Genomic DNA, 72,089 nt, shown 5'->3' on the forward strand with positions numbered 1-72,089 from the left:
CTCTTAGGATGCTTTGGGCTGTAAGTATCTGGAAACCTCAATTTAAATTGGCTTAAATAGCAAGAAAATGAATTGCCTCAAAGGATAAGAACTTGAAGGCAGTTTTCTAGATTTCTTTTTGTGATGGTTTAACACTCATCATCTTTGTTCTTTAACATCCTCATTTTTTCTGCCCTCACAGTGACTCTGTCATGGTTACAAGGTCCTGTAGCAGTTACAGGTCACATATTAAAATATATAAAAAACCAATTATACTTCAATAAAGATGTTAATAAAATAAAATATATAGAAAACCATTCATATCTGTGACCTCAGATATGTTTTAAAAGCTCATCGAATAGGACCACAACACATGGCCACCCTTGATGTTAACCAGGAAATGGATCCACTCTGATTGGTCCAGTCCGTTCAGTATCTACCTCTGTGCTGGGTTGGAGTAAATATCTCTTGAGGAATGAAAGGGAGAGGTGAATATCTGAACAAAGTTGAAAGTCAGCAGGTATAAAGAATGGTAAAGGATGTTGTGTGAGCATCAAAATGTTATTGTTACTGCCAAAAGCAAACATGAAGCAAAAAGGAGTCAGTAAGAAGATAGGAAAAAGAAAAAAAAAGAAGATAAAAGTATAATAGTTCAATGTAGAAGAGTACTCTCAAATAAAGGCTGGATAAAAAGGATTCATTTTAACTTACATTGAAAAAATAAGATATTTTTCCCTTTCTCTTTTCCCCCCCTTCTCTCTTTTCTTTTCTTTTTTTTTTCTCTTGAAATCTTATGGTGAGATAAAATAATGAGGGAAAGCCTAGTTTGTGGAAGAAATGAGAGATGAAGAACCAAAGAAAAATAAGGAATATCCTTTAAGTTTCACTATAAAGAAAGAGAGAAATAAGGTGGTAGCTGGAAAAGTTTTCAAAGCCTTTTACAGTTTTCTGATACCAAAAGTAATACATATACCTTCAAAAATTCAAAGATTCATAAAATATTTGTTGTACAAAGTGATATTCTCCCAAATTACACCACAAAAATACAATTATTGAGTTGCTATAAATTCCTCTAGTTGTGGTTATGTATATGCTTATTTATATAAGTAAAACCATAATCTTTGGCAATCAGCTTTTTTCTTATTAATATATGTTGGATATCATTTTAAATCAGTACAGATAGATTCCTCTAGCTCACTTTGATAGATGAATAATGTGCTTTCATTTGGCTATAGCATTCATTATAAAACAAAATTTTTATTTTTAATTTTAATAATATATTCAATGAGGCAATCTTGCACTTATGATTACAACTTTCTAAAAATTAACTTCTAGATGTAGAATTATTATTCAGAAAAATAACTTTTACCATTTTTGAAGATATGGCTAAATATTTCTCACTGAATGTATGGATGTGACTTGAACGTCTTTCATTGTCAAGAAGAAGTGTTTCCTCCTCTGCTCCCCTATAAATCTTCCCTAATATCATGAGAAAAGATGAATCTCTCCTACATGCTACTTATATCTCATAATAACACATTCTTCACTCAGCACTGTAAGAAAATTTGGTTAAACAGTCCTGGTTCATCATTTTTGTCTCCTTCAGCAGCTCCTGTATTAAGGACTGTATAAACATTCATTGAATTGACTTCAATAAGTTAATGAGTAAAAGTTGATGGCAACAAAATTATAGTGAAAAAAGACAAATTTTGATGAAGAGTAGATAACATAGTTTTGTCCTAATTTGATCAAAGATGTCAAAAATTATTCAAATGTGTAGTTCTATAGGTATAATATTTTAAATTTTATATTCAAAATTGTCTTGAACAAGCTGGATTCACCACAAAACTCATGTTGTAAAAATAGCCAAAAATGTCCTGGGTTATTTAAGAAGGAGCATTGATCTTTTGGTTGTAATATAGTTAAAAGAGGAATAAATTAAGTCATGATTAGACATAAAAATGACCTTTTACAGAAAATGGATATGGATATTAAGCATTTGAACTTTCAAGTATTTGTTAAAAATTGCTTGCAGAAAATATGTTCTACTTAAAGCTGACATTCTCCCTTGATCTCTGTGACTGTGGGTTTGATTACATGTCTTGATGAAGCTAATGAAAGGTTTAATAAAATCAACTCAGCTGAAATGTGTAATCCAGAGAAATGATGTTTGTTTTCTATTCTTAGACCAGGTTGACCAATGTCTACTTTTTTCAGCCTAGGATGAGATCTGTGTAGACCATTCAAAAAGCTTCAAAGTGAAGCTTTTTGCTTTATGCTAATAAGTATACAACTTATAATTAAAAGGATTTTTATCACTCCACAAATATTTAATTGTCACAGTAAAATCAAAGTCAGCTTTGTTTAATTCCCTAAAAGAAACCTCAAGTCATTAAGTCAAAGGTCCAGTAGAGACAGCTAATTGCTGTTGCTGCTTGATTCAGTTACAGCATTTTAACAAATGTACATGAACAAAACTGACAATGCATGTATCCAGAAAACATATAGACTATACAAGCATCTCTTTATATTTTACATGTTTTTGCATATTGCTTTGATTAAAGTAACATGAGTAAAAGGCTAAAAGAAAAAGTGTTATACTATATTTTTATACTGCTCAGCTGAATACAACTTTAGGTTGTATTCAGGTCTGTTCAATCTAGGTTATGTGAATCCACCTGTAACTTCCCCTTACCTATGTATTGCCATTTACTCTTGCCCAGGCCCTCTTTACATCACAGCTGGCCTTTGTTACTTGGATTTCTCTAATGCTATTTTTTTTTCTGTTCTCTAATTATTGAATGTAAAAGTACAAATCTACAATGAATATGGTTGTATGTCTATCTACAATCCATTCACTGTAGCTAGGCTGTGACAAACGAGCTTTGAATTACACACTCACCTCTGTGAGTTGAGTAAACAAAATTCTGCAGAGCATAAGTGTTGTTCTATAAAGAAATATTCAAGTACTATTGTTGAAAAGGGGGAAATGAATATTATGTCAAAACTACAAATACCAACCCCACACTGTGAGAAATGTTATAATATTTATTTTCCAGGCTTATATATTTTGTTCTTTTCTGAAATTCTTACATTAAAATGGCACATAATTGGGCTTCCCTGGTGGCGCAGTGGTTGAGTCTGCCTGCCGATGCAGGCGACACGGGTTCGTGCCCCGGTCCGGGAAGACCCCACGTGCTGCGGAGCAGCTGGGCCCGTGAGCCATGGCCGCTGAGCCTGCGCGTCCGGAGCCTGTGCTCCGCAACGGGAGAGGCCACAACAGTGAGAGGCCCGTACACCACAAAAAAAAAAAAAAAAAAAAGGCACATAATTAATATATTAAATGAATAGAAGTTTATCAAATAAGGAACTCTCTCTCTCTCTGTCTCTCTGTCTCTCTCTCTCTCTATATATATATATATTCTTGGAGTTTTCTTTTTATTAATTCACATACTTATAATTGAATTGATTATGCATTACAAATTTATCCATAAAATCTGTTTATGATATCTTATGAGAGAGCACTTTTGATCCTTTGAGTAAAAGGAAAAAAAAAGATGTAATTTGGAATTTAAATAGCACTTGATATTTCAACTATATTTTACTATCTTTAATTAGATATTTTCTTCCTAACACCAAAAACACATATTTTTGATCAAAACATGCTTTTGAATATTAATTAATTAGTTATAGGAAGTTTATTTTCTTTCTTAATACAATATTAAATATATTACAAAGGACTTTCTCTTTTTTTTCTCTCCATTTAGTACTTACAGTTATACTGAGGGGATGCAAAAGACATTTTAAAATGCATATTTTGAAAAGCCACATCTAGGGTACTTAGAAATGTGGTTGAAAAGATAAACTAAATACAGCATGAGCCTCTGACTCAGCAGCCAAATTACTCACAAAAATTTATGAAATATCAAGTCTTTTTTTAAAAAGAACTAATTTCAATTATAGAATAGCATAGTAGAAAAGCACTGCAAGACTATACCACAAGCTTTACTTATACAAAATAATTCAAAGTACACTTTGAGAACTTCATGATTTGTCTCAACTTTGAACTATTTCATTAAAAACACATTATCAACACTCTAGCTAATAAATAAATAACACTATTTATTTTAAATTGCTTTAGTACTTTCTTCCAAATATTGTTTTGTAAATTTTCCAAATTTTTAAAAGTTATCATATTTCATAACAAATAAATACTATTTTTTTGAGCAATCAATTCATACACCTATTTTCTTTGGATCAGAGAAGGCATTATGCAACTGAAAGGAATTTATTTGTGTTGGTGGCAGCCTCTCACTATAGCCCAGACTGTGTGGCATTCCTTATGATTAAGATCAGTCTCAGGAAGTAGTTAAATTCTCCTAAACACAGGAAAGCTATACTAGTCATTTTAGAATTGGGTCAAAGTATTTTCAATAGGAAAAATACATATTTCTTCCTTTGTGATGACATTGGAGAAATCAACACATTTATGAGTATTTTGTTCTTCAGTAAATCACAAAGCAAACAGATACAGCTTTCACCATCTCCCTACTTCTCACTGGATCAGTTTCCTCTCTTTCATCTTGATTTCAATGAATCCTGGTCAAAATAGCCTCTCCACTAATATCTGGGAAAGGCTTGATGTTCCAGAGTCAGAGTCAGAGGACCGAGTCCTCCCTTATGTGAAGAGGCATGGAATTAGCCATGGTACAGATAGATTCTTGGAGCTGAGTAGTGGGAGAAAGATGCCAGGCACTGAAGAGGTGGAAAATTAGGGCAAGAGAGCTGCTACCAGGGCACATTCCCAAGTCCGACTCAGAATAGCATCCTTCCCACTGTTCTCCTCCCTCCCTCCCACAGAGACACATAATAAAATACAGAATAACAGATATAAATAAATATAGAAATATTTCTTTTTAACCTGCATCCTTAGGAAAGAAATTTGAAAACAAAAAACATTAAGGTTACCAAGACTCAGTGGTAAGTTTCCTTTATTTAAAAGAAAAATAAATCCTCAAAATTAGCGTATTCTGTAATTGTAATAATTTATTTTGGATACAAAATAGTAGTTTACATGACCTACTAAGCTGTTAAAAATGTAGTTATATTATTTTACTACCATAAAAATTAAAAGTTGCTCACTCCAACATTATCATTTTCAGTGTATCTAAAACCTGATTGACAATGTGGTGATTCAGAAAGATCTCTGTAAAAGAAAGAGAGAATGTGCTCTTCTTCCCCTCACTCCACTGCTTGGAACTGGATGTGATGTTGAAGGAGTGGCAATCATCTTGGACAACAGGGAAAGGGCCAGATCTCAACCGACAGGGCAGAGAACTGAAAGTAGCCTGTGTCTCTAATGGATTTGTCTTACAAGTTGTAGACTACTAGACTTCCAGACATATTTAATGGGAGACCTTAAGTAAGTCTTTTTCTTGTTTAAGCCAATTGTTATTATTATTTTATTATATGTGGCTGAACCTAATCTTAATTATTTACCTTGTCTAAAAATTAAAAATGACATCTATTTTAAGTATGCCTGTGTAGAAGTCCTAAGTGAGTCTGTTAATGAATGTTAATTGTGTATCTTTATTACCTTTCCAATTATATGTTGCTGAGTGTCTTTAAAACTTGACAATGTTTTAAAGAGATTATTTTAATTTTGTTTCATTTTAAGTAACATTTTCACTGCAAACTTATTTACACTATAAACTTATTTACCCTATAAATGAAAGAGTAACTTTAACATATATAAATTTCAAGACATGGGGCAAGCCAACTGTCACCAAATCTGAATTAGCAATAAATGAATATCATTAACATTTTCTGAAATAATTATTTCCTTACTCTTTTTCTAAAGTAATTTACTATACCTTGTATATTAATATATAGAGTATAAAATTATTTTCCTATATAATTGAATGTGGTGGTATTGAAGACAATTACTACTGAAGTGCCTTGATGTGATTGCAAAACCTGCTATTTCTTTCATGCTGCTCTACACAATGGGTCAGTGGAACATATGTTTATATGAGGATCACCATTGCTGAAATTCTAACAGCTAAGAGGGATGAACTGAATTTGAATTAATGAATTTCCACTGGAATTCTTTTGAGAAATTGCGCACATCTTACTCATAGGAATTGTACTCTTTTGTTTATAAAATGATTTAAAACATTGACAAGAAGTTATGTCACTGCGGGGAGAAGGGGATGGAGTATTGGATACTATACATCAAGGAACATGAAAACATAAAGATAGTCTTTCCTCAGCATTCTTCTAATTGCTTGGACCCTTTCAGATATTGAATCTTTTTTAACCTCATTTTCTTATTTTCTTCATTGAAAAAGACATGTAAAACTTCTACTCATTCATTTTTTCAGAAAAAGCGATAGCATACAAAGCATATAGGTGATTCTAGCAAATACCTAAATATTAAAATCATCTAAAATAATTGAAATAATTGAGAAAATTTTTCATATTTAACTATACAAATTCTAGATTAATACAGGCACAGTTATATAACAAACTTCTATAAAAAGTTAATGATAAAAAAGTAATTTTGCACCCTCTATGTGATATTCTATACAAAGGGTAAATACAGAAGGCAATTCTGAAAGTCAAGAAGATAAAATCAACTATAGCACCATATTTAACATATTTGCTGTAATAATTCAAGACAACCCACAGAATGGGAGAAAATATTTGCAAACAATGCGACTGACAAGGGGTTAGTCTCCAAAATTTACAAACAGCTCATATGGCTCAATATAAAAAAGCAAACAGACATCCAATCAATAAATTGGCAGAAGACCTAAATAGACAGGTCTCTGAAGAAGACATACAGATGACCAAGAGGCACATGAAAAGATGCTCAACATCGCTAAATATTAGAGAAGTGCAAATCAAAACTCCAATGAGATATCACCTCACACCAGTCAGAATGGCCATCATCAAAAAATCTACAAACAATAAATGCTGGAGAGGGTGTGGAGAAAATGGAATCCTCTTATACTCTTGGTGGGAATGTAAATTGGTACAGCCACTCTGGAGAACAGCATGGAAGCTCCTTAATAAACTAAAAATAGAACTACCATATGACTCAGCAATCCCACTCCTGGGCAAATATCCAGAGAAAAACATGGTTCAAAAAGGTATGTGCGGGCTTCCATGGTGGCGCAATGGTTGAGAGTCCACCTGCCGATGCAGGGGACACGGGTTCGTGCCCCAGTCCGAGAAGATCCCACATGCTGCAGAGCAGCTGGGCCTGTGAGCCATGGCCACTGGGCCTGCCTGTCTGGACCTGTGCTCCGCAACAGGAGAGGCCACAACAGTGAGAGGCCTGCATACAGCAAAAAGAAAAAAAAAAAATGTATGCACCCTATGTTCATTGCAGCACTGTTTACAATAACCAAGACATGGAAGCAACATAAATGTCCATCAACAGATGAATGGATAAAGAAGATATGGTTCAAATATACAATGGACTATTACTCAGCCATTAAAAAGAATGAAATAATGCCATTTACAGCAATATGGATGGACCTGGAGATTATCACACTAAATGAAGTAGGTCATAGAAAAACAAATATCATATGATATTGATTATATGTGGAATCTAAAAAAATGATACAAATGAATTTATTTACAAAACAAAAAAATGACTCATAGACTTAGAGAAAAAACTTATGGTTACTAGGGAGGAAGGGTGGGGGGAGGGATAGATTGGGAGTTTGGGATTGACATGTACACACTGCTATATTTAAAATAGATAACCAACAAAGACCTACTGTATGGCACAGGGAATGCTGCTCAATATTCTGTAATAACCTAAATGGGAAAATAATTTGAAAGAAAATAGATGCATGTATATGTATAACTGAATCAATTTGCTGTACACCTGAAACCAACACAACATTTTAATAAACCATGCTCTAATATAAAATAAAATTTAAAAAATAATTTATGTAGAAACAATATGTATTTGAGGAAGTAAAGCTGTTCTTAGTTTTCAGGTTTGTACAGAGGAGGAAAATGGAAAGAAGTAACAAAGTCAGAATAAAATTTCTATTTGTACAATGTGTAGCAAACTTCTTCAAATACATGAGGTATTACTCTATGCAAAAAAAATAAGGACTGCTTCTGTGAAGCAGGTTTAAAAATTTTTCCCCTATTATTATCAAATTTGTAGATGATAAATATTCTTTTATAAGAAATATAAATAGGGGCTTCCCTGGTGGCACAGTGGTTGAGAGTCCACCTGCCGATGCAGGGGACACGGGTTCGTGCCCCGGTCCAGGAGGATCCCACATGCCATGGAGTGGCTGGGCTCGTGAGCCATATCCGGGGCCTGTGCTCTGCAACAGGAGAGGCCACAGCAGTGAGAGGCCTGCATACCACAAAAAAAAAAAAATAGAAATATAAATAAAGTAATAGTGAAACTGAGCAGAAACCTGTGGGACTCCTGGGCACAACAGCCTTTCTGTGTCCCCCATATGTTGTTTGTAAGAAATAGGCTTCATTCAGCCTCTATTTCCTTCCCTGAGTTCCAAAGGGCAGTTTCAAACAGTTGCTAATCAGGAAAATGAGGGGATGAGGAGAAAAGGGAGGAACAGTTGAGAAACACTAGTGCAGTCTTGGGGCAGAGTTCTGGTTCCCCTTAAATGGATATACATAACAATGTCTTTGAATTGTTTTGCAGATACTGAAACCCCCACCAGGTAGAAGAAGTTAACAATATGCTGCCCACAAGCCCGTTGACCCCAGACCAGTTGGAACCAGAAGGTTAATGATACTGACTGCCACTTACCTCTCCACCAACCAATCAGAAAAATGTCCTCGAGCTGATCACATCTTTTTTGAACCATTACTATAAAACTCCTCACTACCCACTCCAGGTAGGGACACACAGTTTTGAGGGCCTTAGCCCACAGTGTCTCCCTTTGTCTGGCAAAGCAATAAAGCTATTCTTTTCGACTTAACCCAGAACTCTGTCTCTGAGATTCAATTTGGTACTGGTGTACAGAGGCAGAATTTCAGCTGTAATAATAAGTATACAGACTTGTCCATTAATGACAGTGGAACCAATAGGTTATTCATCATACAACTGTGACAACAGAAGCAGAAAAATTATGAGTAAGCCAATGATTAACATAATCATTCTTTCAATTCTTCTTTATAATTCAATAATAATATATTTCTATTGAATCCTAAATACCATAGAACTCAGAGATTTGTTTCTCTCATTTTCCTAAAATTTTAACAGTTCTTCAGAAGAAGGGATTGAAGATCTCATAATTATATTGGTTTCTTTCATAAAAGAAGAATGTTCTTCAATCTTTTATTCACTGAGTAGAAACTGAGGCCTATAATATGAACATGATACAATTTTAAAAACTGCTATACAAAGCTACTGAATTAAAAATAGATGGCTATTTAGAGGGGTTGTTTCCAGGTGTGATATTGTGGTTTAGAAATATATATAAATGTATAATATATATATAAGAAATATATAAATATATTTATATATACATATATTTTCATATAAATATATACTTATAATATATAAATATAAAAATATATTTATATTTGGTCTTTGCCCTTTTTCTGGCCTAGAGCTTCTAAAACCCTTGGAATTTCCTAAGTGTTGAGTCTTAAAGGTACCTTTTCTAATGTTAATGTTGACTTTTTGACCCCATCTAAGGATGGGGGCTGGCTGCCAGAAAACCGATGTGTGATTGAAGGCTTAGAACTTTCAGTCCCACTTCCTCCACCTCCCACCTAGGGAGGAGAGAGAGGGCCTGAAGGATGAATCAATCCCAATTGTCCATGACATATTCAATCATGACTATGTAATGATCCCTCCATAAAATACCAAAAGGACAGGACTCTGAGAGCTTTCAGGTTGATGAACCTGCAGATAGTCTTGAAGAGGGAAGTGCTTAGGGGTATGGAAGCTTCTCACTCTTCCCCCATACCTTCCCCTATGGACTTTTTTGTCTGGTTATATCTTTTTATAATAAACCAGTAATATAGTGAGTACACAGGGTTTCCTGAGTTCTGTGAAATGCTCTAGCAAATTAATTGAAGCCAAGAACCTCTGATTTATGGCCAGATGGTCAGAAGTTCAGGTGACAACCTAGGGTTGTGACTGGCACCCAAAGTGTGTGTGTGGGGGGGGGGGGGAGGCAGTCTTGTAAGACTGAACCCTTAACCTATGGAATCTGACACTGTCTCTGGGTAGATAGTGTCACAATTAAGTTGAACTGTAGGACACCCAGCTGGTGTCAGAAGAATTGTTTGGTGATATGAGGGAAAACACCCTCTCCTATTGTGGAACTGGTACCAGAATCCCTTTACCAGGTTTTAGCTTTTATGAACAAAGCTAACACAGACATTCTTATACTATCCTTTGGTGGACATTAACATTAATTTATTTGGGTAAACCCAGATTATTTTGAAACAAAATATATGACATAAGAGATGTTATTTTGAAAAAAAGTGTTCCTTCTTCTGTCTGTACATCTATGTGTAATACTTTAGGAGAAGGATACTACTTAAAGGTAAATAGGAAAATAAAAAATTTGAGTCTATTAATGATATAAATAGAGCAAAAGATTTGAAACTTTAAGTTAAGATACATTGTAGAACCATGCTTAAAATTTTAACCACTTGTCAATATATAGGAGTAGAAAATTATGTAATTATCATGGTCAGAAACCTACAATAGTAGGCAGAAACTAGAGTTGGAAGCCTACAAGAGAGAACAAGGCAGAATTTGTGCGGAACTTGTGCAGAACAGTGGAGACCAAAAGATTTACATGCATAGGAGGGGCCTGAGATAGATTCACCTCATAAAATTAGAAACTGGGATGGAGCTATATCACCTGTAAAATGAAACTTAGAGAAGCATTTACTGATAACTTTAAGGAGGCACCAGTGCTGTAATGTTACATATTGACAGTGCTGTAAATGGTAGAGAAAGCTGCACTTTCAGAATCTAGTTTAAGGCTCAGTGTATTCAAATTTATGCTGGGGCAAGGACCCTGAACCACCACTTTAAGAACAGTTGTTGGGTGGGCATTTTAGGAATCTAGGTAGAGTTTTCACAATACATTAGGAAAGAAAAAGAATGAACAGAGAGGAAAAATACCAAGACTTCGTGACAAGGTGAACCTAAAATTTAATGAGTTGGGGCTTCCCTGGTGGCGCAGTGGTTGACAGTCTGCCTGCCAATTTAGGGGACACAGGCTTGTGCCCCAGTTCGGGAAGATCCCACATGCCGTGGAGCGGCTGGGCCCGTGAGCCATGGCCACTGAACCTGCGCGTCTGGAACCTGTGCTCCACAATGGAAGAGGCCACAATAGTGAGAGGCCCACGTACTGCAAAAAAAAAAAAAAAAAAAAAAAATCTAATGAGTCAAAGAGTATGAGGAAAATTATTACTAAGAATGATTTTTTTTTAATTATCAGAAGATAAATACACTCCCAATAAAACTAAAATAAACACAAATACTACTATGTTAAATAAATACATATATATTAAAACAATATATGAAGAAAAATACTATCTGTAAAAAACAAGAATTTATGGAAAAATGCACATATGTGTCAAAAACATATAAAAATACACACTTGAAAACTAACCCATTAAAAATTGTATGTGTGTATGTTTCATAATAATTAATTTATAAGGCTTAATGACAATACATGGTTTATTTTCTACTCTGAGCAGAATAAATAAAGGAATTGTTACTTGGAAGTTAGTAATGAATACTTGATGAATATAGCAGTATAGAGATAAACATATGAAGACTATGGAAGTTAAGTTTTGAGATAACAAGGTTAAATCAAGAGGTCCCAAGCAGTTCTAAAATACATTTTTAAAAGTAAGAATAAAAGGACATAATAACCAATAAATATATAACCATTAAAATCTTTCTAATATTAAGAAATTGCAATATTCATGGTGAAAACTCATCAAGTACCAAACAGCATAAAAAAAATCTTAGGAACAGCTAAATTAAACAATAGAACAATGCAGGGGGAAACAAGACAAACAAAACAAATTTGGTATTTGATTTACTACTTAGTGACCTGAGCAAACACAGGAGAGGTAAAGAGACAGTTTCTCTGCTTAGGCCTCAAGTGAAGAGTGAATTTGTTGTGATGAAAATGAATATTGTTCTATCTAGAACAACAGTAAGTTAACAGTAGCAATGTGGTAATCATGGAGGTCAGCAGTATCTAGGAAATTACACAAACCGTTGTTGTCCAAGGGCTTTGTGGAAAAGGACACAAAACAAACAGTAGGAGGTATGGTGGTGACTTTATGAGCATCCGAAGGTAGCACTTTGGGCTGGCACTGGTGGGCCCTGGCATTGAGGTCATGCTGGTTTTGGAGTGCTCTTAGGCAAAAGATTTGCAGCCAATGTCACTGGAAGGACCACAGCAAAAGCAAAAGCAAGTGGCTCCTGCTACACTGCATCTAAGAGATTTCATATATTAATGTCAAAAGATTATATCTAGAAACCACCAGAATGGGATTATTGGATACTATGTGGGAGTGGGCTAAAATCTAAAGATGGGCTAAAATCTAAAAATATGTCCCTTTATTGTACCCTCAACTAATTCCTTGTGCTTTTCTTCTTTCCCCAGGTGTGTGGCCCAACTAAGTATGTATTAAACACTTTGGATATGATTTGGAGAAATTAGATGACATATGTTTTTCATTTTCTTAGTTGGTAGAGGAACAGAGAATATTATTAACTTAATACTGTAACTTGTACTTAAAATCCTTCTTTCTTGTTATATTACAGATATTTTTTCTAAAAAATAAATTTCAAAAATTGTACTATATTCTGATATAATATTATGCCATAATATATTTTACTAGTTACTTGTTTCTGTACATTAGATTTATTTGTTTATTATCATGAAGAATTCTGGATAAATAGCTTAAAGTTTAAACTTCATCACAGAGTTGTGATAATTTAATAAAAATAAATTCATAGAGAAAAGTTGAATAATAATTTGTGAATTATTAAGTAGAAGCTAAGAAGAAAATGGGAAGTGAAATTAGAACCTGATCATGGTAATAAGTTATTCAAACTGAATAATGACAGCAAACAATTGAAAATTATGTTCCTGTATATGGCTTAACATATATGTGGATAAATAATATAGACAACTAAAAAATTAAGAAATATGGAGAACCTTCAAGATGGTGGGGAGGTAAGCTATGGAGCTCACCTTCTCCCCACAGATACATCAAAAATGTATCTACATGTGGAAGGACTCCCACAGAACATCTACTGAACACTGACAGAAGACCTCAAATTTCCAAAAAGGGGTTGGGTCTGAGCCTCTGAAGTGGGACAGCTGAGTCCAGGATGCTGGACCACCAGAGAACTCCTGGCCCAAGGAAAATGAATCTGTGAGAGCTCTCCTAGAGGTCTCCATCTCAACAACGAGACCCAGCTCCATTCAATGGCTAGCAAACTCCAGTGCAGGACGCCTCATGCAAAACAACTAGAAAGACAGGAACACAACTCCACCCATTAGCAGACAGGCTGCTGAAAGTCATACTAAGCTCACAGATACCGCAAAACACACCAATTGACATGGCCCTGTACATCAGAGGGACAAGATCCAGCTCCACCCACTAGAACACAGGCCCAAGTATCTCCATCCCACCCCACCAGGGTGCCTAAACAAGCCACTGGACCAACCTCACCCACTGGGGGCAGACAACAGAAGTAAGAGACACTACAACCCTGCAGCCTGCTGAAAGGAGACCACAAACACAATTAAAAGACAGAGAAATATGTTGCAGAAGAAGGAGCAAGGTAAAAACCCACAAGACCAAATAAATGAAGAGGAAATAGGCAATCTACCTGAAAAATAATTCAGAGTAATGATTGTAAAGGTAATCTAAAATATCAGAAATAGAATGGAGAAAATACAAGAAACATTTTAAAAGGACCTGGAAGAACTAAAGAACAAAAAACCCATGATGAACAATACAATAACTAAAATTAAAAATACTCTGGAAGGAACCAATAGCAGAATAACTGAAGCACAAAAACAGATAAGAGAGCTGGAAGATAGAATGGTGGAAATAACTGCCATGGAAAAGAATAAAGAGAAAAGAATGAAAAGAATTGAGGACAGTCTCAGAGACCTCTGGGACAATATTAAACACACCAACATTCAAATGATAGGGGTCACAGAAGAAGAGAAAGAGAAAGGGCCTAAGAAAATATTTGAAGAGATTATAGTCAAAAACTTCCCTAACATGGGAAAAGAAATTGTCAATCAAGTCCAGGAAGTGCAGAGAGTCCCATTCAGGAAAAACCCAAGAAAAACATGCTGAGACACATATTAATCACACTAACAAAAATTGAATACAAAGAAAAATATTAAATGCAGCAAAAGAAAAGCAACAAATAATATACAAGGGAAGCACCATAAGGTTATCAGCTGATTTTTCAGCAGAATCTCTGGAGGCCAGAAGGGAGTGGTAGGGTATAGTTAAAATGATGAAAGGAAAAACCTAAAACCAAGATTACTCTATCCAGCAAGGATCTCATTCAGATTCGATGGACAAATCAAAAGCTCTACAGACAATCAAAAGCTAAGAGAATTCATCACCACCAAACCAGCTCTATAACAAATACTAAAGGAACTTCTCTAGTGGGAAACACAAGAGAAGAAAAAGACATGCAAAAAAACCCAAAACAGTTAAGAAAATGGTAATAGGACCATACATATCAATAATTACCTTAAATGTGAATGGATTAAATGCTGCAACCAAAAGACATAGACTGGCCAAATGGATACAAGAACAAGACCTGTACATATGCTGTCTACAAGAAACCCACTTCAGACCTAGAGACACATACAGACTGAAAGTGAGGGGATGGAAAATGATATTCCATGCAAATGGAAATCAAAAGAAAGCTGGAGTAGCAATACTCATATCAGAAAAAATAGACTTTAAAATAAAGACTGTTACAAGAGACAAGGAAGGACACTACATAATGATCAATGGATCAGTCCAAGAAGGAGACATAACAATTATAAATATGTATGCCCTCAACATAGGAGCACACCAATATGTAAGGCAAATGCTAACAACAGTATAATGGGAAATCGACAGTAAAACAATAATAGTGAGGTACTTTAACACCTCACTTACAAAATGGACAGATTATCCAGACAGAATATTAATAAGGAAACACAAACTTTGATGACACAGTAGACCAGATAGGTTTAATTGATATTAATAGGACATTCCATCAGAAAGCAACCGTTTACACGTTATTCTCAAGTGCCCACAGAACATTCGCCAGGATAGATCACATCTTGGGTCACAAATCAAGCTTTGGTAAATTTAAAAAATTTGAAATCATATCAAGCATCATTTCTGACCGCAACGCTATGAGATTAAAAATCAATTACAGGATGGCTTCCCTGGTGGTGCAGTGGTTGAGAGTCCGCCTGCCGATGCAACAGACACAGGTTCATGCCCCAGTCCGGGAAGATCCCACCTGCCACGGAGCAGCTGGGCACGTAAGCCATGGCCACTGAGCCTGCGCGTCCGGAACCTGTGCTCTGCAATGGGAGAGGTCACAACAGTGAGAGGCCCGCGTATTGCAAAAAACAAAAACAAAAACAATTACAGGAAAAAAATGTAAAAAACACAAACACATGAAGGCTAAACAATATGCTACTAAAAAACCAAGAGATCACTGAAGAAATCAAAGAGGAAATCAAAAAATACCTAGAAACAAATGACAATGAAAACATGACAACCCAAAACCTATGGGATGCAGCAAAAGCAGTTATAAGAGGGAAGTATATAGCAATACAATCCTACCTCAAGAAACAAGAAATATCTCAAATAAACAACTTAACCTTACACGTAAAACAATTAGAGAAAGAAGAACGAAAAAAACCCTAAAGTTAGCAGAAGGAAAGAAATCATTAATATCAGATCAGAAATAAATGAAAAAGAAATGAAGGAAACAACAGCAAAGATCAATAAAACTAAAAGCTGGTTCTTTGAGAAGATAAACAAAATTGATAAACCATTAGCCAGACTCATGAAGAAAAAAAAGGGAGATGACTTAAATCAATAGGATTAGAAATGAAAAAGGAGAAGTAACAACTGACACTGCAGAAATATAAAGGATCATGAGAGATTAATACAGCGACTATATGACAATAAATTGGGCAACCTGGAAGAAATGGACACATTCTTAGAAAGGTACAGTCTCCCAAGACTGAACCACGAAGAAATAGAAAACATAACCAAGCCAATCACATGTAGTGAAGATGAAACTGTGATTAAAAATCTTCCAGCAAGTGAAAGTTCAGGACCAGATGGCTTCACAGGCAAATTCGATCAAACATTTAGAGAAGACCTAATGCCCAATCTTCTCAAACTCTTCAAAAAATTCCAGAGAAAAGATACTCCCAAAATAATTCTTTGAGGCCTAAATCACACTAATACCAAAACCAGACAAAGATATCACAAAAAAGAAAATTACAGGCCTGTATCAGTGATGAATATAGACACAAAAATCCTCAACAAAATACTAGCAAACTGAACCCAACAACACACTAAAAGGATCATACACCATAAAATGATCAAGTGGGATTTACCCCAGGATGCAAGGATTCTTCAATATATGCAAATCAATCAATGTGATAGACCATAGTAAAAAATTGAAGAATATAAACCATATGATCATCTCAGTAGAAGCAGAAAAGCTTTTGACAAAATTCTACACTGATTTATGATAAAATCTCTCCAGAAAGTGAGCACAGAGGGAACCTACCTCAACATAATAAAGCTCGTATGTGACAAACCCACAGCAAACATAATCCTCAATGGTGAAAAACTGAAAACATTTCCTCTAAGAGCAGGAACAAGACAAAGATGTCTACTCTTGCCACTATTATTCAACATAATTTTGGCAGTCTTAGCCATGGCTATCAGAGAAGAAGCATAAGTAAAAAGAATACAAATTGGAAAAGAAGAAGTAAAACTGGCACTCTTTGCAGATGACGTGAAACTGTACATAGAAAATCCTAAACATGCCACCAGAAAACTACTAGAGCTAATCGATGAATTTGGTAAAGTTTCAGAATACAAAATCTATGCACAGATGTCGCTAGCATTCCTATACACTAACAACAGAAGATCAGAAAGAGAAAGTAAGGAAACAATCCTATTCACCATTGCAAAAAGCTCAATAAAATACCAAAGAATAAACCTACCTAAAGAGGTAAAAAACCTTTACTCAGAAAACTATAAGACACTGATGAAAGAAATCAAAGATGACACAAACAGATGGAGAGATATACCATGTTCTTCGATTGGAAGAATCAATATTGTCAAAATTACTATATTACCCAAAGTAATCTACAGATTCAGTGCAATTCCTATCAAATTATCAATGGCTCTTTCTACAGAACTAGAACAAAAAATCTTAAAATTTGCATGGAGACTCAAAAGACGCCAAATAGCCAATCAATCTTCAGAAAGAAAAACGGAGCCAGAGGAATCTGGCTTCCTGTCTTCAGACTATACTACAAAGTTACAGTAATGAATACAGTATGGTACTGAAACAAAACAGAAATATAGATCAGTGGAACAGGATAGAAAGCCTAGAGATAAACCCACACACCTATGATTATCTAATCTATGACAAAGGAGGCAAGAACAGACAGCCCCTTCAATAAGTGGTACTGGGAAAACTGGACAGCTACATGTAAAAGAATGAAATTAGAACACTCCCTACCATCATACATAAAAATAAAATCAAAATGGATTAAAGAAGTAAATGTAAGACCAGACATCATAAAACTCTTAGAGGAAAACATAGGAAGAACACTCTTTGACATAAATCACAGCAAGATCTTTCTTGACCACCTCCTAGTGTAATGAAAATGAAAGGAAAAATATACAAATGGGACCTAATGAAACCTCAAACTTCTGCACAGCCAAGGAAACCATAAACAAGGCAAAAAGTCAACTCTCAGAATGGGAGAAAATATTTGCAAATTAAGCAATGGACAAGGGATTAGTCTCCAAAATATATAAGCAGCTCATGCAGCTCAATACCTAAAAACCAAACAATCCAATCAAAAAAATGGGCAGAAGACCTAAATAGGCATTTCTCCAAAGAAGACATACAGATGGCCAAGAGGCACATAAAAAGATGCTCAACATCACTAATTATTAGAAAAATGCAAATCAAAACTATAATGATGTATCACCTCACACCAGTTAGAATGGCCACCATCAAATAATCTACAAACAATAAATGCTGGAGAGGGTGTGGACAAAAGGAACCCTCTCGCACTGTTGGTGGGAATGTAAATTGATATAGCCACTACGGAAAACACTATGGAGGTTCCTTAAAAAACTAAAAATAGAGCTACCATATGACCCGGAAATCCCACTCTTGGGCATATACCCTGAGAAAAAGACACATGCACCCCGATGTTCATTACTGCACTATTTACAATAGCCAGGTCATAGATGCAACATAAATGCCCATAGACACATGAATGCATAAAGAAGATGTGGTACATATATACAATGGAATATTACTCAGCCATAAAAATGAACAAAATTGGGTAATTTTTAGAGATGTGGATGGACTTAGAGAGTGACATACAGAGTAAAGTAAGTCAGAAAGAAAAAACCTAATATCATATATTAATGCATATATGTGGAATCTAGAAAAATGGTACAGATGGACCTGTTTGCAAGGCAGAAATAGAGACACAGACATAGGGAACATACATATAGACACCAAGGGGGGAAAGAGGGGATCAGTTGAATTGGGAGATTGGGATTGACATATATACACTAATACGTATAAAATACATAACTAATGAGAACCTGCTGTATAGCATAGGGAACTCTACTTAATGCTCTGTGGTGACCTAAATGGGAAGGAAATCCACAAAAGAGGAGATATATTTACACTTATAATTGATTCACTTTGCTGTACAGCAAAAACTAACACGTCATTGTAAAACCTCAATAAAAATATTTAAAAACAGAATTATCTATATAAGCATACTGTTTAGAAATATGGAAATATATACCAGGTGTAAAAAACTAAAATAATGAAAAGGATCTACCTTTGAAAAGCAAGAATCAGGAATGAAAATGCTGGAACTGAAAAGCATTGTTTCTTTTATAGACTCTTCAATGATTTGACTTTTTATCTTTTTTTTTTTTTTTTTTTTTTTTGCGGTACACGGGCCTCTCATGGTTGTGACCTCTCCCGTTGCGGAGCACAGGCTCCAGACGTGCAGACTCAGTGGCCATGGCTCATGGGCCCAGCCACTCTGCGGCATGTGGGATCTTCCCAGACCTGGGCACGAGCCCGTGTCCCCTGCATCGGCAGGCGGACTCTCAACCACTGCGCCACCAGGGAAGCCCTCATTATTTGTTCTTTAATTGGATAAATATTAAATCAAAAAGTGGAAAAATGTATTAGGAAACCATATATTCTAGAGTGTCCTGCTCTCCTAGTGCAAATAGAAAATATTTTAGAAATTGAAATGAAGTATGGTCTTGACATAGAACTAATGTCAATATATTAATCCTCTGTTTTCTGTTAGGTTCTTGAATAAGATCACAAAATTATATTCAACTTTTAGTGTTTGATCTCTGTTTTAGAGTTTACTGAAAATAAGTTAAAACTTCACTTTGTGAATATGATTATTTAATTATTTTATTATATTTTAAACAATAAAATAAGATTTTACATAAGCTTATCAAGTTCTTCTTTTTCAATAGCATTCTTATCTATTTGCATTTCTCTGCCTCTCTGTCTTTCCATTGTTCTCTCTCTCTCTCTCTCTCACACACACACACAGACACACACACACACAAATATACATACACATGCACAAGCATACATTAACCACCCTGTATCTACTGGTTTGGATATTTATATATTATAGTATATATTACATTAACATCTAAAGTATTCTACCTTAAAGAGAACGTTGTTGTTCTTAGAGAATCAACCAGATGACACAATAGATCACACTGGTGATATTTCCACTAATTTAAGATCATATAAAAAGTGTAAATGTCCTTTGTTTTTAAAATACACTGAAATATTAAGGTGTAGGTATTTAGAAACCATGATAAAAAAGATTTTGAAATATTAAAAACCTGACTGTTGCCTTGTAACCACCTGCCCTATGATGCTCTGATGTGCAAGACTTTGTGTTCCTATTGCTTCTTGTCCCCAGGTCCTACTTTTATATTTCAAAGAAGCCAATAAGGTTTTCCTGTGGCGCTATAATATCTGATTATCATTCAACATAGATAACTAAACAAACATGTTTTAAAATGTCCATTTTTTTCAAATTTATATTTTCAGCTATTTATGCTTAGGTGATTAAGCCAATCTCTACCTCAAGTAAGAAAACAACAGCAACAACCTTCTAAAGTGCAAAATACTTTAGGAAAATTCTTGATTATCTTTTGACTATTCAGTTGAATTTTTATTTAAAGGATACAGCATTAGAAGTCTATGATTTATTCAAACACTTAAACATTTTAGTTAAATTGTGTTCTAAGTATATAGCGATAGATAACACCGAGGAACTACCCAAAGAATTAAGGAGAGAAAAAAAAAAACAAAGCCAGTCAGTAGTGGATGATAGAAAACCATTCTTTTCAGGAGAAGTATAATATTATTCACACTGCAAAGTGTTTATCACTGTCATCAAGACATCTTCAGGGAAGCTTTTCAAATATATTTTTAATACATATTTTTTGAATAAAAACAAAAAATGATATATGTGGACTTGAAATCTCTTCTACACATATCTTTATGAGTAGGCATTTTAATGAGAGAAAGACCTTCATAATTATTTATAGTTAATGAATATAAAATGAAATCTCTCTATGTTCCCAATCCAGTGACTTTGTACCATTTTCATCCTATCTTACCGCTCTAGAGTATCTCATCCTTCTGACCACATATTTTGCTGGAAATTGTCTCCTCTGCTTATTTCCAGTCTACATTCTTCTACTTTATTCTATCTCTCTGATAATTCTTTTTATGGACATTCTTAAATTTTATAACTTTTTACATATAAAATGCCAACATATATGAAAATTACATCACAAGCTATTTTTTATACAATGCTAGTTTCATTGACTGGTATGTATGTTAATACAAAAAATTGAGCCAAATAGCAAAATAAAATTGGAGAAAACGTATTTTAAGTCAACTTACATGAGATTCTCTATTGCAGGGCTTGTCAGAGACTGACATATTGAGTCATCAAAAATGCATTTCTAATAAAATAATAAGCTGAAAGAAGTTCAGTACATCTAAAATAATAAGTTAATATAGTTACTGCATATATTCATCTTCTAAAATTAAAAGTTTTAAACATAGTAGTAAATGTTCAAAATGTACAAATTTTCCAAATAAAATAGAATATCTTAAAATATTCCATTGCTCTAGTAATCAACAAACTTATTATACTAGTACTATTAGAGGTTATATTTTGTCTGTCAGATGAGTAAAAAATAAGACAAAATCCATGGTATCCATCTTTGGAGAGGAAAAAAATACTTAGATACAGTTTTCATACAGTGCTTCAGAGAGTCTACATTGGTACCTCTCTTCAGGTGAGCAATTTTCAACATATATTAAACCTTAAAATGCACTCTATTTTGAGAAATTAATTTATCATTATTAAATTATCAAAGTTATATGGTAAAATTTAATTTTGAGGCTGTTTATAGAGAATTCTTAATAATAACAAAAATAAGTCTAATGTCTAAAAATAAGTACTTGGTTAAATAAAATATGATATTATATTGCAGTGCAATGCAATATATTAGTTATAAATTATTTGTAGAAGAAATGTTTATGATATTTGCAACATCAAAGAAGCATTTTAAAAAGCAAAAATATTGTTTTAATTTAACAATATTTATATGTACATGAACGTGCAGAGAACAAAATAATTGCATACATGGAATCATTAGCAGTCATCTCTGTGAAGAGGATTAACAAGTGGTTTGCACTTTCCTCTTTGTGATTATCTGTATACTTCAAACTCTCTGTAATGAACATGAATTAATTGGTAATCCGCTAAAATATATCTTTAGATATTTAACATTGTCATTCTCATATTATTTCCAAAGTGACATTTAAGAAGCATTTGAGTACCTTATATGTACCAAGCACTATAGTTATTACAGATGACAAAACAATGAATAAGACATAGTTTTTTTATTTATGCATTGTTACTATATCTTTGTAGGTGCTAAGAGAAAACAATCACAGGTAGTATGGGAACACTGATGATCAGGCCTTGGTGTAACACAGGAGCTCAGGAAAATATTTCTGCAGGAACCATATCTGAGTTAAAATTTTAAGGTTTAATCATAGTTCTCAGGGATACAGTATAGATAACTCATTTCAGTCTGAAAGAAAAGCATAAAGGTAGAAAAGAAGACATGCAACAGAGGGCATGTGTAGAAATATGGGAAGTGTCTTACTAAAAATTGAAAACAGAGAGGCAGTGACTGATGGTGAATAAGACTGGGGAGATACCTAAAGTCAGGGTAATAATGACTAACTTGACTTAGGCAAAAAATTTGAAATTCAGTCTGTTATGGAAAACAACGTTTTAGAAGCAGAACTTCTCATTCTAGCATTTTCTTAGCATCTGTTGCTTCTATTTATCCAGTCTTATTTTATAAGGAATAACTAAAGTTTTAATCTGCAACTTATATTTCTCTCCTGAGCTTTAGGTCTGTATTTTCCAACTAGATAGCTAAAATACTGGCCCCAAAATCCATCAAACATGTAAATTTTATCAAAAAAATGCCAATAATTTTTGCTTAGCACCTCCTTCATGTAGATCTCCATCACATTTAATGGTGATTTGTGTCACCTCATCTTGAAATAAAATGTCTTAAATTCATCATGTCTCAAGGCCCTTTCACCTGTTCTACCCATTTTCTTATTTCTGACTCACGAAGTGGTGTCTTCCTCTGATTCCCCATCATTATCATCTATATCTTCACAAATTCTTTGTTTTTTATTGAAAAATAGTTGATTTACAATATTATATTAGTTTCAGATATAGAACATAGTGACTCAACATTTTTATAGATTATATTCTATTTACAATTATTTCAAACTAGTCGGTAGGGCTTCCCTGGTAGCACAGTGATTGAGAGTCCACCTGCCGTTGCAGGGGACACGGGTTCGTGCCCCAGTCAGGGAGGATCCCACATGCTGTGGAGTGGCTGGGCCCATGAGGCATGGCCACTGGGCCTGCGCATCCGGAGCCTGTGCTCTGCAACAGGAGAGGCCTCAACAGTGAGAGGCCCACGTGCCACACACAAAAAAACAAAACAAAACATAATGGGTATAGTTTCCTGTGCTGTACAATATATCCTTGTTGCTTATTTGTTTTATACATAGTAGTTTGTATCCCTTAATCCCATACCCCTATCTCAGCCTTCCCCTCTTCCCACTGGCAACCACTAGTTTGTCCTCTATATCTGTGTGTCTGTTCTGTTTTGTTACATACATTAATTTGTATTAATTTTTAGATTACACATAGAAGTGTTAACATAGAGTATTTGCCTTTCAGTGTCTGACTTATTTTCCTAAACATAATGTTCTTTAGATCCATCCATGTTGCTACAAAAGGCAGAATTTCATTAATTTTTATGGCTAATATTCCACTGTATACGTATAGCACATCTTTTACCCAGTCATTTGTTGATGGGCACTTAAGTTGCTTACATATCTTGACTATTGTAAATACTGTTGCTGTGAACATTGGGGTGCATGATCCTGCAGTGAAATTGCTGGATCATATGGTAGTTCTATTTGTAGTTTTTTGAGGTCTCCATGTTTTCCATGGTGACTGCTTACTATCCCACCAACAGTGTACTAGGGTCCCCCTGTCTCCACATCCTCACTAGCATTTGTTATTTGTAGACTATTTGATGATAGCCACTTTGACAGGTATGAGGGGATATCTCATAGTGCTTTTGGTTTGCGTTGCTTTGATGATTAGCAATGTTGAGCATTTTTTCACATTCCTGTTGTCTAACTGTATATCACCTTTGGAAATTCAGGTGTTCAGGTGTTCTACCCATTTTTAATTGGGTTCTTTGTTTTTATTTTGATTGAGTTATAAGAGCTGTTTATAAATTTTGGATATTAACCAGTTATCAGTCATATCATTTGCAAATACTTTCTCCCACTCAGTAGTTTGTGTTTTCATTTGGTCAGTGGTTCCTTTGTTGTACAAAAGCTGATAAGTGTAATTAGGTCCTATTTGTTAACTTTTATTTTTACTTCTTTTGCCTTAGGAGACTGATCAAAAAAAATATTGCTATGATTTATGTCAAAGAGTAAAAAAGAGTGTTCTGCCTATGTTCTCTGTAAGGAATTTTATGGTTTTAGGTCTTTCATTTAAGTCTTTAATCCATTTTGAGTTTATTTTTGTATATGGTGTGAGGAAGTGTTCTAATCTCAGTCATTTACATGTAGCTGTCCAATTTTCCTAGCACCACTTATTGAATATACTGTCTTTACTTCATTGTATATTCTTGCCTCTTTTGTCATAGATTAATTGACCAAAGATGCATGGGTTTATTTCTGGTCATTGTATTCTATTCTATTGATCTATGTATCTGTTTTTGTTCCAGTACCATGCTGTTTTGATTATTGTAGCTTTGTAGTATAGTCTGAACACTGGGAGGGTGTTACCTCCAGCTTTCTTCTGTTTTCTTGATATTGCTCTGACAATTTGGGGTCTTTTGTGATTCAATATGAATTTTAGGGTTGCTGTTCTAGTTCTGTGGAAAATGTCATTTTTTTTGATAGGGATTGCATTAAATTTATAGATTTCTTTGAGTCATATGGACAGTTTAACAATATTAATTCTCCCAGACCAAGATCACAGAATATCTTTCCATTTCCTTGTATCATTTTCAAAATCCTTCATAAATGGTTCATAATTTTCAGGGTATAGGCCATTCACCTCTTTGGTTATGTTTATTCCTAGGTATTTTATTCTTTTTGCTGTGATTTTAAATTGAATTGTGTTCTTGCTTTCTCTTTCTGATAATTTGTTATTAGTGTCTAGAAAAACAACAGATTTCTGTATATTCATCTTGTATCCTGCAATTTTACTGAATTCATTTATAGTTCTATTAGATTTTTGGTGGTGGTTTCTGGTTATGTCTATACAGTATCATGTCATCTGCAAACAGTGACATTTTTCATTTCCAATCTGGATTCTTTTTATTTCCTTTTTTTTTTTTTTTTTGTCTGATTGCTGTGGCTAAGAATTTGAATAATATGTTAAATAGAAATGTTAAGAGTGGACATCATTGTTTGTTTCTTATTTTAGAGGAAGAGCTTTCAGCTTTTCACTGTTGAGTATGATGTTAGCTGTGGGTTTGTCATAAATGACCTTTATTATGTTGAGATATGTTCACTCTATACTGACTTTGATAAGAGTTTTTATCATGAATGGATGTTAAATTTTGTCAAATGCTTCTGTCACATTTATTAAGATCAAGAGAGTTTTATTCTTTTCTTTTGCTAATGTGGTGTATCACATTGATTGGTTTGCACGTATTCAACCATCTTTGCATCCCAGGGAGAAATACCATTTAATCATGGTGTATGATCCTTTTTATATATTCTTGAAGTCCATTTGCTAATATTGTGTTGAGGATTTTTGCATGCATACTTATCAGAGATATTGGCCTGTGATTTTCTTTTTATGTAGTGTCTTTGTCTGGTTTTGGTATCAGGGTAACAGTGATCTTGTAGAATGAATTTAGGAGTGTTTTATCCTCTTCAATTTTTTGGAATAATTTGAGAAGAATAGGTATTCTCTCTTCTTTATATGCTTTGTAGAATTCATCTGTGAAGCCATTCAATCTTGGAATTTTGCTGCTGTGAGTTTTATTACAAATTAAATTTCACTACTAGCAACCAGTCTTTTAATATTACCCATTTCTTCCTGATTCAGCCTTGGCAGGTTGTATGTTTCCAGAAATTTGTCCATTTATTCTAAGTTGTCCAATTTTTTGGCATGTAGCCATTTGCAGTATTCTCATGATTTTCTGTACCTCTGTGGCATTTGTTGTTATTTCTCCTCTTTCATTTTTGTTTACTTTGTTTATTTGGTTCCTCACTCTTTTCATTGTGAGCCTGACTAAAGCTTATCAATTTTGTTTATCTTTCAAAGAACCAGCTCTGGGTTTCATTGATCTCTTCCATTGTTTTTTAATTTTTTGGTCCCCATTTTATTTATTTTCTCTCTGATCTTTATTATTTCTTTCCTTCTACTGTGTTTGAAATTTGTTCTTTTATTTAAATTTCTTTTAGCTGAAAGTTTAGGTGTTTATTGTAGATTGTTCTTGTTTCTTGAAGTAGACCTGTATCACCATAAACTTCCCTCTTAGAACTGTTTCTTCTGCATCCCATAGTTTTAGGAAAATTGTTTGTCCATTTTCATTTGACTTGAGACATTTTCTGATTTTTTCACTGACCTAATGGTTCTTTAGTAGCATGTTGTCTAGTCTCCATGTTTGTTTTTTTCCCTTTTTTCTTCCTGTAATTGATTTCTAGTTTCATACCATTATGATCAGAAAAATGCTTTATATAATTTCCATTTTTCTTAAATTTTTGAGATTTGTTTTGTGGCCTAGCACATGATCTATCCTAGAGAATGTCCCATGATAACTTGTAAAGAATGTGTATTCTACTGTTTGGGGATGTAATGTCCTATAGTTAACTATTAGGTCCAACTGGCCTGTTGTGTCATTTAAGAACACTGTTGCCTTATTGATTTTCTGCCTGGATGATCTGTCCATTTATGTTAGTGGGGTGTTAAAGTCCCTTATTATTATTGTATTGTTCTAAATTTCTTCCTTTATGTCTGTTAATATTTGCTTTATGTACTTAGGAGTTCCTGTATTGGGTGCATATTTATTAAAGAGTGTAATATACTCTTCTTGTATTGATCCCTTCATCATTGTATAGTGCCTTTCTTTGTCTTTTATTATAGACTTTGTTTTAAAGTCTATTATGTCTGATATAAGTTTTGCTATTCCCACTTTCTTGTCATTTCGCTTCATGAAATATATTTTTCCATCTTCTCACTTTCAGTCTGTGTGTATTTAGTTCTGTAACTTGTCTCTTATCAGCAGCACATAGGTATATTTTTTTTATTATCCAACCAGCTCTCCTATGTCTTTTGATTAGAGCATTTAGTTCATTGACATTTAAAGTAATTATTGATAGATATATACTTATTGCCATTTTACTACATGCTTTCTAGTTGATTTTGTAGGTCTTCTCTGTTCTTTTCTTCTTCTTTTAGTTTTTTCCCTTGTAGTTTCATTATTTTCTTTAGTGGCATGCTTGTGTTTCTTTCTCTTTTATTTTTGTGTATCTATTGTAGGTTTTTGATTTGTGGTTACCATGAAGTTTATATATGTTGACCTATAACTGTATTAATTTTTTTCAACAGGTAGTCCTTTAATTTCAAACAGTCTAAAAAGTCTGCATTTTTACTCCTTTCCCCCACACTGTTTTTTGATGTCATATTTTACATTTTCGTGTTTATTCTTTACTGATTATTGTATCTATAATTGATTTTATAATATTTTTTCTCTTCTAATCTTCATACTAGCTTATTTAAGTGGTTGATCCTCATCCTTTACTATATATCTGCCTTTACTAGTGGGATTTTTCCTTTCCTATAAATACTTAGCCTTTTCTTTTCCATTGAGAAAAGACTATTTAATATTTCTTTTAGTATTTGTTTAGTATTGATGAAGTCTTTTATCAATGATGAAGTCTTTTTTGCTTGTCTCTCTTTCAATTCCAAATGAGAATCTTGCTGGGTAAAGTATCCTAAGTTGCAGGTGTTTCTCTTTCATCACTTTAAATATATCATCCCACTTCCTTATGGTCTGCAATGTTTCTGCGGAAAAATCAGCTGATAGCCTTATGGGGGTTCACATGTATATGACTCTTTGTTTTTCTCTTGATGTCTTTAGAATTCTCTCTTTATCTTTAACTTTTACAATTTTAATTATGATGTATCTTGGGGGAGAAGTCTGTTTGGGTTCATCTTGTTTGTGTTTCCTGTAATTGGATATCTGTTTCCTTCTTCAACTTTGGGAAGTTGTCAGCCATAATTTCATCAAATACATTTTCAACACCCATCTCTCTTCTTCTTTAGGGACCCCTAAAATATGAATGGTGGTATACAGGTTATCCCAAAGCTCCCTTCAACTGTTTTCATTTTTTTAATTTCTGTTTTTCTTTTACTGTTCTGATTGGATGATTTCCATTATTCCAACTTCCAGATCACTTAGGCATTCTGTATCACCTACTCTGCTGCTCATTCCTTCTAGTGTATTTTTCATTTCAGTTATTGTATTTTTCAATTCTGTCTGGTTCTGTTTTATATTTTCTAGTTCCTTGTTAAAATTCTCACTGTGTTCATCTATTTTTCATAATTCAGTTAGATGAACTCTTTATTTGGTAAATTGTTTATTTCTGTTTCATTAGTTGCTTCTTGAGGAATTTTCTCTTTCTCTTTTAATTGAGACAAATTACCCTGGCTTTTCATTTTGCTTATTCTTCTCTGTCCTATGAAATTAGATGAAACAGGTACCTATTGTGGTCTTGGTGTGTCCTTATTTGGGCGCTTGCCTCTACATGTGCCCACTGGCTTTGATTGGGAGCTGGATTTGATGTGAAAACAAGTCACATCTTTTCTCAGGTGTGCTATCAACTATCACCTTTCTAGGAAGTGGGGCTGGAGAAGGAGGGGTTAAAATTAGAGCCAGGTGTGAAGTAGAGCTACCCTCTGCTCATTGGTCATCACTACCCTATCAGAAGTGAGGTCAGGTCCCAAGTACCTGGAGTTAAAGCCCTGAGAGTCAGATCTGAGCTGGCTCATTTCTCTTTAAGTGTGTACTCTTCCCTTCCCAGGCACAAGCACTCTTGCCCCAGAGAAGAGCAGTGCTCGAGCAAGAGGGGCAGGTTTGGGTATTTGGTGAGGATAGAGCATGGAGTGGGGTGCTCTGACCACTATTAGAGATCTATTCTGCCTGCAATGGGCTGCCTGTGCAATTGTCAATAATGGCTGCCCTCTGTCTGCTCAGATACCACTTAGGGTTTCAGCCACCACAGTATGTCAGAGCCAGGCATTTTCCTTGGTTGTGGCAGCCCTTGCTCCAGTGTGGAGCTATGAGGTGAAGTAAGTGTAACTGGAGCTTTCACTTGGCTCAGACTGGGATGCACAATGGCGCCATTACAGGAAATGAGTCAGCCAGGTATGCCGAATCAATCCACCCTTTCCACCCTGCTTCAAAAGGAAGCAAGCATTCATACACTGCTCATGGCAAAGTCCAGGCTTCCCACAACCTTCATGTTGGTTCCACCAGGCCTCCAACCAGGTAAGAGGGCTGTCTTCCCTTTTTTGGACCACAGGGCTTTGGTGTCCAATATGTGGCTCAAACGGTTCACTTCCCAGGGAGGATCTCTACCTTTGTAATCTTCCTTTTCTCTGAGTCCTCTCCTAGGGCCACAGTTCCTGACCTGATTGTTTCTCTTTCTTTCCTACCCAATTCTGCTTGCAACTTTCTTACATCCTGTTTGTACAGTAGTCTTTCTGCCAGTCTCCAGTTAGTTTCAGTGAAAATTGTTCCACATAAAGATGTATTTTAGAAGCGTTTGTGGGAGGAGGAGGTGAGATCTGCATCCTCCTACCCCACCATCTTTATTCTCTAGGCTTCATCAATTTTTGCCCAGGTACTACAAATGACACCTTAACTGATCTCCACAATCTTGAATCTCTTCTTTATTTTATTATCCAGATCGAAGCTCCCTTATATCTATATTTCCAAGTCTGTTACTGTCTTTAAATTTCTCTCTATTCAGTTACATTATCATTATTATCTTTCTTCTTTTATCTGTTTTCATTATAATACATTACCTTTACATTTCCTTATTAGTTTTTTTCTATTATCATTAAAAACATCTGTGTCTTCTAGTACCATACTGACAATGCAAAATACATCAGTAACATTTTTTTTCTGGATTAACTACTGCAATCATGTTCATCATTATGTCCACATTCATTCTCTTCCTGAAATGATGTTGAAGAATCGTTTTTCACATCTTTTGTTATAAGGTAATTTTTCATAAAGCACTTATTGCAGTTCAAGATTTATAAGAGCAAAGAACATGTATTCCTTATTCACCTTTGCTTTCTAAATGCAAAAGAGAGTGCCTGGCACTTAGTAGATGCTAATAAAATATTTGTTGCATGGATGAAATATTTTATTTTTTTCTATCTTATCATCTTTAAATGAAGAGAAAAATCTCCAGTCTGAATTGGTTTCATCAAAGGACAGCTCCTGTGGGTTGATCTTGGTACCATTTTTGTGTGGGCAACTTCTTATTCTGTACTACAGTGTACGGTAATTTAGGTGGAAAATTTCTGACCAGCTCTACATGTTTCACAGGCTTTGACTAATGTTGAACTCAATCTACTTTTTTCTTAAACAGAAAATCTGAAAATGTAGAGCATATAAGAAAATAAAAATCCTATGTAATTTACCCCTCTAACAATGTGGCCACTTTCCCTTGTGTACATTTGTTTTTGCAACTTTCAGGCTCAGGATAAAGGAAGAAAATTGCTGCTAGGAGTAAAGATGGAAGCAGGATAAAGAAATCCCATTTATCTAAAAACAAACAAAAAACCCAAAAAACGCAAGGACTGTAAGCTAAAAGAATGGATAGGCAATGATTTTGGTTGCGGTTAGGAAAAATAAAAGCTGGAAGAGGAAAAGTATAGCTGCTAAAGGGTTCAGTAATCATTCTAAATAGCTTCAGAAGGGAAAGTTTGATTCATTTTTATTAGCATAGCACACTTTAATCATGAATGTTTTATTCTAGTTTTATCAGTCCAGAATTTAGTGAAAGTTATTCTTAGATTCTGGCATATTAATTTCATCATTCATTGATTCACTGAACATGTATTTATATAATGCATGCAATCCACTATATGCATGCAAGCCATTGAATAAGGTGTAATGTTCCAATGGTGAAAAAGACAGTGATCATGGTGACACAAACAATAAATGGACAAACCAAAGTGAGAAATGGAAGTACTTATTCAGAAGAGTGAAAAGTCAACAATTTCAGAGATAAAAGAAAGAGTGGAGGATCTATTATGCATTGGAAACTGCTCCTTCATAGATACAGCTGCTACTCTGTGAGAGATGCCAGTTCAGTGGTGTGAGATTTTCTGGGGTTTGAGTGAAGTCAGAAATCAGGATTATTATAGGAAATTTCCTAACTACAAAATATTGTCAGTGAATATGATTTAAAAAAAAAAAAAATAAATGCTGTGCTAGCTAACATTGATTTGAGGTCTAAAAAAACTCATGGCCTTATTTTCACAAAGGTCTGCACCATTTGAAAAACTACATAAGCATATAACTCCACAGTAAATCAGAATAAATGTCTTTAAATACAGAAACAGAATACAGTACCAAGTATACCTAATTAAAACAGAGTGGTATTGAATACCTCTTGAGAAGTTGACTGAGACTCAAAATGGAAAAAAAAAAGAAAAAGAGAAAGAAAAGAAAAGAAAAAAAGAGTAAAACATGTAAAGGAATAGGAAGTCAGGTTTTTAGGAGGAGGTGAAAAGGGCTGGGGATGAGAAAGAGTTTATAGACTGGTAGATGAAGGAGAGAGTTTCATGAGATGAGGCTCAAGAATGGAATGGGGAGAAGACTTTAAATGACATTGTCAGCCTATTTGAAGCTGGGATTTATTCTATGTACAGTGGGAAGTCATTGGAAGGCTATAAACTGGGAAATGTCTTGTTTTGACTTTTCTTATTATTTGTGTAAATTCATGCTCTAACTTTATCTATTCATTATAAACATTTTAAAGGGACAGTGGGAGGGGTTACATAAATACTTTACAGTCAGACACATTTTAAATTGAACCTTCAAAGAAGTTAAAGTAAGAATTTATTCTTCAGAGATAAATAAAATATCTAGAACTGAGAGTTGTGACTTTTCTTTTTGTGTTACCCAAAATGAGTCTTCAGTTTATTTCTCTGTCCTAACAATACGTGTGAAATTCTCTCTCCAAGTAATTTGTTGTCCTGAGGTTTTATTTTTTCCTCCACTTTTTTAAAGCCAATCAGAACTTCTAAGGAGAATGGATACTTCTGCACCTGGGCAGAAAAAAATTATATGAACATTTGGAGTTATTTCATGCACTTTTGTAATGTTGCCTTTGTGCATGATGAAGAAAATGCAACATTTTTTATGTTTAGTGAAAAATGATAACGTGCCTTATGAAAAATGCTGTCTGTTTGTATGCTGGTATGTTCTCTTTACATTTCTGAAGATGTGATAGAGTTAAACTGAAATTGCCTAAACCTTGCTTAGATAAGATCTTTTGTAAGTATTAATAGCACACATCAGAATGAAAGGCACGATCAAATGAAAATTTATATACAAGTAAAAAATGCCAGCAATACATATAGAAAGAGATGTGTGTAAGCCCATTATACTAAAGGTTACTTATACTCAGCCTTTGATTCTAAATCTACTCTAAGTTTCCATTACTTCACCTATTTAGATGAAATGTTCCAATTCTCAAGAAAATGCCTTTCTTTTAAATGCTAATATCTGGATTAGCATGTTTCCTCTCTACTTAGCGCAATATATACAGGCAACTATCTAATTTGATTTTTGGATTCTCTATGTTTTCCATAAACTTATACTTATGACTAGTTTTCTAATTTTAGATCGCGCCTCCTAATTTAACATTCTTTTTAAGTTTTATGTGTAATTTATTTGAGTCAGTTTTTAGTCCTCTTGATCATATTCAAAGCTTTCAATATGTCACCAAAAACACAAGACGGCTTTATTTGCAAAAACTTTCAATGATGCCTACACATCACAGTGAAAGAAATGTGTTGATTGAAGTGACAAAGTGCAATCTTTGATTACTCTTTCTAAGTGAAAGCACAGCTGTAAAGTATTATATTACTGTCAAGAGAGTTTAATATTTTTAACAATTCTCAAAAAGTTCTTGAAGATAAAATAAGATTTATGGTATGATAATTTGAAGATCATCAACCTCTGGAAACAAATTTGATGTTGTATCCCAACTACATATTTGTTTAAAATATGAGGGAGAAATATTAGAGGTACTTATTTTACCATATGATAAATATTTCAAATGAGATAACACAATCTTTGAAGAAAATTCATAGATCGACCAACCACACTGTTATTCTTCAATTCTGTATAGTCTTTCAAATTTAGAGAGCCTCAAGAATTACAAAGATATGATCTTTCCACTTTAATTACTCTGGGCTTAGTGTCTACAGTGACTTTAAAAAAACCCCCCAAAACTTCTTAGGAAGCCCCTCAGGGAGTCCTCGATGGGGAGTGGCTTAGAGAGCCACTCACTCAATTTAAGATAGAGCAGTGTTTGGGTTTCCGTGTTTTGAAGTGAACTTTCTCACAGTACATATAAAATCAGACACTGCTCTAGAAGGTTTTTCAGCAATAGAGGAAATTTAGATGTCAAATACTCGTATATAGAAAAAAAAAAAAAATCTATTTCATGTTCTCTTTTTTTGTTTAAAGGAACATAGTATCCTTTATAGATAGCTTCACCAGTTAGAAATGTTATATTATAATTATTTTTTTACCATCTTTATTGGAGTGTAATTGCTTTACAATGGTGTGTTAGTTTCTGCTTTATAACAAAGTAAATCAGTAATACATATACATATGTCCCCATATCTCTTGCCTCTTGCATCTCCCTCCCTCCCACCCTCCTTATCCCACCCCTCTAGGTGGTCAAAAAGCACTGAGCTCATCTCCCTGTGCTATGCAGCTGCTTCCCACTAGCTATCTATTTTACGTTTGGTAGTGTACACATGTCCATGCCACTCTCTCACTTTGTCCCAGCTCACCCTTCCCCCTCCCCGTATCCTCAAGTCCATTCTCTAGTAGGTCTGTGTCTTTATTCCGGTCTTACCTCTAGGTTCTTCATGACCATTTTTTTTCTTTTAGATTCCATATATATATGTGTGTGTGTGTGTGTGTGTGTGTGTGTGTGTGTGTGTGTTAGCATATGGTATTTGTTTTTCTCTTTCTGACTTACTTCACTCTGTATGACAGACTCTATGTCCATCCACCTCACTAAAAAAAACTCAATTTCTTTTCCTTTTATGGCTGAGTAATATTCCATTGTATATATGTGCCACATCTTCTTTATCCATTCATCTGTTGATGGACACTTAGGTTGCTTCCATCTCCTGGCTATTGTAAATAGAGCTGCAATGAACATTTTGGTACATGACTCTTTTTGAATTATGGTTTTCTCAGGGTATATGTCCAGGAATGGGATTGCTGGGTCGTATGGTAGTTCTATTTTTAGTTTTTTAAGGAACCTCCATACAGTTTTCCATAGTGGCTGTATCAAATTACATTCTCACCAACAGTGCAAGAGGGTTCCCTCTTCTCCAAACTCTCTCCAGCTTTTATTGTTTGTAGATTTTTTGATGATGGCCATTCTGACCGGTGTGAGATGACATCTCATTGTATTTTTGATTTGCATTTCTCTAATGATTAATGATATTGAGCATTCTTTCATGTGTTTGTTGGCAATCTGTATACCTTCTTTGGAGAAGTGTCTATTTAGGTCTTCTGCCCATTATTGGATTGGGTTGTTTGTTTTCTTGATATTGAGCTTCATGAACTGCTTGTAAATTTTGGAGATTAATCCTTCATCAGTTGCTTCATTTGCAAATGTTTTCTCTCATTCTGAGAGTTGTGTTTTCGTCCTGTTTATGGTTTCCTTTGCTGTGCAAAACCTTTTAAGTTTCATTAGATCCCATTGTTTATTTTTGTTTTCATTTCCATTTCTCTAGGAGGTGAGTCAAAAAGGATCTTGTGGTGATTTATGTCATAGAGTTTTCTGCCTATGTTTTCCTCTAAGAGTTGCATATTGTCTGGCCTTACATTTAGGTCTTCAATCCATTTTGAGTTTATTTCTGTGTATGCTGTTAAGGAGTGTCCTAATTTCATTCTTTTACCTGTAGCTGTCCTGTTTTCCAAGCACCACTTATTGAATAGGCTGTCATATCTTTACTGTATATTCTTGCCTCTTTTATCAAAGATAAGGTTACCATTATGCATGGGTTTATCTCTGGGCTTTCTATCCTGTTTCATTGGTCTATATTTCTGTTTTTGTGTCAGTACCATACTGTCTTGATTACTGTAGCTTTGTATTATAGTCTGAAGTCAGGGAGCTTGATTTCCCAACTCTGTTTTTCTTTCTCAAGATTGCTTTAGCTATTCGGAATCTTTGTGTTTACATACAAATTGTGAAATTTTTTGCTATAGTTCAGTGAAAAACGTCAGTGATAATGCCAGATTGCATTGAATCTGTAGATTGCTTTGGGTAATATGGTTATTTTCACAATGTTTATTCTTCCAATCCAAGAACATGGTATATCTCTCCATCTATTTGTATCATCTTTAATTTCTTTCATCAGTGTCATAATTTTCTGCATACAGGTCTTTTGTCTCCTTAGGTAGGTTTATTCCTAGATATTGTATTCTTTTTGTTGTAATGGTAAATGGCAGTGTTTTCTTAATTTCACTTTCAGATATTTGATCATTGGAATGCAAGAGATTTCTGTTCATTAATTTTGTATCCTGCTACTTTACTGAATTCATTGATTAGCTCTAGTAGTTGTCTGGTAGCATCTTTAGAATTCTCTATGTATAGTATCATGTCATCTTCAAACAGTGACAGTTTTACTTCTTTTCTGATTTGGATTCTTTTTATTTCTTTTTCTTCTCTGATTTCTGTGATTAAAACTTCCCAAACAATGTTGAATAATAGTGGTGAGAGCGGGCAACCTTGTCTTGTTCCTGATCTTAGTAGAAATGGTTTTAGTTTTTCAGCATTGAGGATGATGTTTGCTCTGGGTTCTTCATATATGGCCTTTATTAGGTTGAGGAAAGTTCCTTCTATGCCTACATTCTGCAGGGTTTTTATCATATATGGGTGTTGAATTTTGTTGAAAGCTTCTCTGCATCTCTTGAGATGATCATATGGTTTTTGTCCTTCAATTTGTTAATATGGTGTATCACATTGATTGATTTAGGTATATTGAAGAATCCTTAGATTCCTGGGATAAACCCCACTTGATCATGGTGTATGATGCTTTTAATGTGCTTTTGGATTCTGTTTGCTAGTATTTTGTTGAGGATTTTTTCATCTGTGTTCATCAGTGATATTGTCCTGTAGTTTTCTTTCTTTTTGACATCTGTCTGGTTTTGGTATCAGAATGATTGTGGTCTTGTAGAATGCATTTGGGAGTGTTCCTCCCTCTGCTATATTTTGGAAAAGTTTGAGAAGGATAGTTTTAGCTCTTCTCTAAATGTTTGCTAGAATTCACCTGTGAATCCATCTGATCGTGAGCTTTTGTTTGTTAGGAGAGTTTTAGTCAAAGTTTCAGTTTTATTGCTTATGATTTGTCTTCATATTTTCTATTTCTTCCCAGCTCAGTCTCAGAAGGTTGTACATTTCTAAGAATTTGTTCATTTCTTCCATGTTGCCCATTTTTTTTTAGCATAGAGTTGCCTATTGTAATCTCTCATGATCCTTTGTATTTCTGCAGTGCCAGCTGTTACTTCTCCTCTTTCATTTCTAATTCTATTGATTTGAGTCTTCTCCCTTTTTTTCTTGGTGAGTCTGGCTAGTGGTTTATCAATTTTGTTTATCTTCTCAAAGAACCAGCTTTTAGTTTTGTTGATCTTTGCTATCATTGCCCTCATTTCTTTTTCACTTACTTCTGATCTGATCTTTATGATTTCTTTCTCTCTGTTAACTTTGGGGTATTTTTGTTCTTCTTTCTCTAATTGTTTTAGGTGTAAGGTTAGGTTGTTTATTTGAGATGTTTTTTATTTCTTAAGGTAGGATTGTATTGCTATCAACTTCCTTCTTAGAACTGCTTTTGCTGTGTCCCTGGGGTTTGGGGTCATTGTGTTTTCATTGTCATTTTTTTCTAGGTATTTTTTGATTTCCTCTTTGATTTCTTTAGTGATCTCTTGATTATTAAATAGTGTATTATTTATCCTCCATGTGTTTGTATTTTTTACAGGTATTTTCCTGTAATTGATATCTAGTCTCTCAGCGTTGTGGTTGGAAAAGATACTTGATGCAATTTCAAGTTTCTTAAATTTACCAAGGCTTGATTTGTGACCCAAGATATGATCTATCCTGGAGAATGTTTCATGAACACTTGAGAAGAAAGTGTATTCTGTGTTTTTTGGATGGAACGTCCTATAAATATCAATTAAGTCCATCTTGTTTAATGTATCATTTAAAGTTTGTGTTTCCTTATTTATTTTCATTTGGATGATCTGTCCATTGGTGAAAGTGGGGTGTTAAAGACCCCTACTATGATTGTGTTACTGTCGATTTTCCGTTTTATGGCTGTTAGTATCTGTCTTATATATTGAGATGCTCCTATGTTGGGTGCATAAATATTTACAATTCTTATTTCTTCTTGGATGAATCCCTTGATCATTATGTAGTGTCCCTCTTTGTCTCTTATAATAGTCTTTGTTTTAAAGTCTATTTTGTCTGATATGAGAATTGCTACTCCAGCTTTCTTTTGATTTCCATGTGCATGGAATATCTTCTTTCATCCCCTCACTTTCAGTATGTATGTTTCCCTAGGTCTGAAGTCTGTCTCTTGTAGACAGAATAAATATGGGTCTTGTTTTTGTATCCATTCATCCAGTCTATGTCTCTTCGTTGGAGCATTTAATCCATTTACATTTAAGGTAGTTGCCATTATGTATGTTCCTATTACCATTTTCTTAATTGTTTTGGATTTGTTATTGTAGGTCTTTTCCTTCTCTTGTGTTTTCTGTCTAGAGAAGTTCCATTAGCATTTGTTATAAAACTAGTTTGGTGGTGCTGAATTCTCTTAGCTTTTGCTTGTCTGTAAAGCTTTTAATTTCTCCATCAAATCTGAATGAGATCCTTGCTGGGTAGAGTAATCTTGGTTGTTGTTTGTTCTCCTTCATTTTAAATATGTCCTGCCAGTACCTTCTGGTTTGCAGAGTTTCTGCTGAAAGATCAGCTGTTAACCTTATGGGGATTCCCTTGTGTGTTATTTGTTGTTTTTCCCTTGCTGCTTTTAATATTTTTCCTCTGTATTTAATTTTTGATTGGTTGATTAATATGTGTCTTGGTGTGTTTCTCCTTGGGTTTATCTCCTTGGATTTATCCTGTACTCTCTGCTTCCTGCATTTGATTAACTATTTCCTTTCCCATATTAGGGAAGTTTTCAACTCTAATCTCTTCAAATATTTTCTCAGTCCCTTCCTTTTTCTCTTCTTCTTCTGGAAACCATATAATTCGAATATTGGTGCATTTAATGTTGTCCCAGAGGTCTCTGAGACTGTCCTCAATTCTTTTCATTCTTTTTTCTTTATACTGCTCTGCAGTAGTTATTTCCACTATTTTATCTTCCAGGTCACTTATCCGTTTTTCTGCCTCAGTTATTCTGCTATTGATCCCTTCTAGAGAATTTTTAATTTAGTTTATTATGTTTTTCATCACTGTTTGTTTGTTCTTTAGTTCTTCTAGGTTCTTGTTATACATTACTTGTATTTTCTCCATTCTATTTCCAAGATTTTGGATCATCTTTACTATCATTATTCTGAATTCTTTTTCAGGTAGACTGCCTATTTCCTCTTAATTTGTTAGGTCTGGTGGGTTTTTGTCTTCCTCCTTCATCTGCTCTTTGTTTCTCTGTCTTCTCATTTTGCTTAACTTACTGTGTTTCAGGTCTCCTTTTCACAGGTTGCAGGTTCATAGTTCCCATAGTTTTTGGCATCTGTCCCCAGTGGGTAAGATTGGTTCAGTGCGTTGTGTAGACTTCCTGTTGGAGGCGACTAGTGCCTGTGTTCTGGTGTTGTGGCTGGATCTTATCTTTCTGGTGGGCAGGTCCATGTCTGGTGCTGTGTTTTGGGGTGTCTATGGACTTATTATGATTTTAGGCAGTGTCTCTGCTAATGGGTGGGGTTGTGTTCCTGTCCTGCTAGTTGTTTGGCATAGGGTGTCCAGCACTGTAGCTTGCTGGTCATTGAGTGAAGCTGGGTCTTGGCATTGAGAGTGAAATCTCTGGGAGATTTTCACCACTTGATATTATGTGGAGCTGGGAAGTCTCTTGTGGATCAGTGTCCTGAACTTGGCTCTCCCACCTCAGAGGCACAGCCCTGATGCCTGACTGGTGCACCAAGAGCCTGTCATCCATACAGCTCAGAATAAAAGGGGAAATAAAAAGAAAGAAATGTAGAATAAAATAAAATAAAATAAAAAGTAAAATAAATTTATTAAAATAAAAAAATAATTTTTTTAAGTAATAAAAAAAAGAGAGCAACCAAACCAAAAAACATTTTGACCAATGATAACAAGTGCCAAAAAGTATACTAAAAGAACAAACAATAGCAAAAAACAAAACAAAAAAAAACAGACAGAACCCTAGGGCAAATGGTAAACGCAAAGCTATACAGACAAAATTACACACAGAAGCTTACCCATACACACTCACAAAAAGAGAAAAAGGGAAATATATATATATATATATATATATATATATATATATATATATATATATATATATATATAAAATCATTGCTCCCAAAGTTTACCTCCTCAATTTGGGCTGATCCTTTGTCTATTCAAGTATTTCACAGATGCAGCGTACATCAAATTGATTGTGGAGATTTATTCTGCTGCTCCTGAGGCTGCTGGGAGAAATTTCCCTTTCTCTTCTTTGTTCGCACAGCTCCTGGAATTCAGTTTTGGATTTGGATCCACCTCTACGTGTAGGTTGCCTGAGGGCGTCTTCTCTTCCCTCAGACAGGACGGGGTTAAAGAAGCAGCTGCTTCAGGGGCTCTGGCTCACTCAGGCCTGAGGGATGGCGAGGTATGGAATGAGGGGCAAGTCTGTGGCAGAGGCCAGTGTGACCTTGCAACAGCCTGAGGCATGTCATGTGTTCTCCCGGGGAAGTTGTCCCTGGATCACTAGACTTGGCAGTGGCAGCCTGCACAGGCTTCCGTGAGGGGAGGTGTAGGTAGTGACCTGTGCTTGCATACAGGCTTCTTGGCGGCTGCAGCAGCAGCTTTAGCATCTCATGCCGGTCTCCGGGGTCCGTGCTGATAGCTGTGGCTCGCGCCCTTCTCTGGAGCTCCTTTAAGCGGCACTCTTAATCCCCTCTCCTCGTGCACCAGGAAACAAAGAGGCAAGAAGAAGTCTCTTGCCTCTTCTGCAGCTCCAGAATTTTTCCTGGACTCCCTCCTGACTAGTTGTGGCACACTAGCCCCTTCAGGCTGTGTTCACGCAACCAACTCCCATCATCTCCCTGGGATCCAACCTCCAAAGTCGGAGCCTCAGCTACCAGCCCCCACCCATCCCAGTGGGTGAGCAGACAAGCCTCTCAGGCTGGTGAGTGCTGGTCGGCACCGAACTTCTGTGCAGGAATCTCTTTGCTTTGCCTTCCGCACCCCTGTTGCTGCGCTCTCCTCTGTGGCTCCGAAGCTTCCCCCCTCTGCCACCCGCAGTCTCCGCCTATGCAGGTGTGTCCTAGTGTGTGGAAACTTTTCTTCCTTCACAGTTCCCTCCCACGTTTGCAAGTCCCATCCCTATTCTTTTTTCTCTGTTTTATCTTTTTCTTTTTTCCCTACCCAGGTATGTGGGGAGTTTCTTGTCTTTTGGGAGGTCTGAAGTCTTCTGCCAGCGTTCAGCTGGTGTTCTGTAGGAGTTGTTCCACATGTAGATGTATTTCTGATTTATTTGTGGAGAGGAAGGTGATCTCCACGTCTTACTGTTCCACCATCTTGAAGCCCCCCATATTATAATTATTAAAATTTTATATTATAATTACATTTATATTGTAATTATAAAAAAATAAAACATGACTCATACATGTATTAAGTGAACATATGTCAAACATTTTATTAAATTAATCTTTTAATGAGGAAAATAATAATGAGTTAACATAAATTCTAGTGAAAATTTGATATTTGGAGGTTGATTTTCTCTACTGGAAAATACTCATTCGCGGTGCTACAGGTGAAAAAATTTGTATTACAATTGGTTTTATATAAATTAATTTCTATATCCACAGAGTTGTAAAATGGACTAGTCAATCAAAGTCAACCAAAGATCCACACCCCCATAGAATTTGAAAATACCTAGAGGATGCACTGGACAATCCTTTAAGTGGCATTGCAGTAAAAGATGCAATAATTTTTTGCCCATTTACAATTCTTTGCCATTTATTTCTTACAGGGAATAAAAGTGTATCTCCCCTCAAATTATGTAAAATAAATACCTAAACATATATTAGACTAATACCTTAATTTTTACAATTTTATATAATATATTGAAAGTTATAAACTTAAAATTCACAAAGTTGGTTACTTTTATGTTACTTATCTTTTTTTCTTATTATAAAGGAAAAAAAACCTATTATTTTCTGATTGTTTTTAGGGTTTTAGCTTATTTTTCTAACATTTATATTATGCCATTTTAGTTGATTTTCAAAAGGAATTAAGGGATTAAAAAGTACTTTTTTATAGCCATTGTATTTCTATAATTTACTATTCTCATTTGTGCTCCTAAAATGAACATTCCAGCAGAAAGAAGGCAAACAAAGGGTAGAGAAGAGCCTGAGATGCAAGAGAAAGAAGAAAGAGGACAAGTCTGTAAAACCATTCTTCTTATAATCAATATTAAAATTTGGTGGGTTTTAATTAAAAATAATGGAACCAAAAGGAATAATATGCATACATGATTAAACAATACAATAAGAATGACATTGTAGATATTTGCAAAATGAAGAATTTCATGGATTAAGACAATTTAAAGTAGGAAAAGCAAATTCAGAGGCTCATACAACAAAAATTCTTTCCAAGTAGAAACTATAGAATCATTTATTCTAGGCCATCCTCTGATATATTTCTATCATTCAGTGAAATAATGACTAATCAAAGTAATACTGTAAAAATAAAATAGTGAAGCTAAGATTTCTAACTATTTAGGTGGAAGATGGAAATCAAAGGAGAAATATTAGACACAATTTTCCAAGAAATAACCTGAATCTTTTAAATAAATGTTTGCTCATGTGAAATATATTAGTTCATCCTGCTATATAAAATGAAATCCTGAGGTCCTGAAATTTTATCCAACATGCACATGGTAACCGAGAATAGTTTACTATAGAATCAGGATCTTCCTGTTTCTATAACAATATGAATTATTTTAATAGGATTACACAAAGAATTAATGTATTTACACTGTAAGATAATTTCTTTAAACAGGATTCTTCATGCTCCTGTAATTTGTAATTATGTACAATAGATTGTTTCCACATATTATAAAAGTGTTCATGTAAAAGAAATGTTTTTAAATTGGTTAACATTATAAAACTTAACTCCTTGAAAACTGGTGAAGTCCATTACATTTACTCAACAGATTATCATTACTCCTCCAAAAAAGGTTCATGCAATCTTTGTAAAGCATATATTAAAACACATACAATAAAAATATGACTGCATTTATTCTAGGAAATTTTAAGGGATTAAAAATACAGTGTGATCCTCAAATTACAGTGAAATTTTTTGAATACAGCAAAGAATTTCACCTTGCCATATAAATGAGAAAATCTGATGTTGCCAAGAAATATTTAGCGTATGGGCAGTTAACAACTCCCAGAAAGGAAGTTAATTTTCTGAAAGTTGTATAAACACACATGCACACGCACACACACACACACACACACACACACACACACAAAATCTGTGCAGATTTTTAAAGCTAGTGTGGAAATTTAATCTATACTTTTAACATAATTCTATTTAGAATATGTTGAATGAGTCAATCAATTAACATGTAAATTAATTTTTAAACTAAAATCTCCTAATAAGATTTAGTGCCCTGCAGGTGAGTGCTGTGATGGGAAAAAAGTTAGTTCTGATAACTAAATTTTGATCGTGGTACCTTTTTCAGTATTGAGAAAAGTAGCAGCAGGTAAAAATATTGATGATGTCATAATGGCCACTTGGTAGTAAATACATTGAAATACTACTTTTTATCTAAACCCTGGTTTTACTTTCTCCAGGAGACTCATCCCCTTCTCCCCTCTGTCTTTTCTGCTTAAATAACATCAGTCAAATGGGGAAACTCATAGATATTCTTAAAATAAAGAGACTGTTTTGACTAACAATGGAGATGGTCACTCCAGTGTAACTCAGGATTAGGGAGAAGAGATCTAAAATATGGATATCATTACTGATGGAAAATAACACCTTTTTTCCTTCTAAATTTTTTGGTGATATGCTATTAGTGTTATCTTTTGGCTAGGAGATATATCATGATTTGTGTCCATGGACATTTTCAGTAATGGAAATATAAAGTTAATTAGAAATAAGATTTACTACATTTGTTGATATTTTAGAACACACATTCAAAGATACTGTCTCTAATAATCATTATAAAATTCATTTTAGATTCATTAATAATAAAATCCTCCTTACAATTTTATGACCAAGGTTTTGCATAAACAGATATTTATTTCCCGGACACCTCATGGTGCTTTGAGAATGTATTATTCAGCATAGGCTGAGTTAGGCTGATGTAACAAAGAAACCCTAAATATCAGTGGTTTATTAGAATATACATTTATTTCTCACCATGCTATATGTTCTACAGAAGTTGTCAGGTGGGCTCAGTTCATTGCAGTCTTTCTGGGACCCAGGACAATGGAGACTTGACCTTGACATGTTTCTATGATCACTATAGCAGAGCGAAGGGAAGGTGGCTAATTGCACACTGGCTCTTCCCTGAAGAAGTTTACATGTTTCTGCTCTCATTCCATGTTATTTCCAAGGGACAGGGAAGTACATTCCTGCCATGTTCCCAGAACAAACACCAGGAAATATGTGGCTTACAGCATCAGTGATTGCTTGTAGTAACAAGATGGGTCACAATTTGGATGAAAAAAAAATTGTGGGGACCAGTAATGAGAACTCTGCTCCCTCCTAATTTAATGAAGCTAAATTTTGAGTTCTTCAAAATTTATAATTTCTCTTAGAAGAAAATGGAAAATATATATAATATATAATATTCTGAAATTCCAAATCCCACATTTCCACTTTAAATATTTTCCCTTTCCTCTACTTCCTATGTCATATTTGCCAATGTGAGTGATTCCTTTTCCCAAACTTTCTTTTACCCAAGAGAACTGATGAATTAATTGTGTTGATTGTAAAACAACTGCAAAAGGGCTAAAATCTCTCTTAAGAGGCAATGAATTACAGTAATGACAAGTGTGGTTTTTGGGTTAGACTTCATGAATTCTGTCCCCTGCCCTGCTACTTACTTTCAGTGTGAATTTAGACAGGTTGCTAGACCTTTCTATGCTTCAGTATTTAATTCCGTAAAATGAGTGAGAAGACTTCCTGCAAGTTTACATATGTGAAGTATTTGACACAGTTCATAGTATGTCCTCCATTAATGTTAGCCTTGCTGGGCTATGAAACTTTTTTTAGGAAAAAATCAGACTTCTGTTTTTATCTGATACTTTTATTAGATTAAAATTGTTATAATCTGTTTCTAGATGTATTAATTTCAATATTTACCTAGCAACATAATGCATGTTTTCCCCAATTAACTCATTTAATGCTAAAAAGACATATTTTATAGCTCTTTTGTAAACTACACAAAATAATTTTATAAATTTAAAAGATAGACCACTTTTATTATTTTATAGGGGCATGTATCCTCAATAATTGAATATGACATCTCAGCACTGAATTGAATGAATGTTAATAAGAAAAAAGTATGTAAAATTAGCATATTTAATTAAGCTAGGTATCTTACAAGGAATATTTTTAATATAAAGGAGGGACTAACTTATTCCACTTTTTTAATAATTAACTGAAAGAATTCCAAAATTTGAAAGTATAATATTTTAGTTAAAACATGACTATAAGTATTAAATATATGAGAGGTAGATTAAAGACTATGATAATTGACACTTTGTGACTTCTGACAATTATAATATTTTAGAAAACTTGATTATTCAATCAACAGTACAACTCATATATATATCAGATTTTCAAAAAGATTGCTTAAATTTGCCAAGACTTAAAATTGTATCGAGTATCAAAACACAAATCCAAGTACCTGCCCATTTATTGAGGATAAATAACACTTTAGTAGACAGTTGGGGTGTAAATTGTCCATAGAAAAAAAACCCACAGATGTTATTTATATATGAATGAATATTCATTTTATTGCATCATATCCAGCACAAGAAAAAAGGGCTTTTGTACTTTTACTTGTGACCATCATTTGTTTTGTGAACTACAAATATCTAATCTAAGTTTTCCGTGTTGAAAAGATTGAACACTGTTTAATAGTTACTTAATTTGAAAATCAAAATAAATTTTGAAACTCAAATATAGATTTAAATGCATTAAACTTGGAACATTGCTAAGAATGGGCCACATGTAGATATTTTTTAAATTGCAAATAGTTATATTCACAAAAGAAGGAAGACCTGTTAAGTAAAATTTTCAGTGGAAGAGATGCTGTTGCCTGGAAGATATCCTTCAGTGTGATGAAATTGGTTAATTTACAAACTAAATGACAATATAGTATATTCTTTCATAGTAATTGACACTGTGAAACTCTCACAAAATTTTTATCAGACACTGGCATGTGGAAATAAGTATATTTAATTTAATTGATCTCTACTCACATTGATTTTCAATTATATATTATAATTCATTCCCTTGATCACTTATATCCAACATTATTTGTATATATAATTATTAAAACTGTTAGAAATAATGCTAAATTTCATTACATTATTTTAAGTAATATTAATCACATTAATTTAGAAAAAACACATTTATAATATACGTTATTAAAGAGTAATTTTATACTTTGAAACTTGCAACAAGATAATTATGTTTCATAGATGTGTTATAATTTATATTATTTGTACTATTTAGTTTTACTCCAGTTGTAATGTAATATGATCTTTAGTCAATTAAGAGTATAAGAGGGCAAAAACAAAAAACAAAAAGAGAGAAGAAACCAAACTACAATTTCTGAAAATGTTTTATTACCAGCAGAAAGGAAAATTATCTATTTATAGGAAAAATGCATACTTATGTATCTTAATAACTTACTAATTTTTCAGGAAAATATGGTTTAGAGGACAAAACTGTCTCATACTCCATTTAATAACTTAAAATTATAGTATACTAAATATGTGTTGTACAAACACACGATTGTAATGTTATTGAGGAAAAAGATTATTATTTTTTGCCTTATTGTGGAGAATGATAAGAGTGTTTCAGTAGTTCAGATGAAGTGTCGTCTTTTTTAAAGTCTTATAGACACCTTGCACTATTCTATTCCTTATGGTTTATAAATTCTTTTCTGTAGGTTTTAAAAGTAATCTCTGTAATTTATAGTCTCTGAAAGACAGCTAGGATTTAAAATAATTGTCTTGAGATTTAAACGTGGATTTGCACTTCTAAAAAAAGAAATATAGAACCAAAAAGTGCAGTTTCTTTGTCTTTCTATTTCTACAGAGAACTGTAGCACAACAAAGTAGTTATAATTCTCTTAATAGTTATGAAAAACCTTTAGTTCATGGGCATGCCAATTTGATTTTGGCATTTCATTTGTTATTTTTCCTCCATGCTTTTAAAAAGTAAAGAGAAAATCCACAACTTACAATTTTTGAGATAGGAATTTTTGCAGAGGTGCTCTGGAAACAGTAATTTATCATTGTTAAATCAAATATTACATAAAAGTTGAAATTTATCAGTGCAAAATTAGCCGGTTTTTTTACATGTTTATTTTGATTAATCATTGTCTTTGTCCTTGATTATTCTATTCATGCTGGTTTCCAACTTTGGGAGCAAATTTGTAACCAAGGTGTATCTGTGCATGTAAAGATAGAAAATTGTTTTCCATTATAAACTAAAATGTAAATTAGAATGTAATTTTTTATCCTTTAGTAGCACTGCTCAGTATAACCTTCTGTGATGATGGAAATGCATGTGTCTACTAAGCACTTTGAAATATGGCTAGTGCAACCAAAGAACTGATTTTTAAATTTTATTTGATTTTAATTAATTAAAATTTTATATTTAAATAGCCACATGTGAAAAGTGCCTCAGACAATGTAGCTTTAGAGTGTTATTATTATTATTGCTTTCATTCATTCCATCTAAAAATTTTTAAATGTTTTAATATTTGATCTTCACATGAAATTAGTATGGTCAGCAGTTTGCTCTATATTTAATTTTTACACAATTTAATTTACCATACAAGAATGGTAGAAAGGTATAAGCAAGGGATAATTTCTAAGTGAGATGTTTCAGTTTGATATTTTCTTGGTGTGTCCAGACTTTTGTAACAATTAGCCACAAGTGCCAGTCACCTGCTCTGTTTAAGGCATTTAGAGGTACTTCTTGTTTAGACCATTCACTATGATCTGGTCCAACTCCAGAGAGAAACAGTGTGGTGATCTGCATAGGGAATTCTCTGGAGAATTCTGGACTAATCAGGAATTCTGGAGGACTGAAGTGTCATAATTTAATATTTAAAGTATGGAAAATCTATCCCAGGGGCAGGTAGGATGGCAGGTGTAAATTTTATGCGCATCATTTAAACATTTTAAATAAGGGCAATATTATAATCATGGCTGTTGGGCTGCACCCCACAGTCCTGCAATCCTTGCAACTGCCCAGCCATGAGACTGAAGAAAGAACACAGAGTCAACGACAGAGACATCAGCAATTTATTGGACAGGGAATCTTACAAGTCAGAGGCAAATGTCCTTGAGTGACACCCCAATGTGTAAGGCCAGTGGCAGGCAGGACACAGCAGCAATCTTTGCAGGGAGGAGGAGGCCATCAGATAAAGGGGTCATAACGTCAGAAGTGCTCTTTGGTTGCCAGGGGACAGCTGGAACATGTCCCTCCCCAGCTCTTTGGGTTAGCATCTACTGAGAGGGCCACTGTTTCCTGTTTCCGGTTCCAAAGCTGGAACCGTTCTGGTCTGGTCCGAGGGCTAGAACAATCGTTAGTGGGTGTTGGGCCGATCACACAGGTATTTACTGATTAAATTTTCAGCTTAGGAGGGGGAGACAATAATGTGCATAAGGTAAGGGTGGGGCAGGGCCAGTTCGGGCTGGGGATGCACAGAGAGCAAGAGAGCAGCAATATTATGGGGCTTGATCCTGCAATGACTATTGGTCCTATTTGTATTTGAACTTACTATAGAAGGAAATATGGCATATAAGAGTATGTGATGACCTTGGCATAGAGTGGTCCTTAGTATAGTTTTGAATTAAAATATAGATGTAGATACAGTGAAGAAATAAGGTATAATTAAAATATTGCAGTTCTCTAAATGCAGGAAAATAAAACATCAGATTCTAGGGTATTAAGGGCATTAAGGTCCATTAGAAATAAGAGTATAAAAGGTATATTAAATGGGGTGAGGCAAAACTGGAACAGAAATAAAAGACTGAGAAGTCAAACTCATCTCACTTGCACTTTCTAAACAGGTGGAAAAAATTACTCCTAGAGCAGCATTTCAGGGAAAGATTGAGCTAAAAACTTGATATTTTCATCCTCAAGTGGCTGCATGACACTTGAGGGTAACAGAATTAAATTCAATCACACTTTAGTGCAGAAAAAGTTTTAAAAAATCTTGTTAAGTGTTTTTGCTTTAAGTATAAATTTAGTATATATAAAAACAAGAAAATTAGGAAAGGAAGGTAGAATCATGTGGGTGAGGTGGCCAGTTTTTAGAAACCAAGTCTAGCATAAATGCTTCAACTGTACAAAGTAGAATACGATATTTCATAGTACAATCAGGCCAAGGTTAATTATTACATTTAAGGTTAATTTTTTAGTTAATTGAACATTTTTAAAAGGATAAACAGAAAATTAAATTTGTATTTATGCAATGGTTTAATATTAAACTAGATTTCCTCCCCACTCCACAGTTAATCTGGAGTCATTTTGCGTGACAATATGCTAAATGATGAATTGGTTATCCTCATATAGTACTTCATGAAAACGGCCCTGAGGTACACATGGTACAGTGTTTCACTAAGTATTTCTGGATTCACTCCTGTAACAAAGATCAAAAATGGGAAAACAACACAAAAATTATTCTGCCTGACCTGACAGGTGCTCATTTTGGAATTCAGAATTTGATTTTGTTACACAAAGAGACAAACAGAGTTTGAATAAGGATTATAATAATAATTTAAAAGAAAGTGGAAGGACTAGAAATACAATGAGTTTTTTATAAAACTTCTGGAAGGTTGGTTCTACATTAAAACCAAAAAAAAATTCAAATGTATCATTCAGAGCAATATAAATCACAGTAGGGTGGTTTGAGTTTATTTAGAAACTTAGACTGCATATTTCTTATAAATTCCAGAAAAACTCTTAATATATTGTTTTTAAAATTGAAAATTCTTGGACTGTTCAACATAGAAATTATCCTGGAAAGTCAAATCTCTGACTACATAATTATTGCTACTGTAAAGCATGTATTATCTTTCTCATTTTATTATAAAAATGAAGAGTAAATGTAAACAAACTACATTTTCCAAGAACTGTCATATTTTCTTTGTTTCAAATAGAGAAAAGAAACATTTTATTTAATGGTTATTTATTCCATTTTGCATGCTTTTCAGAGATTAGAATAAATTTGGGGAAAAAAGGGAGGATCTTGAAGAATCTGGCACAATATCAACTCTGCTGTAGATAAATTTCACATTATTCTGGTGTGTGTCATTCTGAAACTTTTATAGATTCACATATTCACAAAATAAAAGTCAATCCAGTCTGAGTATTGCCCAATTTGTCTGTTCGAAAGAGCAAATTTTTTTTATCATTCAGTGATTTCTCTAAAACATCATTAATAAGTATTAAAATAAAATTCCAACTGCTAAAAGTAATTTTACCTAGTAGAAATTTTCCAGGTAAGAAATGTATGTATCATATATCATTTCGTATTAGCCTATTTAGTTGCTGATACAAAATTTAAACCATATGCTTTCAAAAAAAAAAAAACCTTTTACTCTATCTTATTAGTAATTCAATGAGTTGATACATTGATTTCAACTCACAGTAGTCCCTTTAGTAAATAATGCTGTACCACTAATTAGCAGATACCTAAAGGCAAATAACATTCCCTTGTTACTGGGAAAGACTAAGAATATATTGAAACTTCTAATGTATAATATTATACATTATATTTTGTGGCATCTGCAGATAGAGATATTTTGTTTTTCAAACTCTTCAGGAAAGTCATAGAAATGACTAAAATTCCTGTTAAGGAAATTAAATATAAAGTTATTATACATCATTTTATATAAGGGACTTGAACACCAACAGATTTTGGTATCTGCGGGGGTCCTGGAACAAATCCCCCCTGGATACTGAAGAATGACTATGTGTCAAATTGGCAACTGATATATAATTCATTGTGTGTATAAAAATCTACTATAGCATTGTATATTCTATCTAACGTGTATCCTTTTGAAGTTGTAATGTTCATGGGGTTCATACTTCTTCTGACTGCAGCAGCATTTTGGTAAAGGAGGAGGTGATTAAGGAATCAAGATGTTGAGATCAGAACACCAAGAGAACATGAGAGAGAATTCTTGGAGAGTATGAGTGAGTGTGAGGCTGTAGGGATAGTGTTATCCTAGTCGTTAGGTGAGAGGTGGGTACTGTCTAAGAGTCAGAAGTGAGTATATTGTAAAACATCCTTAAATGTTTATTTAGGTTAAATTTTGTATATTCCTCTTTGGCCTGGGATTCTTTAAAAGCAGTTCCAATCTTCTTTTAACTCTTTAAAAAAAATGATCATCATAAAGAGTGCCCTCATTATCATCTTGTCAAGGTACTAACGTCTCCACAGGTAATAGGATCTTCTGGAGCTAAAACTTTGTCAAGGTGTGTTTGAATGTTGAGATCAAATAGAGGGAGTTTTTAAGTACAGTTATGTTTCTATATCCTGAAATTTTCTTGTGTTTAGAGTAACAACTCCTGTATATAAATAGCCTTACGATTTTAGAATCTTCAAACAATGAATGTGTATGTCTTATTCCTACAACAGCCCAATGTGGATGTTTTGGGTCAGCTGGTTGTCCTGTGACAGGGTTCAAAGCATGGGCTCTTTCTGTTTTTTGGTTTTGCCATCCACTGTGATCTTGGAAACTTCTGCTCCACCCAGCTGACAAGGCAGGAGGCAGTGGAGAAGGACATCTACTTCTTAGAAAATTGAACCTGGCAGGAACACATCACTCCCATTCATGTTCCATTACGAATTAGTTATATGGTCCTATCTGGATGAAAGGGAGACTAGGATGCTTTGCTCTAGTTTTATGGAGTTCCCAACAACAAATGTCTGCCATGAAAATGTCAACAATTTTTTGAGGGCATTTCTCCATATCTAGCAGAGTGCCATTTGTTGCTTCTACATTTATGAGATTTTTATATGTAAATTCATCGCAAACATTTAACTTCAGCTGTTTTAATACTCTGTCATGAAACGAGTACCAGGGTCCTGAGAAAAGCACTTGATTTTCTTCTTAGCTTCAAACCTGACTAGTTTTGAGCATATTACACCAAATCACAGTCTCTGGTGGGAGGTCCATGGTGGGAGCTCCCAAGTTTCAGATATGTTATGTTAACTCTTTTCTGCACACCCACCAAAATAGTTAATACGTTTTATCTCATTAAAACCCCACAAGGATCCTCTTCAATTGAGATAATTTTTGTAAAGAAAGGAACTTTGAGGTAAAGGGAAATGATGCATTTTGAGTCCCAAGTATGTATCACAGTCTTTACTAGATACTTTAAATATAGTAACTCAAGGAAGTAAGAATTTTGCCTATGGCCACAAGACTAATAACTGGGGAACAAAAACTGAAAACCAGGATTGAATAGGTTTGGACTACACCTTTGTGCCTTTCCCCAAATGCTTAGAGAAGGACATATATCTACATTGTCCAGTATAATAGCCAGTGGCCACCTGTGATTATTAAATACTTGAAGTGTGGCTAGACCCAATAGAGTTGCTATACAAGTGTGTATACACACCAGATTTTGAAAACTTAACATGGAAAAAAAGAATTTAATATATCCCATTAATAATTTTTAATAATTAAAAATAATTTTTAATATTGAATATACTTGGACATATTTTGTCTACATTGGTTTAGATAAACTTATATTATTAAATTGGTTTTATCTGTTCTTACTTTTTTAATGTGGCTAGTATAAAATTTAAGATTATGTAAGTGACTCACATTAAAATTCTTTTGTACTGCACCAGTCTATACATAGAGGACCTATCAGGTTAGAATCATGTGTTTGATCCTTAAGGCCTAACCATTGACAATACAAAGGCTATGCCTTGCAGACCTCATGGGGGAGCTGCTGTCCTTACACCAGACTTGATGCACAGCCAATGCATTACAGTCTTTTATGGGAGTTGTATTCAAGGATTCCCACCCAGTGCCAGCCATGCTCGAATACATATCTGTATTAGTCTAGGCACCTCCATATGAAGATCTATTTTTGGGGAACAGGGGAGAGGACCCTGCTGAAGTACTTTTCAAGCCTTTGCACCTAGACGTTTTTATCTGGGGGCTCTGACTATGTTGACTCACTACTTTCCCACTCCTAACCTTTCCCCTCCCCAGAGTTTTCTGGTCCATAAATGTCCAGAGCCTTTTATTCAGAGTTCCTCAACACCAAGACACTTTCCCTTGTCTGCCCATGACATCACCTGATCCTCACTGATGCCAATCTTCGGGGAAGGGAGAAGTTGGCAATCATTCTATTCTTTTTTGACCACTCGCTTAAACTATTTCAGTTAGTGAATAAAAGCTTGAACATTACTTATTGTACTAACTGACCACCTAAACACCTGGTAGCTCTGACTGACCTCAATAAATATTAAGTCCACTTCATTGTGAAGACTATAGTTTTACATGAAAAAAATATTGAAATCAGAAGACTTGGGTTGAAACACCCCTCTTCTAGGCTTTCATATCACTATTCTGAATATCAATATCTAGATCATTTCACACTGTACTATGTCTTGATTTCCTGCCCTGTCTCCAACATTAAAGCCAGTTAAAGATAGCAGCTATACCTGATTTGATTTTCTGTCCCAACACATAGCATATGCCTTTTACATAGGAGAGTCTCAACTGTTTGTCAATTAAATGAAGAAATGCACTCGTCTAAATTAATACACATAGTAAGTGGTAGATACATGTTTCAAATGCTGATTTTCTGATATCAGGTTCAGGGCTTTTGCTGCTGTGATGGTCACCTATATTTTGGAGTTGTGGAATGTGAAGGGTTAGGAAAGAACAGATAGGGATGTGTAATTCCAGGTTATAGAATTTTTCAATACCTATATACATTTTCTATTGTTTCTGGCTTAAAAAGATGAATTTATTATCTTATATTCTATAGGTCGGTCTAACATGAGTCTTGGTAGGCTAAAGTCAAGGTGTCAGTAGAGCTGAGTTTCTTTCTGGAAGTTCTATGTGAAAACCTGTCTTTTCCAGTTTCTAGAGGCTGCTCATATTCCTTGGCTCAGGACAACCTTCCTTCCTCTTGCAAGCCAATATCATTTCATCTCTCTGACCTTTCTTTTGTAGTCACATTGCCTTCTCTCTAATACATCTGGGAAGGATGTCCACTTTTAAGACCCATGTGATTATATTGGGTCCACCCTTATGACCTAGTGTCATCTTTCTTCCTCAAGGTCCTTAACCTTATTCCCATCTGAAAAATCTCTTCTTCCATGTAATGTAATATATTCACAGCTTTAGCAAATTAAGTTGTGCACACATTTGGGGGACTATTATTCTGCCTACCACAATATTTAAATCAGTAGTTCTCAAAATAAGTTTTTTAATGTCTAAATGAATATTTCTCAAAATGTGGTATCTAGACCAGCAGCGTTCATGTCACCTGGGAACCTACTGAATCAGGAATTCTGGAGGTGGGGCCTAGCAAACTATGTGGTCACAAGCTTCCAAGTGTTTCTAATGTATGATAAAGTTTGAGAACATTCTAAACCATTCTTTTTTTTTTTTTGTGGTACGCGGGCCTCTCACTTTTGTGGCCTCTCCCGTTGCGGAGCACAGGCTCCAGACTCGCAGGCTCAGCGGCCATGGCTCACGGGACTAGCCACTCCGCAGCATGTGGGATCTTCCCAGACCGGGGCACGAACCCGTGTCCCCTGCATCGGCAGGCGGACTCTCAACCACTGCGCCACCAGGGAAGCCCTAAACCATTCTTATACTTAGTAAGCTTCCAGGAGGTAGCTATGTCTGAGTTTGAGGTAATTTAAGTATTCTTCAGTGAGAAGCACTACAGCTGGATAGCAATCCTAGGAATCAGAGAAGGTGAACATGTAAGTGCTTATAAAGGCTGAATGTCTGAGTATCCCTGTTATCATTAATTTTCAGAGACAGTTGGAAATAAATGAAAAAGTTATCATCTCAAGTTGCAGCTCATAGAATTATTGAAGTAAGCTTTCAAGGAGGAGGGAGATAAAAATAATATATTCCATAAATTGCATTTTAAATATATTTCTGAAGAAAATGATTTCCTGAAGCTGGTGACATCTAATATTATGAATTATAGTAGTTTGAAGAAGTCACTTCTCTTTTTAATCCATTTCTATTTTCCATTTAATTATTAATTATTTAATCCATTTCTATGACCAATCACTTAATTGTTTATTAACATCCACACTAAGACTATCATTGAGTAGGTGTTATACGGTAGATAGAAGGAGGTATATGGCACAGTTACAGCCCTTGAAAACCCAAAAATATTGAGTGGGAGATATGATTAATACTTTAAAAAGCATTTAAAGACAATATTCTGTCACATAAAAATATTTCAGACAAATTGTTCACTTAGTAATGCAATTGAAGTTGTTATCACAACCTGAGCAGACCTCACAAATATTTCCAGAATTCAATAATACCTTTGTGAGTTTCTTGGCTGGATATGTACTTTATTTGATAAGGTAAATGCTTCAGTGAATTCAGCTGGTGTGAAAGATCCACCCCAACCCTTACTCAACTGCCATCTGTACTTTTTATTCTACTTTTATGATATTATGTTCAGTTTTACACATCTACATTTCCATAGGAAAATGACAGCTGGAAGCTGGCCTGGCACTGTCAGCTTGGTCTTGGAGTTAGCCGGTGGTCCAGCCCTAACTGCTAGGCTGTCACATTCTCCTGTTGAATGTAATTTCATAGAACCCTAATATCAGACAAGACAACTCTGTGACTGTGATGGATCAATACAAAACACAGAAGAGACTCATAAGCACATTTCAACAGAGAGAAAAGCAACAATTGTATCCAAACCATAAAATTGTTCATCCATCTTTCTCTACTTTATAGCTAATATGAGTGGTATCATTTAGTTATAAAATCTAGATTATTTTCATTTAAGAAAAGGCAAGTAGTTTTACTTTGAATAAATTTAAAATTTCTCTAATTACATATTCCCTATTCTATTGTATCTTTTTTACATAAAAATCTAAAATATCTCAGTGAATGGGTACTAGTTATTTGGAGCTGAAATATACCTACTGATAAAATGCCAGAGTCCTCAAACAATCCATGCATAGTCATTATTTTGTGCATCAGATCAGTGGGAAACAGCTCTTTAATCAATAGGAGAGACAGTCAGGTCAAAGTCCATAGACCTTTTTTCAACTCAATTGAAGTATGGTGGCTGGAACTGATTGTTAGACTCAACACAATTTCTAACACACAGCATAGTTTGTTACCTTGCCAAAGTATAGTACAGACCTGTAGATTTAGCTTAAAAACATATTTACTTATTTCTTTAACAATCATATAATAAACTATTGAAAATACAATGCCATTTGATTTCCTTTTTCCCTTTAAATATTGTTTTCCCTATCATCTATCTATCTATCTCTCATCTATCCCTGTCTATATTCTATCGTCTACCTCCTTATAATGTTTGTTATGTACACACACACGTGTTTAGAGTCAATTTATTAGTTTTATCTATTTTGTCTTTTAATATTTTGGGGAAATTTCCCAACTTAGTTTCCAAGACAATTTAACCATCTGATGTAACATAAACACAAACGGCATTTAAAGCTTACAAGATTTCAAATTTGGATCACTTATTATGCTTTATGATTTTTCCTTACTTAATTGAATAAAACAGAGGTAACGAATGTTTACATCCTTTTACATCTTTTTGAAATGTTTACAACATTTTATTTATATAAGATTGTTTCCCTTGTTAAACTTAAATACAACTATCTATCTACCTACATGCATCTATGCCTTTATATGTACACACACATATGCATGTATGTATTTATACACCTATGCATAACATCTAATTTACAGTTCCTATGTATCTTTCCATTAGCATAAATCATGTTTTTATTCGTTAAGTCTCATTTTGGTGATGTTGATGAAATTCTTAGACAAATGAATATTAGTTCTTTCTTATCAGCAAAGTTTATTATTTTGACTATCTAGAAAACTCTGTTACAGAACAGTATCCTTAACTTGGGAAGAATATTCTCAATCCTGTGCCAATAACGTTTTCCAGGAATGGGCTATTTATTTTATTACCTTGCTTATACTCTCCAGTGATAAAAGTGCAAATGTATTATTCTAATATATGCTGAGGGCCGTAGTAATGACCAAAATTGAGAAAACTAATCAGGGAGAATTAAGCTCACATACAGAGAGAAACAAAAACAAGCAGTGGAGACAAAGGTCTGGACTGTGGTGTAAATTACAGTTCTCAATATGCTTAAGGTTACGTTGTATACTTGTCCTTCCTATGGTTCAGTTACAGGAAGCAATATATTTTCCTCTATCCTTAAGCTATGTTGAGCTGGCTTTCTGTCACAATTATTTTGTGGAGAATTGATTTGCATTTCAAAGTCATCTATAATATTAAGGAGACTCTACTATGCGAAAAGTACTTTTCTAAGAATAACAACACATAATTCTTTTAATGTTAAGTTCACCAGTCCTATCTTTTTGTGTGTGTCTTTGCATGAATATGTTCAAACATACTTATTTTTAATAGTGTGTAATAGTCAGGAGCACAGGAAAAAGGAGACAAGGCAGAATAAATTTAGGGCTAAAAATAGACTTGACAAAAAAGCTATGGGGGTTGTGTTTATACTCAACAAAAACACAGGAAGTCTGCTCACTATACTGGGTAGAAGGGAAGAATCAAGTGGTCAGAATGTTCTGACCATCGGAGGTCTTTGGCATTGCCTAGCTGATTATGGTACCCCAAGAATTGAAATACATGGGTGGGCTGCTTAAATCTTACTTGATTTGTATAACCTGAAAGTCTCTAGATCTGATGACAGGGATCTGACTTGAATCACCACAATAATGAGTTACAGTCCCACAAATAATTCCAGGCTAGAGCTAGTTCACAACTCAAGAATACCTTGAGTTAAGGGAATGATAGTATAGCTTGAGGAAGGATCCTACTATATAAACAGATGCTGTATGCTATATATCTCCCCAGCCTTCTACAAAGAGACATATGACCATTTACTAGGGTGACTATGCACTGGAGAAAGGGAAATAATCAGGCATTTTAGATACTGCTGGATACGTTGCTTTGAACTGACAATTACAGATGACCCAAAATGCTACTGTGGTCCACAGTCTTACTAGGGATTATGGAGTTATGTTAGGAATGGAATTTTGGCTTGAGCCCTTCTCTCAGTGGTCCCCGTAGACCATGAGTCCTCTGTGATTGTATACTCAGTCCAAAATGATTAATAGGATAGACATATTTAGTACCTTGCAGAATGCCCACATGTATTCCCTAACTTATGAACTGAGAAATGTGATGCTAGTGTAAGCCAAATGGAGCCACCAGAACTTCCACTCAGCTACAAAAGTATTAAAACAAAATATGCACCACGTTACTGGAGGGATTGCAGAGATTAGTGCCACCATTAAAAACCTGAAAGATGTAAGGATAATGATTCCTTACCGCACACTCATACAATTTTCAGATGAATTTTAGATACGAACAGTGGATTATTATAAACTTAATTGGGTCTTTCTTTTAATTAAAGTTACTGTTCCAATGTGATTATATTGCTGGAAGAAGTCAACCCATGTGCTGGGATCTGGTAAGTGTCATTAATCTGGCCAGTGTTTTTGTTTTTGTTTTTTTCTCTATACTCAGTTAAAGATCCTCAGCAGCCATTTTCATACAGCTGTTAGGGCCAGCAATACATCTTCTCTGCTCTCCTTTGGGGCTAGCTCAACTTTCCAACCTTGATTGCCTCTCTATTCTACAGGACATTGTACTTCTCCATTACACTGATTATAACATGACCTTTTAACTTAGTAGCAGAAAGTACCAAATATTCTAGAATCCCTTGTAAGACACATGTATTCCAGATAGTGTGAAATAAATTCTACAAATGTTTAGGGGTCTGTCAACTAGGTTAAGTTTCTTGGGGTCCAGCTGTTCAAGACATGGAGATATATTTCTTCAATGGACACATTTTTGCATCTGATATCTTGTACTGCTAGAAAAAAGAGACACAAGCTTAATCAGCCTTTTGAATATTGAAGGCAACAAATACCCGCTATGGGTGAGCATCTCTGACCCATGTACCAAGTAACCCTAAAAGTTGGCAGTTTTTAACGGGACTTAGAAAAATATAAATTCCTGCAACAGGTACAGTGTTCCATAAAAAACAAAAGCAAAACAAAACAAAAAAACTCTTCTGCCACTTAGGCCATATGGCCCAGAGGATCCAATTTTTCTTGAAATATATTTGACCAAATAGGATTGCTATTTGAACTCTTGGGCTGCTCCTTAAAAATTTGTAGTAATGTGATCCCTTACCCAGATGATAATAATTCTCTTTTTGAGCAACAGCTTTTTAACTTTCTTCAGGGCCCTAGGAGAGACAGAATGTTTGGTCATACAGCATAAAATTACCATTTGAACTGAGCTATGTATCATGACTTGGGTATTCTCTGACCTTTCAAACCTTAAAGGTGTATGTGTTCAGCAATACTCCATCATCAAACAGAACTACTATATACAAGATTGAGCTTGGGAAGGTCCTAAAGTCGTAAGTAGGTTGCATGGCCTATGGCCTAGATGTCCATGGCCCATCCTCCTACTTTGTTGCCTCTTTCCTTTCAGTTTACACCTGTGACCTCAGTGGAGTTCAGTTGAATATTGGGGGATAATTCTCCATGGCTCTCTTACATTTCTACATGTCTTCTGAGCAAAGGAACTGACTGGCTTTGTCCACCTTATCTTTTGAAGGATGTCTGTAGAGCACAGAGCCTTGGAAGATTAAGATAGCACCTCCCTCTGGAGTAAATGGCAAGCTTCATTACAATCCAGTATAGTAAAGATAATGTCCGGGCAAAAAACAGAACAACCTGACCAGTATAAAACCTTGGGTTTCCTAAACTTGGGTTTTTTCTGCTGTAATACAATCTATAGTATGTGCAGGCAATATCTAACCCCCTTTGAATCACTCTGTGGGAATTCGGTCTCAGGGAACTAGCACAAATCCTGACACTTTGACTGCTGCTATCTTTGTGACTAGTAACTCTTTTATCTTTGACACAGTACACTCATTTTTCTCTCTAGTATCCATCAAACTGTGGCAGACTAACTTGTTAGCTTGCAAATAGTGTAAAATTTCAGATTCTTAATAGGTACTGAGAGTTTGGGCAATGAGAATGAAGTGCTAACAAAGGCATGGCTTTCTAGAAGAGAAAGGATGATGGTTTGAGCTGACATAAGGAATACAAAAATTTGCATTTGGAGCTGTTAGCAAATGTTCTTATCCAAGTGGTGAGTGAGTGGGAGTGCTGGTAAGGGTCCCCCACTTCTCTACCTGCTAATGAATGTTTAAAGGATGAACAGTGAGAAGAAGGATTGAAAAAAGCTGCCCAAATGGTGCTTTGATCATTGCTCACTCTCCTTCAGGCAGGAGGAAGGAGGTATGTTCTTATGACAACAGGGAAACAAGTTCTGCAGTTCCAGATGACGGACAAGGTGGCTAGAGCTATTGGGTCAAGAAGTCCCCAAGAGTAAAATATATGGTGTTGGGAATGAAGATGTAGAAAATTGGGTGGACAGAAAACATTAGAAGTTTGTTTGGTTTAGCTGTGTAGACAGCTTCTCAAAACAAAAATTAAATACAATGTCTTATTTACAGGCATGAAGTGTTTCTTGCTCGACACCCCATCCTTTCTACCCACTCTACCCTGATGTCTACTACTTTGAGGAGAAAGATGCTTAGGGGTGAGGTAAAAGTTTACAGTTAGAATGCTTTCAGTTATACTAGCTATTATACTATCATCCTACGTGGAATCAGGCTTTTGCTTTTGTCTTTATTTGGAAGTTAGGTATGGATAGCTGTGTATGTATTTGTTCTGTGTCAATATAGCTCAACTGGAAAAGAATTTCATTCTTCAAATGTGGCTTGTCTAGGGTTGGTTACAAGAGAAAGCTATATAAAATTTGGAAGGTGAAAAATAAACAGCTGCCATTTTTATGCTGGGGAGTCAGAGTAAGTTCAGGCACTGTTGCAACTCATGCATGCTGTCATCAATCAACTGACTCACATTGTTGGTACATGGTAGTATCTCCTTCAGCTTCCTCTAGGTCATTATTTTCTGTTGCTCTCACTACTGGATTAGAAGAAATAATACCATTTTCTCCTGCAGATCACTCAGATCATTGAAGTTGGAAGCTTAGATGTGGTGAGACTAATGGGTTTCAATTTACCTTTGTGAGTTTGAGCTTCTCTTCATGAATTCCAGTTTGTCCTCGGTCTTCTCTACCTCCCATTCATCTTCCTTCCTAACTGTCTGTGCTGCTGATGCAGATGCTACCCTGTGCTGCACCAGACTCCAAGTCAACAAAATTGCATGAGCTGTTAATTTAATTACCACAATTGTCTAAGGTCAAATTCAAATAATATTCTCCTTATTTGAAATCACTTCTAGTGACCTGCTTCTCTAATCAAATCCTGACTGATACAAAGGAAGAGAAAAAAGTCATACTCTTAGTAGATGCATTTTATCATTTGATAAATATAAGAAAAACATCTTAGTAAACTACAAATGGTAAAAGACTAACTTAATTAGTTAAAGAGTACAGTTGACCCTTTAACAACATGAGGGTTATGGCTGCCAACCCTTTGCACAATTGAAAATCTGATTATAACTTACAGTTGGTCCTCCATAGCCACAGTTCTGCTTCCAAGGACTCAACCAACCTCAAATCAAGGAGTACTGTAGTGTTTACTTTTGAAAAAAAATCAGTGTATAAGTGAACCCTCATAGTTTGAACCCATGTTGTTTAAGAGTCAACCGTATTTTTAAAATACCTCCACTAAACATCACACATAACAGTGAAAGATTGAAAGTGTTCAATCTTGAGATCAGGAATAAAAGAAGTGTGTTTACTCTTATCACTTCTATTTATCATATTACTAGAAATATTACTTGTATAATAATATTACTTGTATAATATAAATTATAAGAATTGGAGAAAGAGAAATGAAACACTGCCTATTTGGAGATGACTTAATGTGTATATAGAAAATCCAAGATAATCTAGAAATAAACTGTTACAGTTAAAAAGTTAAATTTTACAGAGAACTGCATGGCCAACATAAAATGTTTTTATAAGTTGACAATGAAAATTACAAAGTGATTGATAACATTTTAGTAGTTGCAGAAAGTTTCAGTTACCTAGTAATGAAACAAATGAAAATGGACTTCCCTGGTGGTGCAGTGGTTAAGAATCCACCTGCCAATGCAGGGGACACAGGTTCGAGCCCTGGTCCACACATGCCATGGAGTAACTAAGCCCATGTGCCACAGCTACTGAGCCTGTGCTCTAGAGCTTGCGAGCCACAACTACTGAGCCCATGTGCCACAAATGCTGAAGCCCATGCACCTAGAGCCTGTTCTCTGAAACAAAGAGAAGCCACAGCAATGAGAAGCCTGTGCAACGCAATGAAGAGTAGCCCCCACTCGACGCATCTAGAGAAAGCCTGAACACAGCAATGAAGACACAATCAGCCAAAAACAAAGCAAAACAAACAAACCAAAAAACTAATGAAAAATTTGCAAAACCTCTATATTAAAATGAACACAGAATTTTATGGTATTTATGTATGAGAGCTTATTAGACTAATTGAGTTGCCATAACAAAATACCACAGACTAGGTAGCTTAAACAACAGATATTTATTTTCTGACTCTTATAGAGGCCAGAGTCCAAGATCAAGGTGCCAAGTTTGGTTTCTGGTGAAGTCTGTCTTCCTGGCTTGTACATGCCCACTTTCTTGCTGTGTCCACAAGTGGCCTTTTTTCTGTGTTTGCACTGAGGCAGAAAGGGACATCTCTGGTGTCTCTTTCTCTTCTTCTAGGATACTAACCCCATGAAATTGGAGCCCCACTCTTATGGCCTTATTTAACCTTAATTACTTCCCCTAAAAGGCCTATCTCCAAATACGATCACTTTGGGGATTAAGGCTTTAACATATAAATTTGGGGGGGTGCAATTCATTCCATAACAGAGACTGTTCATTCCTACATTACTTATGGTACCCCCAAACAGGAGACAGCTTAAATAACCACCAACAGTAAAATGGATAATTATATGTATTGTGTTTTCTTCTTAGAGGGACCATGGGATACTATATGGCAATAAATAAGAAAGAAATTTTGTTACACATGACATGAATATTACAAGCCTACTGTTGAGTTAAAGAAGCCAGATATTAAGTAGTGCACACTATGATTCCATTTATATAATGTTTATAAACAGACAAAAATAATCTATCATGATAGAAGTCAGGTTACCAATCACCTTTGTGAGATATACAGCAACTAAAGGAGAATGTGAATACTGGGTTTTGGAAATATTCTACTTCTTCATCTGTGCTGTGATTACACAGGTGTGTTCACTTGATAAAGGTTCATTCAGTTGTGCACTCATGATTTTAGGGCTTTTCTGATACTCACATTAAAATGTATTTCAGTAAAAAGTTATTTTAAAATGAACAGTAAAAATTAAGGAAGTATCATTCTCTTGGGAGCAACAAGTTCTACTGTCATTGAAATTCTGGTTTTGAATGAGCCAACTTATTAATAAAGTAAAATCTCTACATGAAAGCTTAAATATTAAGAATTCATCAATTAAAAATGAATAAAACCAAACAACAACAGCAGCTTTAGCTGTGTCTTCCTCTACTCTTCCATTCCAGATGCTTCCCGATACATTTCCCTTACATATGTATTTTCTTGCCTTGTTTACAACCCTTTTACAAAACAATGTTCACTGTCTCCAAACTTTACTACTACATTCTGTTCATCAAGAGATGCTTAACTTTCCTACATCATTTCTTCTTTTAAAAATTTTGTATTATTTAAAATGTTCTTTCTCTCCATCTGAGTTTTTACAAAGTGTACCTAGTCTTCAAAACTCTGACATATGGCTCCTTTCTCCCTAAAGCCTTCTCATATCATCTTAGTCAGAAAACAACATTCACAGCTCTCTGTGACACTTATTGGATTTTGTCTGATAGCACGAGTGTTTTAAACATGCCTAATACTGTTAACCATAAGCTATATAAAAATTATCATGGGCACATAGTAATGTTTGGAACAAAGAAAATAGCAAGAGTTATTCAAATAAGTCAGTTAAATTTTGAATACAAATTAACTTACTTAAAATTGGCATAAAACAATCCCTCAGGGCATGAAAAATATAAATTTTAATTGAGGGTTTCCATGTTTTTTAGTTTTTAAAAACACGACAGCATCTTATGAATGATCTAGTAGACCCTAGATCTCTAAGGAGGATACTTTAAAGGATAAAAATGTAGAAGTGAGAAAATACTGAATATAACTTGGCCAGATAGATGCACACTTAATTCTGGGGGCTTTCTCTGTTTCTGTCCAGTGCTTATATTTGGTAGTCTGAATTTTCTGCTTTGTGTATATGTATGTCTGAAATGATTAAGTCAAATTTGCCTCGTTAGTCTTTTAAAGCATATGTCAAATTTATTTAATCAGAATTACCTATAGTAAAAGATAGATTTAGTGAGGTTTATGTAATGCTACATTAATATTAAAAATTATCTAGTTCTACAGATTGGTTGTGTTTATATATGAAAATCAATTTTTTCAAATAGTATAGTTACATCAAATGAGTAAAAGAATGTTTGTGTGTTTTATCCTTACTAAGTAAGAAGAAATAGGATGCTTCCTCACTTCTAAATATGTGAGACTCAAATACCTTTTTTAAAGTATTTCAGAAATTTCTGGAGAAAGTGCCATTGCACAATATTTAATAAATATTTTCAACTAATAAGAAAATTTTTAAAACTCTTTAGTACTTTGTGCTCTAGGGTCCTTATTGTGATGAGTGTTGAGTATTCTAGAAAGTAGTACACTGTGTCAGTGTATCTAAATGAGGCTCTCAAATGATTTTCATAGTTTCATTAATCTATGTAATATTTCTAGGAACATTTTCTCACAAACGAAGTATTTATTTTTTAAGATATTTGGAGTAGAAGAAAAGCTTGTCTTTTTCTCATTTGTAATTTCTCATAAAATTTACAATGTTTGAAAATTTCTTGCACTTGTTGTAATACAGAGCTGCCTATGAACTAAATTTTCCTCTCTATTGCCCGTAACAGTAATATAATACTTAGAGAGATGTATATATATATATATATAGATATATATATATATAATTTTTAATAGATTTTATTGGAGTATAATTGCTTCACAATACTGTGCTAGTTTCTGTTGTACAACAAAACAAATCAGCCATATGCATACACATGTCCCCATATCCCCTCCCTCTTGAGCCTCCCTCCCCTCCTCCCTATCCCACCCTCTAGGTCATCGCAAAGCACCAAGCTGATCTCCCTGTGCTATGCTTCTACTTCCCACCAGCCAACTCTTTTACATTCGGTAGTGTATATATGACGACATTACTCTTACTTCACCCCAGCTTCGCCCTCCCACCCCATGTCATCAAGTCCATTCTCTATGTCTACCTCTTTATTCCTGCCCTACAGCTAGGTTCATCAGAATCAATTTTTTTTTAATATTCCATATATATGGGTTAACATACAGTATTTGTTTTTCTCTTTCTGACTTACTTCACTCTGTATGACAGACTCTAGGTCCATCCACCTCACTACAAATAACTCAATTTTGTTTCTTTTTATGGCTGAGTAATATTCCATTGTATATATGTGTCACATCATCTTTATCCATTCATATGAGAGATGTATATTTTTTGGTTTAATAAATTTAGATTCTTCATAACTAACTGGATGGTTGTCTGGTAGTTGAGTCATTAGTTACCTGTGCTCATTTTATGTGTCTTGTTTAATAGTACTGACTTCTCTGTTCATATGGAGTTATGTGTACAACCATATGTAAAACAAAGCAGACAAAAACTCAGAATAATTTAATCCAAGTTATGCAGACGTACAGACATCAAATCTTCTTCAACGTTAATAAAGCTTCTGAGAGAAATGGCAGTGGAAGCACAACTAAAGAAAACTTCATTTAAACTCCAATTAGAGAATGACCGTTTGACAAGCTTTGCATAATATTCACAAAATAAAATATAGCTTGAACAAAAGAGATAAGAAAGGCAGGATGTTCTCCATAGATTTCCCTCATGAACATACTTTAAGCTATGATAAATAAGTGGAAGATATTTTACACGGCTCCCTGGACTGCAGCTTGAAGGATTTACAAATTCATCATTCACCTAGATGGATCCTCTTTCAAAATGTTGTATCTTCCAAACCAATTTCTACCACAGGGAATTTAACGTGGTTTTCCTTCTGCTTTGAATTCTCTCTTCCCGCCTTTTCATGTAGTCAGCTCCTACTCACTCACCTTTTACTTCTTGTTTTAATTATTATTTTGTCTGTAAAGGCTTCATTAACTCAGTGATTTGGTAATGTTCCTAATTTATGTTCTATCATAATTCCATGTTTCTTTTCTTTATAGCACTGTTCACTTGCTATGTCTTTATATTTATATGAGGCATTGGATATTCTATTTCACAAAAAGCTTAGAGTGACTATCTACTTTTATTTATCCAGGTCTTGTCATACTATCCAACACATTGTAGCTTCTTAATAATTATGTGTTGAATAAATTATAAAATAAATAAAGGAAGAAGGAACCCAACAGTTTAAATAACTGAGTCATTAAAAAAGCCAAACATTTCACCAATGAAAAGAAGATGGGAAAAGTCATTTCAGATATAGAGAAGATTATATGTGAAGGCATAGAAATCAAAACATTTTGACACAAACACAGTTAATGCAATATAGCTAGAGTGCCAATGTTAAGATTTAAGGGTTGAAAAGTTTACAAGATTCCTTTAAAGAACATTGATGACTCTCAAACAGGGGAATGATAAGATCATACTAGAAGTCAGAAGGCTCACTCTGGCTATAAATAAATGAATTGAAACATGGCATGTCTAGATATAGAGAATTCATTTATTTATCTATTAGAATAGTCCAAGAGAGTAAATTGGGGCTGGATTTAAAGAAATTTCTATTGATCTGTGTTTGGGGTTTATAGCTCTTAGGATGGTTTTCTATTCAGTACAAGTTGAATTTTACCTTCAGGTTTTCTCCATTTACGTATTATAGGAGACAGAAATACTCATACTCTTTAGAAAAAGATCACATAAATAGACAAAGTAATTCTGTACAGATAATTATAAACTCAATTTTGAGTTTCATATTTGTATGAAAAACTTCTAATAGTATCCTAACTGACACAAAAGGAAAGCAATCAAATTATCTTTCAACTGAAGCAAATAAACTGGAAATGAAGGCTACACACCAGAATCTTGTTCTATGTAGCACACAAAAATGGTATTTAAGAGGAAATTAAATTGAAATATATTCAGTATCATGTCAATTGATATAGAACATGTCCATTCAAGTTGCTCATAACAGTTAGAGATGAACAAATGATTCAAGGTAATTTAGGCCATGATGATACTGATCACTCAAATTTTTTTCACTCCAATTCACTTTACACTGTGTCCTTGGGGATGTAGTAAAATAATAAAAAAGTAACTTAAAACATACTTAATCAAGTCTTTATTTTAGGTGTTCTGGGTTTCTTTTGACCTTAAGATAATGATTTTTACACACTATTGTACACTTAATTTCTTTGTGCTTTTCCTTGGTGAAAATCATAGCATGTAATGGAAAGTAAAATAAATAAAAAGAAAGGCATACATTATATAGATACTGGTTGTATATTAAATCTGAAGTATAGGCATCAAGGTTTGTCTGAATGCTAACATATCAATTTAGTTCAATATTTCTTATTAAAAGTCCAACATACTATTCAAGGTACTGACAAAAATAGACAAAACAACAAGAACACGAAATGTCTGAAAATAAGGGGCTTTTTTCAAGTTAAAGAGCAAAACAATAATAATTAAATGCCTTACTTTTCAGTAAAGTTACAGCAGCTGACTCATGATGGCAGCATGTAAAATGAATGAGAAAAATAAATTTGTTGTTGAAAGTTTGGCATTGTTTGCTACTGCAGCACAGCTAACTAATATACCCAGTGAGAGGTTGTATAGGAAGTAGAGGTGTATTTCAGTTAGAGGAAAAAGCAAATATTAAAACTTGGAGATATGAGACCATTTAACATCTGAAGAACTAAACTGCAATTAGGATAGATACAAAATAGTACAAGAGGTGTTTAGGATTATGGAGAATTTGCCTGAAGTGGTAAGATTCAAAGTGCTTAACTATTTTATAAAGTGTTTAAAGTAAGGAACATAGTACAAAAATTTCAAAGTAAATAAAATAGCCAGATTTATATATTAAAATGCTAGTTAAAGAATTTCTTAAAAGGGGTCCAGTCTTGATTCTAGAAAGATATTACAATAAGCTAGATGAGAGATAATGGACCCAAAATGGAGAAGTAACAGTCAAAATAGAGAAAAATTTGTAGATTCAAGAGAGTTTAACATTTAGAAACAACATCACTTGGTATTTGAGTTGAAATGAATGAGAGAAAGAAAATCACAGGTGACTCCCAGATTTTTATTAGGTAAATGGTTCCACCTAATAAAAAATGGGAAGAAATATGAAGACAACGTTGAGGACAGGAGAGTAAAGCTGATGAGTTCAATTTTGAATGGATTAGTTGTGTACCATATTTACATCTATAGTGAGATGTTTTATATATGTGTGTGTGTCCATATATATATATATATATATATATAAAATCAGGTGTACACCATTACAGTTCAACATCTATATACAGTACAGAGTGATCACCACAAGCCTGTATTCATCACTGCACTGTTGACTCCTTCACCTATTTTGTACACCCCTATCCCAAACACTTTCCTCTCTGGTAACCACTCATCTGTTCTGCCTATGAGTTTGTTCATTGTTTATTATTTATTTATTTATTTATTTAGATTCCACATATGTGTAAAATTACACGGTATTTGTTTTTCTTAACCTGATTTATTTGACTTAGCATAATACCCTCAAGATCCATCCATATTGCCTCTAATGGCAGGATTTAATTCATTTTTATGACTGAATAATAGTCCATTGTATATATAAAACACATATTCTTTATCCATTCATTTATTGATGGCCAACTCAGATTTTTTTCCATATCTTGGCTATTGTAAATAATGCTTCAGTAAACATAGGGATACATATATTTTCAGATTAGTGTTTTCATGTTCTTCAAATAAATACTCAAAAGTCAGAATAGCTGAGTCTTATGGTAGTTCTAGTCCTAACGTTTTGAGGAATTTCCATACAGTTTTCTGTAGTGGCTGCACCAATTTACATTTAAGCAACGTTGTACTAGGGTTCCTTTTCCTTTTCCTCCACCTTCTCATTAACACTTGCTATTTTTTGTCTTTTTGATTATAGCCATTCTGACATGTGTGAGCTGGTTTGGAGTTGCATTTCCTTGATCATTAGTGATGCTGAACATCTTTTCATATGCCTGTTGGCCTTCTTTATGTCTTCTTTGGGAAAATATCTATTAAAGTTCTCTGCCCATTTTAAAAGTGGATTGTTTTTTTTTTTGTTGTTGAGTTGTATGAATTCTTTATATATTTTGGATATCAACCCCTATCAGATATATGATTTGTAAATATCTTCTCATTGTCATTTTGATGATGGTTTTCTTTGCTGTGCAAAAGCTTTTAAGTTTGATGTAGTCACATTTGTTAATTTTTGCTTTGGTTTCCCTTGTCTTTGGAGTCAGATCCACAAAACGTCACTAAGACACATGTCAATGAGGTTACCCCCATCTTTTCTTATAGGAACTTTATGGTTTCATGTATTACATGTAAGTTTTTAATCCACTTTGAGATAATTATTGTGTATGGTGTGAGATAGAGGTCTAGTTTCATTCCTTTCAATGTGACTCTCCAGTTTTCCCAGCACCATTTATTGAAGAGACTGTGCCTTCTTCATTGTATGTTCTTTGCTCCCTTTTCCTAGATTAATTGTCCATATATGTGTGGTTTTATTTCTGAGCTCTCTACTCTGTTCCATTGATCTGTGTGTCTTTTTTTGTGCCAGTACCATGCTGTTTTGATTACTATAGCTTTGTAGTATACTTTGAAATCAGAAAGTGTAATACCTCCAGCTTCATTCTTCTTTTCCAAGACTGTTTTGGCTATTAGAGTCTTTTGTGGTTCTATGAAATTTTAGATTTGTTCTAGTTCTGTGAAAAATTTGATAGGTATTGCATTGAGTCTGTAGATTGCTTTGGGTAGTATGAACATTTTAATAATATTAATTTTTCCAATTCATGAGCATGAAATATCTTTTGATTTTTTGTTTCTTTTATCAGTGTCTTATAGTTCTCAGTGTATAGATCTTTCACCTACTTGGTTAAATTTATTCCTAGATATTTTATTCTTTTTGATGCAGTTGGAATTGGATTTTCTTAATTTTTCTTTCTGATAGTACATTATTAATGTGTAGAAATGGCACAAATTTCTGTATATTGATTTTGTATTCTGTGACTTTACTAAATTTATTTATTAGTTTTAATAGTTTTTGGTGGAGTCTTTAGGGTTTTCTCTATATAGTATCATGTCTTTTGCAAATAGTGACAGCTTTACTTCTTTCTTTCCAATTTGGATTTCTTTTATTTCTTTTTCTTGCCTAATTGCTGTGGCTAGGACTTACAATACTATGTTAAATAAAAGTGGTGAAAGTGAGCATCCTTTTTCTTGTTCCTGATCTTAAAAGAAAAGTTTTCAGCTTTTTGCTACTTAGTATCATGTTAGCCATGGGTTTGTCATATATGGCCTTTATTTATTGAGGTATGTTCCCTCTATAACCACTTGACTGAAAGTTTTTATCATAAATGAACGTTGAATTTTGTCACACGTTTTTCTGCATCTATTCAGATGATACTATAATTTTCCTCCTTTTTGTTATTGTTATGAATCACATTGATTAATTTGTAGATGTTGAAGCATCCTTTCATCTCTGGAACAAATTCACTTTATCGTGGTGTATGATCCTTTTAATGTATTGTTGAATTCTGTTTGGCAATATTTTATTGGGAATTTTTGCATCGATGTGAATCAGGGATATTGGCCTGTAATTTTCTTATTTGGTAATGTCCTTCTCTGGTTATGGTATCAGAGTAATGTTGGTTTTGTAAAATGTCTTTGAACAGTTTCCTTCCTCTCTATTTTTTGGAAAAGTTTGAGGATAGGTATTATATCTTTGAATGTTTTGTAGAAGTCACCAGTGAAGCCATTTGGCCCTTGGCTTTTGTTTATTGGGAGCTTTTTGATTACTGTTTCAATGTCCTCATTAGTAATCAGTCTATTCAGAGTTCCTATATCTTTCTGATTCAGTCTTGAAAGACTGTATGCTTCTAGAAGTGTATCCATTTCTTATAAGTTGTCCTATTTGTTGAGGTACAATCGTTCATAGTAGTCTCTTATGATCCTTTGTATTTCTGTGATATCAGTTGTAATTTCTCCTCTTTCATTTCTGATTTTATTTGGTTGTGCCCTCTCTCTTTTTTTTCTTGGTTAGCCTAGTTAATGGCCTGTCAAGTTTGCTTATCTTTTCAATGAACCAGTCCTCAATTTCATTGTTTCTTTTCTTTCTTTGTCAGTGAGATGTTAAGTTTTATGTGTGGTCAGAAACTCAAGAGGAATATTTACAGCAGAAATACACAGAAGTTATCAGTCTATAGATAGTAACAGAAGTGGATACAATTTGAGAGAGTGTGTAGAAGAGAAGAGGGTTAAAGACATAATTCTTTTTTTTTAATTTTTGAAATCCATTTTATTTATTTCTTATACAGCAGGTTCTATTAGTTATATATTTTATATATATTAATGTATATATGTCAATCCCAGTCTCCTAATTCATCCCACCCCCCAACCCCCACCATCACTTTCCCCCCTTGGTGTCCATATGTTTGTTCTCTACATCTGTGTCTCTATTTCTGCCCTGCAAACTGGTTCATCTGTACCATTTTTCTAGGTTCCACATATATGTGTTAATATACCATATTTGTTTTTCTCTTTCTGACTTACTTCACTCTGTATGACAGTCTCTAGATCCATCCCCATCTCTACAAATGACCCAATTTGGTTCCTTTTTATGGCTGAGTAATATTCCATTGTATATATATATACCACATCTTCTTTATCCATTCATTTGTTGATAG

This window comes from Phocoena sinus, chromosome 18 (genome assembly GCF_008692025.1).
Source record: "Phocoena sinus isolate mPhoSin1 chromosome 18, mPhoSin1.pri, whole genome shotgun sequence".
In the NCBI taxonomy this organism is placed as follows: domain Eukaryota; kingdom Metazoa; phylum Chordata; class Mammalia; order Artiodactyla; family Phocoenidae; genus Phocoena; species Phocoena sinus.